Source organism: Acomys minous (assembly GCF_964271855.1).
Source record: "Acomys minous genome assembly, chromosome: 14".
NCBI lineage: Eukaryota > Metazoa > Chordata > Mammalia > Rodentia > Muridae > Acomys > Acomys minous.
In genome coordinates this window covers 112,528,296-112,600,384 of record NC_140496.1, presented here as the reverse complement: position 1 = coordinate 112,600,384, position 72,089 = coordinate 112,528,296, and the positions used below count along the sequence as shown (strand labels likewise).

Here is a 72,089-nt window from a genome sequence, read left to right as displayed (position 1 = left end):
TCACATGATGAAAAAACTGGGTTTCCAAACAGAAGACAGAAGCTAACAGAGTTGTCTATAGTTACTTCTATTGTTCTATTAGTATATGTTTATTATTTGGTTTTTTTTGCTGTCATTTGTTTTTCATTTAGAGAATTTCCTGAAGGCAATGGTCCTAGTATATATTACTGCAACAAAAACCTCATTATTTAATAATTATTAGATTTTTTAAAGATATAAATGAGTTTGATTTTTAATTTGAACTTATTGTTTGTTTTTGGATACTAGTGTAGAAATAGATGAGTTAGCACCTTCTTTGTCATCCTCAGTGCTAATTCACAATCAACAAAACTATAAAAACATAACTGGAAGAAAGAAAAGGTAAACAGTTTTTATGATGCGTCTATTTCATATGAAGGTAATATTATGTTTGGTAAAGACAATTATTCTTTCCTGATAGCCTTTTAGCTTCCTGTTCAAAATCTGGGCATTTTATTACTAATTGGGCTTAGGAATTAGGCCTCTATAGAGAATGCTAAAGCATACTTTTTAAGGTTATCTTTAGCTTGGGATAAGCTATTTAAATCATGATTTAATACATGGAATTCTAATCTGGTTTCTCAAAGAGGTTAGTTTGGAAAACTCTGTAAGAATAAGCTCCCTCTTATCCTTATCACACATATAGCAATGCAACACTACTTGAGAGATAGGACAGAATCACGCATAAGTTACAGGAAATCATTGTTATTTTATAATTAAACATTTGGTCAAATATTTGTTAAAGTTCAAATGTAATTATGAAATTGATAAAAGAGAAGCTTGCCCATAGAGGTTCAAATCAAATTTGTTGAATTAGTTGCTTCTAGTATCTGTTTATCTTGCATACCAGGAAAAAACTGATGGAGGAAAACAGATGAGTAGGTCTTAATATCTTACCATGAAGATTTGATGATTAGCCCAACTGGGATAATAGCAAAATATGGCTTTGAAGCTGCAAGGTACTCCATGTAACTGCTATGATGTCTTTTCCTGGTATCTGTCCATATATGGATAAATTTACATTGAATTAGAATCCTAGTATTTCTTTGTTTTGTAAATCTTACATGATCTTACTTTGCCTTAGTTAATTATAATTTCTCAGAGATTAATTAGTGGGGCAATTATCCAAGAACTCTTGTCCTTAAAAATGCCTTGACCTATTGTGTTTATACTTCTTAATAAACATTGTTTTTCATCTGACTTATCTCCTTTTGAATCAACTTTCATTTTTTTTATTTTTGGGAACAATTTTCTGAACTATTATTGTATTCATTGTTTAAAGATATTTTAAATAGAAATTATTTTAAAAACTAGACTTGGAGGTTTCCATTTGCACCAATCCTGCATTTTAACTATTTTTTTTGTCAAAAAGATCTCTCTTAGAAATAATGAATATAGTTAAATTTTTGAAATGGAGTAAAAGTAACAGGAATGAGGTTTCTTTGCTTAAACATTAAATTATTTTTGCTAGTTAAATAGGTAAAAACCATTCATGCAGTTGCTACATCATTGGGCTATGGAAAAACAGCATGAGTGGGCATTCTGGTTCCTTCTCCTCCAGTATGAAAAGTCAGATTAAATGAAAATTAGTCATTTAATTTAAAGAAACAAATTTATTAGCCAAGTATATAGTAGTACGAATATAACTCAATAAAATTTCAGTCATACCAGAGACTTTTATTTTGCTTGAACAAACTGATTCTTGGAATATAAGATTCTTGTATTTAAGATACTTAGAGGTGATGATTCAAACCTCTCATTGTATGTCCTAAATTTCAAATATATTATTTATATAACCTATTGGTAAAAGACTAAGGGCTGAATTTCCAGAAACATTTAGTTTTCTAGAAGGAAGCCATGTGTTATGTGTACTAAGCTCAGTCTTTAGTACTTTGTTAAGCCAACTAGAGTAGGCTGTGGTTAAAGTCTAGCTGACACATGACTCGACGAACAGTTGACCATGTGTACAGAATATGACCATAAGAATTTTAAGTTTTGCTATGGCACCAGCTAAGGACAATGCATGCAGTAAACTTCAAACCCCTACCCTGATCTAGCCAATGGACAGAACGTTCTTCACAGTTGAGTGGAGAGTGGGGACTTTCACTCGAACTCTGGTGCCCCATATTTGACCACATCCCCTGGATGGGGAGGCCTGGTGGCACTCAGAGGAAGGACAGCAGGCTACCAAGAAGAGACTTGATACCCTATGAGCATATACAGGGGGAGGACGTCCCCTTTAGTCACAGTCATAGGGGAAGGGAGTAAGGGGAAAATGGGAGGGAGGAAGGAATGGGAGGATACAAGGGATGGGATAACAATTGAGATGTAATATGAATAAATTAATAAAATATATTTTAAAAAAGAATTTTAAGTTTGGGACAGAGCTTAAAGACCTCTTGATGTAAATTTCAGTTTTCAGATGAAGAAACTGTTATCCAGAGAGGTTAAAGATTTGAGTAAAAACAAAACAAAACAAGACAGAACAAGAACAAATGTGTATTTTAAAAGTATTATTATATTTTTCCCATGAAAGATTCTACCTTAACTCTAGAGAGGACTGTTCTGTCCGACAGGTGCTTCCTTTCTTGTTTATTCTGCATGCTTGATGGCAAAGCTAGAGGCTGTTAGACCAAAGGGTCAAATTTATTTAAAGTTTAAAGAGATTGTTCTTTGAAAAATTCAACAAGATAGACAAACCCTTAGCCAAACTAAAAGGCATAGAGACAATATCCAAATTAACAAAACCAGAATGAAAAGGTCCACCCAGATAACCTGGATAATGCATCTCAGTGGGGAATTTGCTCATATCTATAGCCGTTTGCGATATATAACACAATAACAGGCTCTGGGTCCTAGAGCATAGACTGATTTCAGTGTTCATTATTCAATCTTCTGCAAGAAGGCTGCATGTTAGGAAAACCATTCTTTATAAAGTTCAAGTTTTTTCATTTGACTCAGGTAAGTGTTTATGATGTTCTTTCTTTCCAGCCTCATATATAACTCTTCTTTAAACACAGCTTACTATTTCTCACTCCTGTTTGTGATTGTTTTGTGAGACCCTATTGTCCACTCCAGATCTTATATCTCATTGCATTTTGACTGGGAAAATATCAACTATTCCTCACTGTTTGTTATCTGTGGGAGACCAGTTTTAGATCCTTGTGACTGATATCAAAAGGTGCTCAAGTCCCTTGTATAAATAGCATAGTCCATGCATGCAATCTACATAGTCTTCCTGTTTACTTTAATCAGTTTCTGATTACTTCATTTTTAAAAAAAGCCCAGGGGTTCTGCTCAAACTATGGCACTAGCCAAGGACAATACGTGCAGTAAACTTCGAACTCCTACCCAGATCTAGCCAATGGACAGGAGGGTGTCCTCAGTTGGGTAGAGAGTGGAGAGTGGGGACTGACTTTCATACGAACTCAAGTGTACCATATTTGACCACATCCCCTTGATGGGGAGGCCTGGTGGCACTCAGAGGAAGGATAGCAGGCTACCAAGAAGAGACTTGATACCCTATGAGTATATATGGGGGGGGGAGTCCCCCCCCAGTCACAGTCATAGGGGAAGGGAGTAGGGGGTAAGTAGGAGGGAGGGAGGAATGGGAGGATACAAGGGATGGGATAGTAAAGTCTCTCCATCATGGCTCAGAGGTACAAAAAAAGAAAAGAAGTTACATAGGATGTGCAGTTTGTAAGAGAGAAATACAGAATGGAACATAAAAACAGAAAGACCATAAAGGTATACGTGGAATGACAGCAGTGTGTGGGGGTATTAAGAAAACCTGAAGTACTTGGAAACTCCCAAGACTGAACACAATGAAACAGGCAAACAATCACACTGCTTTTAGGAAACTTTGCACTCTCCATATATGGAAGCCAAGTGGAACTTCAGATTGTACCATTTAATTGTACAAATGTAAGCTCTATCATTATGTTCAAATTAGGTAAAAATTAATAAATATATATGCAATGTAAACAGTTTTTTTTTTTTTTGGTTTTTGAGACAGGGTCTCCCTGTGTAGCCTTGGCTGTCCTGGACTCACTTTGGAGACCAGGCTGGCCTCGAACTCACAGCGATCTGCCTGCCTCTGCCTCCCAAGTACTGGGATTAAAGGTGTGCGCCACCACGCCCGGCAACAGTTATTTTTAAAATAAAAATCTTTTAGAAATGTTTCTAATTTGTAAGTCATACCATATTGACCATCTTAGACTATGTTGGGTAAATGTTGCAGAGGTGAAGGAATTCCTCCATCTTCTGAAGATTCTAGCCTTTAGATCTTCTGGAAACAGACAAATTAGAAGGGAAAAAAACCCACTAAAATATACTGACATGCAGGACCTCTGGGAAGGTGAACATAATCCTCCAAGATTACATATTGATATGGAGAGAAAAGGGAGGGCATTCGGGCATTTTGAGCATGAGTAGATGAATTTTAGGGGAGCTTAATGTGCATGAAGAACAGACTGGCTGGCACAACATCCATGCAGGCTCTGGCTGTGGTGCTTAATTTTTAATTTTTAGTCTTTTCTTAATGAAAATTTGATAACAAAGTAATCATATTTCTCTTTAGTGGATCTTAAGGTGTTTAAAAATGTTTATTTTTATTATTTTAAATATGTATATGCACACGGTTATGCATGAACGCTGGTGTCCACAGAGACCAGAAGAAGGCGTTGGATCCCCTGGAGCTGGAGTTATATGCAGTTTTGGTCTCCTGATTAAGTACTGGGAACTGAACTCAGATCTTCTGCAAGAGTCACATGGGCTCTTAAGCATCAAGCTATCTCTTTAGCTCCAAGATACAGGTTTTTAAGTGATGAAGAAACTTCAGATAAAGGCTTCACTTATCACCAGCTAAACTGCAGGTGCCTTATGTAAAAATATTAAATGCAACTAAGTACTGTATCATTTACTGATCTCTAATTCTGCAATGTGACACTCCCAGGATGGGTGGGTATGGGTGTGGGTGGATTGGAAATTGTTACTGAAGGAAAATAGAATTTGGATAATTTACCCCAAGAACAAGCTCAGGTTGTACCTGAGCACACCTTTGATAGCTTACTCCAAAACTAATCTCTGTATGCTCTACAGATTGTAATGTGATTATCATTGACTTAGCAGCTGTTATCCACATACAAGCAAATACACGATATTTGTCTTCCTATGCATGGGATGCCTCACTTAGGATGACTTTTTTTCCAGTTCCATTTATCTACTTGAGCATTTCATAATTTCATTTTTTAAACTGTTGAGTAATACCCTAGTGTGTAAATGTAATACATTTTCTTTATCTATTTGTTCTGATAGGGGGCATCTAGGTTGTTTCCAATTTTCACCTAGTAGGAATAAAGTAGCAATGAACATGGTTGAGCAGGTGTCTCAATGGTAGGATGAAGCGCTCTTTGGTTTTATGCCAAAACTGCTACAGCTGGATCTTGAAGTAGATTGAATCTCATCTTCCTGAGGAACTGCCACACTGATTTTCACAGTGGCTGTACAAGTTTGCACTGCCCCCAGCAATAGATAACTGTCCTGCTTCCTACATATCCTTGCCAGCATGAGCTATCATTTGTTTTATTGGCCTTAACCATTATGTCAAGTCTAAGATAAAAATCTCAAAGTAGTTTTGATTTGTATTTCCCTGGTGGCTAAAGATGTCAAGCTAAATCTTTTTTATAGATAGTTTCATGCTCCCCCCTCCACTAGAAGTCCCACCTGGCTACTAGAGGTGGTGACTTCAGGCTCCTTAATCCCTACTGCTAGGGCTCTCAGCTATGGTAAGGCCCATAGGTTCTAGAAACTTTCCTGTCCAAAAGGTGCCCTGCCCCCACTGAATCTGCTCTTTCTTCTGGTCCTCCCACAACCACCCCATTCTCCCCACCCCTAATTCTCACCCCCACTACCCTCTACACCTCCTCTCCCATGCAGTCCGATCCCTCTGTCTACTTCAGATATCTACTTTATTTCCTCTTCGGACTACGCTAGTTTTCCTAGTTAAGATAGTCACTTAAGGTTTACATGGCTCATTAATGGTGCCTCTATTTGAGTCTACTTCTACTTGATTCTTATTTGTTAACCTTTTATTCATTCTTTGAGTTTCATATCATGTACCCCAGACATACTCATCTCGCTGTTCCCTTGTATCTTCCCTCTGCCCTTGCAACCTTTCCCCCAAAAGAAAAATTTAAAAACACATACAAAACATTTAACAAAATAAAACACAGCATAGAAAATATCTCCTTGTGGAAGCTGTGGTATGTTACAGTGTATCCCACAGTATACACCTATTTGTTCATTACAATGAGCACTGGTCTGGTTTGAGGTCACTGGTTTCCGTCACACCATCACTATTGGATCCTCACTTGGACTCCTTCCAGTTGTTCTGTTGTTGCCCTGTACTTTGGAGATACTGCAGCTTGGTATCAGAAGAACCAACCCTTTCATGTCCTCCCACCGTTCACAGATGATGCATATTGGGGATGGGTCCTGGATCTGGTCCTGGTTGGAACTGAGCTAGTCAGCCTGTTAGCTCTTCTGTATCTGCACCACCAGGGTGAGCTCTCTAGCACTGCATGAGCTAGCTCACCCAGTGCTGTGGATGACAGAAGGGAGGGTCAGCTCTCCTGCTCTCCTGCTCTTGGGGTGGCTCACCTGCATCCACACCTCCATAGCCAGCTCCACTGCACTGCCCTGTTGAAGTGCTAGGATCACTCTCCCAAGTGCTGGGTTGGCCAGCTCTTCTTCTGTCACACCCTTGGGATTTCCCCATGGTCTCTAGTGGTAATATGAGTCATAGAGCTTGCCACAAACCCCTGACAATGCCTGTCCAGGGACCCAGATATGGCCCTTAGCAGCAGCATAGGCTGGGACTTCAATATGGCCTCAGGTGGCAGGACTGGCTACTTATAACAGGCCATTTCTCTGCAGTGTTGAGTCTCCAGGTCCATCTCTCTTCATAATTAAAAAAATGTTCCACTTCTTTCTCTCTCTCATCTGTTCACCACATACTTGTATATTGTAGTGGCTCCTGCTGCAGGCAGGCCATATGCCTAGAGGGCTTCTGGGTGACTTCCTCTGCCTGAGTACATAGCATGTCAGCAATCAGGCCTCTAGGTGTTTATAGCCTGCCCATGTGGCATGGCAGTGGGGGAGTCTCTGGACTTCTTCCCCCTCTCATGCTGCACGGCACAGAGGCAGGCTGGTCTCTGTGTGTCTACAGGCCACCCATGCCATGTGGTGGCAGGCAGGTATCTGTGTGTATTTTCCCAATCTGTGATGCTTGGCATGGAGGCAGGTGGGTCTTTGGATGTATTTTTTCTCCTTTGCTGTGCTGCATGGTGGTAGGGGGGCTTCTGTGCCCTCTGCCTGCCCACTTCACGTGGCATGGCGACATATGGACTTCTGTGTGGTTATGTTCTACCCATGCTTGATGTGGAAGGCAGGTTTCTCCTGTTTGATTCTATATTCATACTCATTCCATATCTATTCTGTATATTACGATCAGTGTTTTGATTATACATATAGATATCAAGGCTACTAGAACAGTGGTTAAAAATATCTAACAAGTTAATATACTTGTAAATTAATTCTTGATACAGTTATTAATTTCACTTTTTGTTTTACCATATAAATCCATAATCACTGAGCCAAGTTAAATTGTACATGAAGTGCTTAACACAGGCCTGTAGATGGCAGTGCTGCCCTTTGCCACTGAGTTCTAATATACCTGATGGCTCTCTTTAAATTTTCATAGATAGACCCTGTCCCTTGTGTTCTAATTTTTGGCCCACAACTTTGTCTGCCTTCCTGGAGGTCACTCTCACACCAGGCCATACTGGTATGAGAGGCAAGATTAGCACCCAAGGCCCAAGAGGCCATGCAGACTATAAAAACCACAGGGGACTTGAAGGACACACCCTACTAGACTTGAAGACTCACCAGTCACCAGAGCCCCAGGCTACTCAGGCCAGAAGACAAAAAATAAATAAAAATCAAGGGGGAAAACATTAAAAAAAAACTCATCCATCCAACAAAGCTAAACTCAGAAATCAGCATTCAAATCTATAATAATTGCAAAACCCTCCATCTATGATCATTGAAATTTTACTGGCATCTTTGGGTTCTTAGTGACTACAAGACATCTTCCCAGCCCCTTCTGGATCCAACCCTAGAGAGAATACTAGAAAAAATCCAACTCAAGGAGGTCAACTATACCCAAGGAAACACAGGAAATAAATAATTTCACATCAGCAAAACCTAAAGAAGGGACACACACACACACACACACACACACACACACACACACACACACACACACCATCAACAATACCAAAATAATAGGAATTAACAATTGTTGGTTATTAATATCTCTTAACATCAATGGACTCAATCCCCCAATAAAAAGACACAAACTAACAGAAGGGTCTATCATTACACTACATACAAGAAACACACCTCAGTAAGATAGACATTACGTCAGAGTAAAGGGATGGAAAAAGATTTTTCAAGAAAACATACTCAAGAAACAAGCTGGAGTAGCTGTTCTAATATTTAATAAAATAAATTTCCAGCCAAAATTAATCTAAAGAGACTGGGAATGATACTTAATACCATCAAAGGAAAAATTTACCAGGATTATATCTCAATTTTGAATATTATGCTCTAAATGCAAAGGCACCCACATTTGTAAAAGAAACATTACTAAAACTTAAATCACACACTGAATCCCACACATTAATAGTGGGAGACTCAACTCCCTACTATCACCAGTGGGCAGGTTATGGAGATGGAAACTAAACAGAGAAATAATGAAACTATAGATGCTATGAAACAAATAGACTTAACAGATATCTACAGAACATTTCACCAAAACACAAAGAATATACCTTCTTTTCAGTACCTCATATAACCTTTTCCAAAGTTGGTCATATACCCAGTCACAAAGCAAGTCTAAACAGATAGAAGAAAATTGAAAAAACAAAGCAAAACAAAACTCCTTGTATATTATCAGACAACCATGGGTTAAAGCTTTACTGCAACAACAACAAAAATAATAGAAATCTTGCAAACTCATGGAAACAGAACAACTTCCTACTTGATGACCACTAGGTCAAGGAAGAAATAACAAACAAACAAAAATTACAGCCCTCATAGAATTCAATGAAAATGAGTTCACAGCATACCCTAGCACAATGAAAGCTGTGCTAGGAGGAAAGTTCACAGCACTAAGTGCCTTCATAGAGAAACTGGAGACATCTTATACTAGCTACTTAACAGCACACCTAAAAGCTCTAGGACAAAAAGAAGCAAACACACCCAAGAGGAGTGTCAATGTGCTATTTATCTTGATCCTTGATTTTATTAGGTACCACAGGTTCACAATTTAGCACTTTCTATTTTCTTACTTTCTCTGTCTTTTTTCTTTTAAGCCTTTGTATTATCATAGTTATTTTTCCTTGTTGTACAGCTATTTTGCAACCTTTTTTGAGAGAAACTATATAAAGACTGAAATTGAAAGTAGGAGGTGTTTACTCCAGTGGACACAGTTGCAATAAGTACTATTAGAGCTTTTTAAAGTAATGTGTCTATCCTCTCATGTTCTATTCTTGCTCTCAAGGGATCTGAAATGAAGATTTCCATTTTTGAATGCAGGACGAGTCTGTCTATATAATGAAAATTGTCTTTTGTGATGGCTTACTGTGATTCACTGTCTCAGAGAAACTTCACTGTTGCTTGCTCAGTGCTAAAGGCTCCTATTGTTCTGGAGTCCCCCGCATCTCTCTGGGCATCCAGCCTAACTCAAAGAACTGATGGTTTCTCAGGATGATTCCAGGCAAATTTCTCCTCTGTGGCTTTCTGTCAGATGTCTTCCATCATCTGCAACATTTCTGTCATATGTCTTCTGCTTTCTGCAATGTTTGTGGAGCTTTCTTCTTCTCCAATCACGTTGTGTTTTTCCTCTAACTACACTAAGTGCCAGATATAAAAGTACCTTTTATTTGACTGTTGTAATTGTTGTCTTGGAAGCTTACTGGTGAATAAGCCAACCTTTCTAGTTCTTTCTGAACTCCAGCTGGCTGATTCAACTCAGCTGTTTTGGCTCAAAACTCCTCTCCAAGCTCAATGATTCAAATTGGCTTATCTCAGCTTGTGACTGAATTACTCTGCTTGGCCTCAAAATAAAACTCTAGAAATCTGTTCTAATCTTCTGACTTCTTCTTATCCTCTGGCTTCTCTTTCTTCACCTATGTCTAGCTTGTTTTCTTTACAACCTGTCTCTGTAAAACTGCCTCAGTCTTCTCTTCCTCTGTGCTGCTCCCTTAAGTCTCCTCTCATGAGACTTAGGTGTATCCTATTCTGTCAAATATTTCTCTAGTTTATCACTTTGTCTGCCTCTCAATTAGATATCACTTTCAAAATTGGCTGCTTCTTTCTATAAACTAACTTTACCTACACTGTTTGGGATTAAAAGTCTGTACTAAGGGTATGTCTGAATTCCAACGTGATCACATAGACCTAGAAATTCATTCATTGGATGTCATCCCTTGCCAGAGCAGCTATGTTCCTGGAGAAAAATTCCTCCACAAATCTTACAGAGCACCAAATAGATTCAACCACATAATAATTAAAGCACTAAATCAACAGATCAAAGAAAGAATATAAAAGCTACAAGAAAAAAAGGCAAAGTAAGATATAAAGGCAGACATATCAGAATTACATCAGACTTCTCAACAGAGACTCTAAAACCCAGAAGGGCCTGGGACGATGTCTTGCAACCTCTAAGAGATCACCAAGGTCAGCCCAGAAAAAATTCAATCACCATAGAGGAAGAAAACAAGATATTCCATGACAAAACCAAGTTTAAACAATATGCATGCACAAATCCAGCCCTACAGGAGTTAGAAGAAAAACTCCAACCCAAAGAGGTTAACAACACCCCAAGAAACACCAGAAATAAATAATTACACATTAGCACGACCAAATGGGACACTTCATACACACACACACACACACACACACACACACACACACACACACACACACTACCATCATCCAAATAAAATTAATTAAGAAGGGGCATAGTTTACACAACATTTAGACAGGAAATCAGAATTTAAATTATACAATAACCTTATACCTAGAGGATACCATAAGAAAACATACAGAACCAACTAATTTGGGTCCATGGAGGCCAAAAGAGACTGAACTATCAAACAGAACATAATTTGGATGGGTGAACGTAGGCCTTCTGCACACATGTAACAGTGGTGCAGCTTGTTCTTTATGTGCGACTCCTAACAGCAGGAGCAGAAGCTATATCTGACTCTGTTGCTCACCTTGAATCCATTCCCCCTAACTAGCTGCCTGTCTTAACCACGATAGGAGATGTGGCTAGTCTTATTACAACTTAATATGACATGGAATGTTTCTATCCATTGGAAGCCTCTCTTTTTCTTAAAAGAAAGAGAGGATAGGAGGATGGTGGAGGTGTGTGTATGTGTGTGTGAGGAATGAGAGAAGAGGATATAAAATAAATAAATTAATAAGAAATTCAACACATCTTTATGATAAAAGTCTTGGAGAAATCAGAGGTACAAGGCACATACCTAAACACAATAAAGGCAATACAGAGCAAGCCAATATCCAACATCAAATTAGATGGAGAAAAACTTAAAGCAATTCCACTAAAATCAGGGAGAAGACAAGGCTGTCTATTCTATCTATATTATTCAATATGGTATTTGAAGTTTTATCTTGAGTAATAAGACAACCAAAGTAAATTAAGGGAATATAAATTTGAAAGAAAAGTCAAAGGATTGCTATTCAGATATGATATGATAGTATACATAAGTGACTCCAAGAATTCTACCAGGGAACTCCTATAGCTGATAAACACCTTCAGCAAAGTGGTTGAATAAAAAATTAACTTTAAAAAATCACTAGCCTACTTATATACAAATGATAAACAGGCTGAAAAAGAAATTACATGAACAACACCTCACACAATATTCACAAATAAATAAAATTGGAGTAACCTTAATCAAGCAATTGAAAGACCTGTATGACAATAACTTCGAATCTTTGAAGAAAGAAATTGAAGAAGATATCAGAAGGTGGGAAAGTCTCCCATGCTCGTGGACTGGTAGAATTAGCATAGTAAAATGGCCATCCTACCAGAAAGCAATCTACAGATTCAATGGAATTCCCATAAAAATTCTACATAATTCTTTACAGACTTTGAAAAAACAACTCTCAACTTCATGTGTAAAAACAGCAACAACAATACCAAAATCAACAAACCCAGAATAGCTAAAGCAGACCTGTACAATAAAAGCCCTTCTGGAGGCATCTCCATCCTTGATTTCAAGCTGTACTACAGAGCAACAGTAATATAAACTGCATAGTATTGGCATATAAAAAGACTGGTGGTTCAATGGAATTGAATTGAAGACCCAGATATAAACCCACAGTCCTGATCTCAGTTTCCCTTTTCCCATAGAAAAGATGTTTTCAAATCAGTTTCAGCTCAGGCCTCTAGGCCCTGAGTCTGAATTGTATGATGTATTTTTTTCTTTTTTCCCCTTTATTAATTTATTCTTGTTACATCTCAATGGTGATCCCATCTCTTGTATCCTCCCATTCTTCCCTCCCTCCCATTTCCCCCTTATTCCCATACATTTTCAACAAAAACCAAAATAAAACAAAATCTCTTCTCTGAAAAAAAAATAATAAATCTGTTCTGTTTGTATTTTCTAATTGTTACTGAATTGTAACCCTGGACATGTACTGAAAAAAAAATTAAAATAATCTGTATTTTTTGGGTAAAAAAAAAATAAACCCATAGTCCTACAGACAGTTGATTTTTGACAGTGAAGCCCAAACCATACAACGGAAACATGATAGCATCTTCAACAAATGGTGCTAGTCTAATTGGATTTCTACATGTAGAAAAATACAAATAGATCCATATTTCACCCTGCACAAAACTCAAGTAGAAGTGGACCAAAGACTTCAACAAACATTAAATCTGAAAGAAGGAAAAGTGGGGGAAAGATTTGAATGTATTGGCACAGAAGATAACTTCCTGAATAGAATACCAACAGTTCAGGCACTAAGGCCAACAATTAATGAATTGGACATCATAAAACTGAATAGCTTCTGTAAGGCAAAGACATCATCAAAAGAACAAAATTGCAGGCTACAGAATGGGAAAAATTCTTCACCAACTCCATCTGACAGAGCAATGACATCCAAAATATATAAAGAACTAAAAAAGCTAGATATCAACAAATCAAATAGCCCCATCTAAAAATGAGGTAAAGATCTAAACAGGGCATTCTCAACAGATAAAGCTATAATGACCAAGAAACATATAAAGAAATGTTCAACATCCTTAGTCATCAAATAAAAAAATGACTCTGAGATTCCATTTCACACCTCTCAGAATGGTGAAGATCAAAAACTCAAGTGATGTCTCATATTGGTTAGGATGTGGAAAAAGGGGAACATTGCTGGTCGAACTGTATACATGTAGAACCAATTTGGTGCTTTTTCAGAACATTGAGAATAGTTATACTCCAAGACTCAGCTATACCACTCTTGGGCATATACATAAAAGATGTTACAGCATACCACAAGGATACTTGCTCAACTATGTTCATAGAAGCTTTATTCATAACAGCCAGAAACTGGAAACAACCTCAGTGTCCCTCAATTGAGGGATGCATAAAAAAGTGGTATTTATACAATTTATATACCCATTTATACAATTTATATACCCATTTATACAATAGGGTATTACTTAGCCATTAAAAACAATGACATTATGAAATTTGCAGGCAAATGGATGGTACTAGAAAAGATCATCTTGTGTGAGGTGATACAGACTGGGAAAGACAAACATGTTATGTTCTCTCTTATAAGTGGACATTAGTAATAATGTACAGGAAAACCATGCACAGTCCCAAAGAAGTTAAGTAACCCAGGGTGCCCAAGAAGGGGTCCTTGAATATTACTGTCCAGGGAAAATAGACATTGGGGTCAGATGGAGGAAAGGGAGAGAATGGGGAGGGTGTGGATGGGAACATGGGGGATGAGGTGGGGTCGGAGGTAGAGAGAGAGAGTACTGGAAGAGATAACTGGGTTCGGGGATATCTCTTGGATTAGGTAGAAACCTAGGGCAATGAACACTCCCAGCAATATATGAGGGTCACCCTAGGCAAGACTCCTGGCAATTGGGGATATGGAGCCTGAAAAGGCCAATTTCTATAACCAGAGAAGATTTCCAACGGAGTGATTGGGACACCAACCCAGCTACAAAACTTAGATCCACAATTTGTTCTGTCTATATGATGTTCAGGGATAGTAATAGAGCAGAATTTGAGGTAAAGACCAACCAAGACTGGCACAGATTGAAAGCCATTCCATGAGAGGGAGCCCATCTCTGAAACTGTTAGTGATATTCTGCTCTAGCATAACTGTCATCAGAGAGGTTTTACTCAGCAACTGATGGAAACAGCTGCAGAGACTCACAACCAAACAGTAGGTGGACCTTGGGGAATTCTGTTGAAGAGAAGGACTGGAGGAACCAGTGGTGTCAAGGACACTACAAGAAAATATACAGAATCAACTAACCAGGGCCATAGATGCTGAACTATCAACCAGAGAGCATTCATGAGATGGACCTAGAAGCTCTGCACATATGAACAGTTATGTATCTAGTTTTTCATGTGAGACTCCTAAAGCAGGAGCAAAGTCTGTCTCTGATTATATTGCCTGACTTTGGATACCTTTTCCCTAACTGGGTTGCCTTGTCTAGCCTCAATAGAAGATGTGCCTATCTGTTCTGCAGGTTGATATACCAAGGCTGGTTGATTCCGTAGGAAGCCTCCCTTTTTCTGAGGAGAAGTGGAGGAAGGGTGAGTAGGGGTTAGTAGGAGGAGAGAAGCAGGATGTAAGCTAAATTTCAAAGATTAAAAATTGCATATATATTTAGAAATTATACAACACTGGTTTCAAAAAGTAAAACTCTGTTGACCCTTACATGACTTACAAATTGCATAGTTCTTTGAAGGTTATGATTGAAGTTTAATTTTCAATTTAATGAAGTGAGTACAGTGTTCAGCAACCCAGTAACAGGTAGATTGCAGATGTAAGGAAAGCAGCTACATATCAGTGACACTGGACAAGAACTTCAGGTCCTCCGCTGGAGCTTGAGGTTCTGCCTATAAAGATGGGTGAAGTCTTTAGGACTTTAATGTTATAAATCAGTGAATAAATGCATGTATATACAAATTTGTAGGCAAAAGGTCATTATGCAAATCAAATGCTGATTTCTGTATCCCCCATGCAATCCTTGTTCTGACAATCTCATGTCTCAATGTGTGAACACTGTTCCCCAGTTTTCTCCTGATATGCCAATAAATCAGCTTACAGCCAATCACTTAGCAGGGGTAGAGAATAGGGCTAGACTTCCTGCCAACCAGGACAGGAGGAGTTAGAGGAGGAAGTAGGGGATGCAGACATGAGAGAGCTTCAAGAGACACTAGGAGAGAGATATCAGCAAGAAAAGCTACAAACTGAAAGTATCACTTTGCATACTGGGAGGAAGCCAAATTAGCTTAGAGGGTTAAAACCAGAGTAATAACTGATCAGTTATTGTGTTGTGAAGCTTATTATTAAAAAATATAAAATAGTCTCAATTATTTGTGTGATAGTAGGGCTGAGAAACAAACACAGTTTTGTACAAAGTCTGATGCATTATACATAATGAGCAAAAATGGTAGATATTTATTACTGTTGTTAGGGCAATGATGTACTTCTAAGAGATTTAAATTTTTATCTTCAAATCATGCATAATAAATTATACCTACTTTTTATTACTAATAAATAACATGACACTGGGAATATCTTGAACATTTAAGACCTCAAAGCCCTGCCTCCACAGTTACACGCTTCCTCTAACAAGACAACACCTCCTAAAAGTAACATCCCCTATGGGCAAACATTTAAACACATGAATATATGGGTCTATACCTATTCAAACTACCACATTCCTTTTTCTGAACACACAGGTTTATAGTCATAACATATTACAAAAATTCATTTAGTATAACTTTTAAAGTTTTCATAACCTATCACAGTCTCAACAATGTTTAAAAGTCCAAAGTTTAAGCCTCTTTTGAGGTGCACATAATCTCTTTTTTCAATATTTTTTATTTTAATCACTTTACAGCCTGATTCCAGCCTCCTACCTACTCTTCTCCCAGTCCCACCCTTATGTCCATTGTAGCCCATTCTATCCTCTCCTTCTCAGAGAAGGGGAGGCCCCAAAGGGTTACCAACCTACCATGGTACCTCAGCTCTGACCCATGACAGCTGTTTAGTTGGTGGTTGTGTATCCAAAAGCCCCATGGACCCATGTTGATTTATTCTGTATGTCTTCTTGTGGTGCCCTTGACTCCTATGGCTCCCTCAATCCTTCCCCTCACTTTTCCACAAAACTTACTGAGATTCATTTATTGTTTGGCTGTGGCTCTCTGCATCTGTTTCCATCAGCTTTTGGATGAAGCCTCTCATAAGACAGTTATGCTAGGCTAAGCATAACAGACTATCATTCATAGTGTCAGGGGTTGGCTCTCTCTCATGGGGTGGGTCTCAAGTTGGGCCAGTTATTGGTTTGCCAGTTCCTCAATGTGCTCCATCTTTATCTCTACACTTCTTAACTGTACTCCTTATGATATAAAAATAAAAAAAGAGATCACATCCTTCCATCATTCAATGCCACAGAATATACATTAACATTCCAAAACACAGGGAAGGGAGCATAGTGAAGAAACACTGGACAAAAGCAAGACCAAAACCAGCTGGAAAACTCTAAACTCTGCATCTACATGTCTGATGTCAAAGTGTTCTTCAGATCTCCACCTCCTTTTAGCTTTGTTAACTGCAATACACTTCTTTCCCTTGGGCTAGTTCTGCACCCTGTTAGCAGCGTTCCTTAGGAAGTATACCATAGCTGTGGCATCTTCAACATCTTGGGATCTTCAAGGGAATCCAGGCTTCACCTTCATAACATCATGCAATAGCATTTCACAGCTTCATACAATGGCCTCTCTGGGCCTCCGGAGACACCCCTGCCACGTGCCTGGCCTCAGGGACTTTTCTTAGTCACAGAGGGAAATTCTGTCCTTGATTCTAAAGCAAGAACCCTGTAGGAGAAGCTGCCAAGTTCTGCTGTTTGCTGAGGCTGGAACATGACCCTATCATTAAATTACATCTTCACCAGATTTCTGTTTTCCATGGTTTCCTATAGTACCTAAGCTCTGCTGTCCTGAAATTTGCTCTGTAGACCAGGCTGGCCTTGAAATCAGAAATCTGCATGCTCATGTCCCCTGATTGTTGGGATTAAAGGCTTCTCCTGTTGGAATTAAAATTGTATACCACCACACCTAGATGTAAAGCTTTCTTTAATTATTTTTTCACAAGATGTAAACTTAGATGGGTGGGATCTTGTCCCAAAGTCTTTTTTAATTCCATTTAATAAATTTAATCTTTTATCTTCTTGAACACACAATTTATCTCCATTCTACTTCATGGTACCCCTTAATTCTTGAACTATACATTAAATTTTTTCCCTTGGTCAGTTTACTAAGACATTAAATCCCATTATACTAGTCTATTTTGATATTTCCTTTGTCAATACAATTAATGTAAAAGCCTTCACCTTAGACTTAGACAAACTTTTCAGACAAGAGCAAAAAAGCAGCCACATTCTTAGCCTAAATATTACGAGAACAATCTCTAAGCCACATACTAAAATTTTCCTCTGAAGTCTCTTGAGCCAAGCTTTCAAAGTTCAAATCACCCCCAGCACCACTATCTTACATGTTCTTACTAGGATTGTCCATTAAGCCCTACATAAAATGTTCAACTGATTTTCTAATTCAAAGTCCCAGAATCCACATTCCTCTAAAACCAACCAACCAACCAACCAGCCATGGTTAGGCTAATCACAGAAGTACCCCAGTCCCTGGTACTAACTTCTGTCTTAGGGTTTTATTGCTGTGAAGAGACGCCATGACCTCTTATTCAGGGAAACATTTAAATGGTGCTGGCTTACAGTTTCAGAGGTTTACTTCATTATCACCATGGAGAGAAGCATGTAGGCATGTAGGTAGACATGATGTTGAAGCAGGAGCCGAGAGAGAACATATTGATCCTCAGGCTACAAGGAGGAGACTGTGTGTGTGTGTTTCACAGTGAACATAGCTTGACCATTTAAGGTCTCAAAGTCCAGCTTCTGCAGTGACATACTTCCTCTAACAAAGTCACATCTCCTATAAAAAGGCCATACTTCCTAATAGTGCCACTCCCTATGGCCAAATATTCAAACACATGAATCTATGGGGGGCGGGGTCAGACCTATTCAAACTGCCACAAAGGCCAAAATTATACAGTAGAAAAAAGTAAACACCTTCAACAAATGGCACTGGTCTAACTGGATGTGTGCTGTAGTGAGAATTTGGTGTCTTTAAAAACCCAGTTATGTTATATGAATATGTTTTTGTTTTAATCCAGGTGTACTATATGTGGCTGCTTCAGATTGCCCACAGTAGCTAACTATAATATGTCTCATGCTTTGGCAGGGGTAGATAGTTTATTTCTGGGAATTATTGAAAGGGTATACATGGGAGGGCCTTGAAAAAGCCTATGGTAGCTGCTACACCACCTGTGGCTGCTCCCTGCTGCTGTTGGTTCCTGCTGCTGTGCTTGCTATTGCTGGATTACTGGATTTCTGGTTTGCTGAATTGCTGGATATTCTGACAAAGAAGACTGGACTTGTCTCTAGGAACTCAACAACTCTAATCAGCAGGAAGTAGTCTAAAGACACCTATGTCCACTTTACCCTCAAATCTTCTTTCTTGCCTTCTTATTTTTGGAGAGTTGGAAGGGATTAGGTGGATAAGAATGGTAGATACAAGAACCCAATAAAATAGCTTAAAATATTCCTACAGTGTGCATGTAGAAGAATGCAAACAGATCCTTATCTATCACCATGCACAAAACTCACACTTAAGTAGACCAAAGACCTCAACATGGAGCCTGATACCCTGAATCTTGCAGAAAAGGGAGTGGGGAATAGCCTTGAAAGTCTGGCACAAGAGACAACTTCCTGAACGGAATACTGATGGCTCAGGCACTAAGATAAACAATAAATGGGATCTTATGGAACTGAATAGCATCTGTTAAGGCAAAGGACATCATCAGTAGGACAAAATGGCAGCCCACAGAATGGGAAACATATTTTCACCAACTCTACATTAGACAGAGGACTAATATCTATAATATATAAGGGACTCAAGAAAGTAAACAATAAAGCAAATAAAAGACTGGGGTACAGAGATAAATAGAGAATTTTCAAAAGAGGACTCTCAAATAGCTGAGAAACAAAGAAATGTTCAACATAGTTATCACGGAAATTTAAATCAAAACTAGTTTGAGATTTCATCTTATATCTGTCAGAACGGCTAAGATCAAAAACACAAGTGACAGCTCATGCTGGTGAGGATGTGTATCAGGGGAACACTAATCCATTGCTGACAGGAGTACAAACTTGTATATCCATTATGGAAATCAATTTGGGGTTTATCAGAAAATTAGTAATAGTTCTACCTCAAGCCCCAGCTATAACATTCTTGGGCATATACTCAAAAGAGGTGTCACCAAATCTCAAGGACATTTGCTCAACTATGCTCTAAGAAGCCTTATTAATAATAATCAGAAACTGGAAACAACCTAGATGGCTCTCAGCTGAAGAGAAAATGTGGTGCATTTACACAATGGAGTATCACTCAGCTTTTAAAAATGAGATTATGGGGCTGGAGAGATGGCTCAGCCATTAAAGGCTAGGCTCACAACCAAAAATATAAAAATGAGATTATGAAATTTGCAAGAAAATGGAAGAAACTAGGAAAAAAATCCTCCTGAGTGAGGCAACCCAGACTGAGAAAGACAAACATGGTATGTAGTCACTTATAAGTAGGTATTAGCTGTTAAGTGAAGATAATCATGATACAATCCAAAGACTCAGAAATGCTACGTGAAAAGGAGATCTGAAGTGGTATTCATGCTTCTCCTTAGGAAAGGGAGATAAAATACATTTTTATTTTGGACTGTGGACAGGTAAGGATGGAAACAGGAGGTACCAGGATGAGGAGGAAGGAGAGAATATTTGGAGAGACACTGGAATTGGGGGACATTCCAGAGGCAAGGTAGGAACCCAGTTCTGTGGAAACTCTCAGGAATCTACAAGAGTCCTTACCTTACCTTAGCTAAGAATCCTAGTAGAGGGGCATGTGGAGTTTAAACCAGCTATCATTTATATCCAGGCAAATTTTCAGTCGTGGGGTTAGGACAACAACCCAGCCATAAAACTTTGAACCTACAATTTGTCCTGCCTGCAGGATGTACTAGGGAAAGGTAGGACAGACCTTTCGTGTTTCGTTTGGTTCTACTTTATGTGTTTTTGCCTAATTGAATGTATGTGAACTATGCGCATGCCGTGCCCTCAGACCACAAGAGGTCATCAGATATTTAAGAGCTGGAGTTGCAGATAGTTGTGAGGCTCCTTCTGGGTGCTGGCATTCAATCATGGGTCCTCAGCAAGAGCAGCCAGTGCTCTTAAATGTTGAGCCATCTCCCCATCCCTCCCCTGCCTCCACTGTTTTTTTAAAAGCTACATTTACATATTAAATGTCCGGTTGGGGTAATATACTTTTCCTGGGGAGAAACATACTCTACTCATCTACAGAAAGGAAACCCATGATAGACCAAAGTCCAATTTGGTGAACCAGTGAGGGTTTTTGTTTATTTATTTTTTGTTACTAACAGGAATATGATGAAGGGTTACCTACAGGACCAGGAATGACTCAAAAGTGAGGCATCATTAAAAAGCTCTGTTATATGAGTGACCAGTCACAAAATCTGCAACTCTTAAAGTTTCCGTACAGCTTGCAGGGAGCTGAAGAATCTGAGAATCTCTCCTTCTGCAACTTGGTTGGTCAGTCTGTTCCCCCCAGCAGTTAGTTACTTCCTTTTGTATTGTCGGGGAGGGTCTGTGGAGAGTCCTCCAATTTTCGTTTTTCCCAGACCTACACCTTTTGTTGAGCTCCTGAGTCTTGTGAGCCTCCTCTTCCTTCCTTAAGATGTTTCAATTCCAAGGAAACTGTCATATAAGATGATGTCATTATTCACATTTTATAGATTAGGATACTCAGTTTCTCAAAGACAAAAAGGTAGCCCTGGTAATCTCATAAAATTCTACAACTAAATGCAATACCAAGCTATGGACAGCGTGAGGATAATATATTATAATATGGTACTAACTAATTAAAGGATGGGAGTTGGTGGCAATTACATCTAGGACCAAAACTGTATAAAGTAATCAGACATAATTTGATCCAATGAAACCTATGTATTTCTATGGTTTTTAAAGTGTGTTTCATACATTATCTTTTAAAAACATGTATTCAATTTACCTTTACTTTGTCCCCATAAGTTTGACTTTGATTCTTATTCCAGAAAAGGCAAATATAGCCAAAAGAGAATTTCTATTTGCACCTAAGGTCAAATTCTACAGGTCAACAAATCTACAGCTCAACTTAAAGACTGTGTCTACAAGATCTATTAATTCTGTAGCGGGGCTAGGCACTAACTGTGCACAAGATCTCAACTGCTTAGTAAGTCTAGAATATTTCAAGACTTCCAGTGGAGGGATTGGGACATCAATCCCGCCACATAACTTCTGATCTACAATTTGTCCTGCCGAGAGGATGTGCTGGAGTATAGGTGGCACAGAAACTGTAGGCATGGCCAAGCAATGACTGGTTCAGCTTGAGACCTATGCCACAAGAGGGAAGCCACCCATGACACTGGCTGGAAAGCTAGGACCCAGAGCTTAGGTAACCCAGAGACATAGGATAGAACCAAAAGCAAATGAAATGCCTAATGATATCATACAATACTCATGGATTGATTCCTATCCCAATTGTCATCAGAGAGACATTGTCCAGCAACTGATAAAAACAGGTGCAAAGACTCACAGCCACACATCAACTAACCTGTGCTCATAGGGGCTCACAGATACTGAACTGAAAACCAGGTAGCCTGCATGGGACTGACCTCGGCCCTCTGAATATGTTACAGTTGTGTAGTTTGGTCTTCTTATAGGACTCCTAACAGTGGGAGCAGGCTCTGTCTCTGACTCCTTTGCCTGTGTTTAAGCCCCTTTCCCTCACACTGGGTTGCCTCTTCCAGTTTTAATGAGAGGAGGTGCCCAGTCTTACTGAAACTTGACATGCTACATTTGGTTTGTATCCATGGAGACCTGCCTTTTTCTGAAGAAAAACAGAGGAAGAGTGGATGAAAGGGGGGAACCACAGAGGGGATATGGGGGAAGAGAGGAAGGAGGGAAAATTGAGGTTGGGATATAAACCAAAAATAATAAAAATTTAAAAATCTGATTTTCTTCTTCCCATCACACACACACACACACATACACACATATATGATCAAAATTTCCAACCAGAATACATACATAATCAAAATCTTAGTGCCATCACTTAAAAAGTTGAGTAATAACAATTGTTCATAATTTTGTTTTGGTTCATGTCAACCCAAAGTAACTAAGCAGTTATACTTTGATATATTCTAATATTGTAGTTCTAGTAATAACTAATAATATAAGGTGCTTTTTCTATACCACTGTAATAAGCTTTGGCAATAATCCTAAGAGAGGCACTATTATATTTTTTGATCCAAGGAAACAGGGGCTTAAAGAAGTTAGTAACTTATCTGAAATTATTAGCTAATAAGTAACAAAGCATACTTTAAGTCAGGAAAAGTTTTAGCATGCAATTACTTTATATTTCATGTAATTAATTCATTGGCATATTTATCATTTTTGTCCAAATACAAGATGAAACATAGTAATGTTAAAGGGATATTATCATTACATATACCAATAGTATAAAATCACATTTATAAATCAGAATAGTCATTAAAAATCAAGAGGCTATTCCCTATGTTTATCTTAGTTTACACTTAAGGGAGTGGATATAAACATAAATTGAAAAATAAAATGGAAAAACAATTGCTTCAAGTTGGACCAAGTCAATCAATCTCTGGGGAACCTGTGTTAAATGACGTTGACACTGGGCATTTTCTTATAGTAAAAGTATTAGTGGACCATAATCCTGACATTTAAATTTTTGTAAACAATGTTTAGGGTTCTGATTCTTGTGTAATAAGCTATAGCATTCAGAACATATCAATGTCTATCCAATAATGGTGGCATATGCCTATAATCTCAGCACTTGGAGGCTCAGGCAAGATAGCTACAAGTTGAAACAGCCAGAATTACACAAGTTCCTGTTTCAAAATTCATAAGAGTACCAATGTCTTTGTAACATCTCTAAATTATAGACTTGATTGGCTTGCTAGGCCATGATAGTTCCAATGTGCTCCAGCTTAAAAACCTTAGTTTAACAATCCACAGACCAAGAGAGGCTAAGTAACAAGGAAGTCTTAAGAGAGGACACAAAGATCTCCCTGGGAAAAAGAAATACAATAGATTCCGCTAGTAGACTGGGGGTGAGTGGTGTTGGAAAGTGGAGGGATTGGGTGAGGGTCAGAGGAGAAAAATACTGGTAAGAGTGACTGGAACTGGGGGGCAGCATTTAGGGATGAGGTAGCAGCCTAGTGCAATCAAAACTCCATGCAATCTATGAGTAATTCCAGCAAAAAACTTAATTGGGCAAAGACTCAAGTGCATTGATTGGAACACCAACCCAGCCAAAAAATGTTTGACCTTGCCTCAGTCCTGCCTGTGGAGTATTCTGGGACTGGAGCCTAGCATAATCACCATCAGAGAAACCAAAGAGACTTCATTGAGCAACTGGTTGGAGCCGATACAGAATCCCACAGCCAAACATTAGGTAGAACTCGGAGTGCTGGTGAGGAGAGGGAGGAAGGATTGGAGGAACCTTAAGAACATGACCCACAGAACCCACTGAGCAGAACTCATGGGGCTTCCAGAAATCAAGGAACCTGTAGTGGGTCTGACCTAGGTCGGCCCTCTGCATAGATGTCATGGCTGAGTAGTTTGGTGTTCTTGTGAGATTCCTAACATGGGAGCTGGGGCTGTCCCTGACTGTTTTACCTTTCTTCTCCTACTGGTTTGCTTTGTTGAGCCTTGATGCGATGGTATGTGCCTGGTCTTATTCTAGCCTGTTATGGTATTTGTTGGTGCCCCAGGTGGCCTGCTCTTTTCTGAGGGGTGGGGTGGCCGTAGATCTGGAGAGGGAAGGCCATGAGAGAGACACTGGAGAAGGGAGGGAGGGGAAACTGCAGCAATATATGAGAGAAGAAAACACAAGTAACAACAACCACCAGAACAAAAAACATTAGCTCGGAGAATTATTATCAGAAAGACCAGTCTTCAGCTGAAGGAATCTCCATATCTGATGTCAGCAAGTTTATCATTACTTTAAAGGCTGAAAAATGTAGTTTCCTTGATTGAAAAAAGTAAATATCTTAAGATAAGAAATGTTGCTTTATTTATCACAGCTTCCACATTTAAGGAACAATGAAAGACACATGTATAACTATTATACGTCTATTTTAGTATTAGAATAGATAATGAATGTCAAGATTCAAAACATATTTCTGGATAAAAGATGGAAGAAGTTGAGATAATTTTTTAGGGGAAAACAAAACTCTTACACAAACAGTTTTTTTTTTAGGACACACATATAAGCTAGGATTCCTACCACACAGGAGCTTAAGGCAAGCAGAATATGACTCTGAGGTCAGACTGGGAGACTTTATCCTCAAAACCCTTTTATCCCCCAATAAAACAAATTCCACTAAACAAAAGCCATGATACAAGTCTGTGTTTATACACTTTTAAATAAATCATAAGTATAAAAAGATTATAGAAAAGAGTACAATATTCTTCATTCTTAATCTTTAAAGAAGCAATCCTAAACAACCAGTTATTTAGCTAATATCCGTAAACACACACACATATTTTCTTTTTAAAAAGCACCACAATTTTATCTGGATTATACTGATTGCCTTACTAGGTCATTCTATTAAAAATATTGTTTCTAATTAAAATATTTGGTATCATCTTTTGTTAGGCACTCTTAGCTGAGATCCAGTAGCTTTAGCAGCCTTGCACAGAAAAAAAGACTGTGTTGGCATCTTCTTTTATAAGGACCTTTTAGGGGAAACTATAATCTTAATAGATTTCCTTTTAAGTAGAAATGTCCTCATGCCTGGCTTCATTTGCTGAAGTTTTAAGTTAGTATCGCAGACTGTGAATCTTTGGGTTTCTTAAATTCAGCATTGGTTGCTTGATTGTAGGTTTGCCATCAAAAAGTGCTGCTTCGCTCTCAGAAGTCGGAAACCTTTTCTGATATATCAAGGGGTATTCCTTCTGAAACTTAAAAATGAGGGGGAAGAATTAGAAGTTCTTGAGTATTATTTCTTTAGACAAAGCTAATCAAGTATTCTTTCACCCGACTCTTGCTTTTCCCTGTATTTGTGATGGGGATATTGGAAGATCCTTCAGCTTCCTGTCAGTGGTAAAACCCTAGGATTCTTTTCTGTTGATTCCCATCCTAAACTCAAATGTTTATCACTGGTAATGCCTACGAAGGCCACATGAACTTGGGGCAGCTTCTACTTCTCTCAAGTTTCCCAGGCTGTATTCTTTCTAGAATAATATGGCTATTGGATTTTGCTTTAGAGCTGAAAGTACTAAATAGTGGTAGGGATAAGTCACTCAGAGATAGGTATTATAATCCAGATTTTACAAACGCTTTCTGGGGCTAATTCAAGATATAATTATACAAAATACCAGTAACATAAAAGAGAATCAATTAATAGTATTGTAATTATTTTAAATTTAAGATAGAGTAAAACCAAATAGATATTAACTCATATACTTTAGGTATATAATGAAAACAATATATATCTATATATCTAAAAATTAAAATGTTCTTCCAAATGTTATTAGAAATAGGAATCAGTAATTACATAGATTTGTAAGATGAAAAAGTTGCACATTCTCCCACCTGTCTCAGTTTTCTTCTTTTCTCCTTTAGAGGCAAGCTTTTACTTCTAATAATATTCTCCAAAAGTTCTGTAATTGCAGCTTGAGAAGTTGAAATTTTCTGCTCATCAAACTCTTTAGCACTAATCTGCTTACAGTAAGAATATGTTGGCAGAGGAACAACTAACCCATCTCCACAATTTTTAACCTGTCAGTGAACAGAAGAAGACAGTGAAACCTGTATATTCTGGTCATATTTGTTCTGTATAGAACATTTTTGGTGGAATCTAGTATCTTTCATTTTGGCCTCAATCAAATATTCAGTGTGTTAAAAAACAAGCAAACAAACAAATAAAAACAAAAGCAACTGCATTTTCTGGCATATAAGACAACCTCCAACTTTTCCAGTCAAAATATAGTTTGGAATCAGCAGACTCAGGTGTCTATTTGCAGGTAGGGCACAGACAACCAGGGGCTTTTTTAAATGCCTGAAGACAGCCAGTCAGTCTACGCTGCCCCTTTAAGGCACGCTCCACACTCAACCAGAAGACATTAGCCCTTGAGTTGAATGGGCGGGTTCTGTGGAGAGCCAATTCATGTTCATGTTCTCCTCCTCAGGGTACAGGAAGATGAGTGCAGCTTGTTCCTTCCTGCTTCACAGCCCCCCCCCCCAGAGCAGCCATGGCACCCCCCACTATATGTGCCAAATGTCCGCAAGCCCACAGAGAGGCCTTATTTTAAAGTCAAGTTAGAGAATAACGGAGGATGATTCCTGCAGTTGATCTCTGGCCTCCACATGCACACACATACCTACAGAAAGTCCTTATCACATTTTTTTTTCTAATTGAAGGTAGAGGGATTTTTTTTACATTGGATTTGAAGCTCAATGTTGTATGCAAGAAATTTAATACTCATATTCCTGATAATATAAAGGAAGGCCAAGAAAAGTCCTAGTGCTGTGTGAATCTCCAGGCTCTATGTATTTCTGACTTAAAGGATGTTTATGTGAACAAAAAAGTGCCCATTTTTAATGGGGTTACTTTCAGATGAATTTCTTACTTGCAAATAATGAATGCAGAGATTTTTAGGCTTAAAATACCTACCTGGCCCTTTCTAATGCAGTCAAGATGTTTCTCCACTGTACTCTGCAAATACATGGGTACTTGAAGAATTTCTTGATGATGATCCATTAGGAAGGAAACTAATCTTGAAGCCAGAAGCTCATCAAGATCCACTTCTTCAGCACAACACAGCACACATCGAGAGAAAGTATGTATCATCTACAGAAAGATACCAATGTAAGAACCTAAGTTTTCATATGAATGACAATGTCAGTAATTTCCAATTTTCATTACATGATGCATGGGGATAAAGTGATAAGTAGCCTTCAGTTTAGGACACATGGAAATAATGTATTATAATTAGGAAGATAATAAAACTTTATTACACTATAGTACAGTACAGTAAAAGCGTTTGCTATGTATTTTGTTAACAAAGTTCCAATGGGTTATGTATAATAGGTTTTCCTTTTTTTTTTTTAATAACTTGATTAATAGTACAGCTTCTATTAATACAGTGGTATAAGCCTCAGCCAAGAGCTGTCAGAGAACAAAGACTTATTCCATTAAACTAATGCTACAAAACCACAAGCTAGGAGAATATATAACATATGGAATACATATTCAGCAGAAGTTGTAAAATTAGCACTATTTGTGTTTTAAAACTCTAGAAAATAGCTGTTAATGATAACTAGTGTTTAGACAGTGACTTAATACATATATCTACATTTCTATCAGAAGGATTCTGAAACTCTGGAAAAATTTTTGTCTTAAAAATCATTACTCTCATAGCTATGTAATCCATATCTGTAACACACAATAATTATAATATTTGAATTCTATTTTAAATATTTGCACATAATAGATGATGAACATATTTATTGACTTGAAATATTTCCCTTTAGTTCCTTGGCTCAGTTCTCAACTTGTCTCTATTCTTCTTAGAAACCCTTTTACATTTGTAACTACCATCTCAATGTGGATGACTAAAAAAACTATCTTCTGCCTCGCTTTTCCTTTATAAGGCTCAACTTTCTAAAATTATTAGACAATTTTTATTTGGTGCCCTAATAACTTTAAAACCAAAAAATAAAAAACTAAAATTATCACCTTTTCAAACACCACCCCTTACTAAATTCTTGTTCTTTTCAATAATGTTATAATTATTCAAGAATATTTTATTTTTAATCTATTCTGTCATTGTTAATGAACTACCCACAGTGATGAGCAGAACAGCTAAGTAGAATTTCTAAGCTTATTATGAGAACATTTTATAGATTTAAGACAGAGTCAAACTAAGGCACCAGCCAAGGACAATACAGGCAGTAAACCTTAAACCCCTACCCAGATCTAGCCAATGGACAGAACATTCTCCACAGTAAAGTGGAGAGTGGGATATTACTTTCTCACATACTCTGGTGCCTCACCTTTGACCATGTCCCCTCGATGAGGAGACCTGGTGGCACTCAGAGGAAGGACAGCAGGTTACCAAGAAGAGACTTGATACCCTATGAGCATATACAGGGGGAGGTAATCCCCCTCAGGAACAGTCATAGGGGAGGGGAATAAGGGGAAAAGAGGAGGGAGGGAAGAATGGGAGGATACAAGGGATGGGATAACCATTGAGATGTAACAAGAATAAATTAATAAAGGAAAAAAAATAAAAAAAAAATAAAAAGTGACAATTCTTAAGAGAAACAATGAAAGAGAGATAAAGAATTTTAAAGATTCATTTCCTATTAATATTTGTATATAAATCCTTCTGTCTTCATTCTCCCAGGACCCTGAATCTTGGACTACTTGGAAACAGTTTTTTTTTTCTTCAAAAATTCTTGTCCTCAATGACTTATTATCATAGTTCATCAGATATAACTTCCCCACTTCCATATTCCCTGAAACACTTTGACAGATTATATATTGATTGTTTACACACTCTCTACCTAAGAGTTGTAATACGCTTATGTTTCAACCATATCTGTAAATCCATTTCCCTCCCAACCAGACAGAATTGATACAGGTGATATAACATGGTCTGACTGACTAGTTGAATCACTGTGAGGTGTACAAAATGGAGAAGAAAACAAAGCTTTCTGCTAAGTTTACTAAATGATGAAAGTATAAGAGCCTGAGCACAAAGAATTGTGTAACATTATTTTCTGGTATCAAAGGTCAAGTTTTTAGGGTTTTTTTGTTTTTGTTTTAAAGATTAACCAACTTTTTACTCCAAATACTTGGAATAAAATAAATCAATAATGAACTGATAAATCATACAAACAAACAAAAACTAAGACCTTAACGTTAGTAGAATAGTCTACCACTGCAACTTACTAAACTCTATTCTGTGCTTTGTATACATGGCTTTGCTTTTCTGGGGTTGCTTTGTTTTCTTTAAAGTAATTAAAATTATATTTTATTTTCTCATTAAAATATCACTTAAGTAGTACTTTCAAATAGCTTGGTCTTCTTTTAGTTGATAAATTAGGGCTTACTCTTTACATGATAAGAAACAGCTCCAGACAGACAGACAGACACATGCACATGCACATGCATACACACACACACACACACACACACACACACACACACACACACACACACACCAAGATTCAGGGAATGTCATGGAAGAGGCAGAGACCAGGGAGAACTGAAATGAAACAGGACCTTCTGGATAAGAGTAATGAACTCATGAACTCACAGCAATGGTTGGCTGTACAAGACCTGCACAAGGGCAAACCAATCAACATTCCAGTACAGAGGTGGAGGGATTTATAAGCCCCATCTATAGCAGAGGAGCTACTAACAGCTGATGACTATTAGGGGAGGGAGAGTCAGTTTTCTTTAGGAGGTGGCCCAGCTAGGTTAATGATGTTCCGGTGAATGGCCCTATATCTATGTACATATGGGAAACATTAATGGCCTCAAGTAGTTATTTAAAAATGAGGATATGAAGTTGGGAGGAGAGGTAAATGAATTAATAAAAAATATACTTATAAAGTCAACTTACCAATGATCTTGTACCTATTTCTTCATGAAGTCTGGGCATATCAACATTTTGACTAATTCGAGAAATCATTCGCATTAAGAGTTGAAGCTTTCTACGATTTGGTGGGGGAAGTAACAAACAACATAACTGTAGAGCATTGATGGCAACTCTCTCTAAATGAGGTTGCAGCAAACCTAGAAGGCAAAGTCACCCCCACCCCCCAAAAATCATCAATGATAATAGGTTTCAAATTAATAGAATACACAGTTATATAATGAGGGTAATAAAATATCTTAGTATTTTTCTTTTAATTATGGTTACAAATTTCTACATTAAATATAGTAAGTCAATCACTATTTTTTGCGACCTATTTTTAAGTTTAAAATAAGTATTATAAATAAAGTGACACAGAATTAGTAAAATTAAAGAAAAAAAAATTAAGTGCTTTAAGTAGGGTAGACTAAATGTTGGTTATATCATGACCAAAGTCTGTTACATTAATTTCTTTACAAGTAAAAAAAAAAAAAAAAAAGCAATTTCAGGGGAAAAAAGCCAAGAATACAAAGCAGTGTTAGTAAACGTTAAAAGTTAACATGGCATGCATTGAAAACAGCCTTACTTTGTGTGCCAGTCAACACAGAAGCAGCTGGAGGTAAAGAATTTTCTGAAAGTTCTATTGCACTTTTGCACAGTCTTTTATTGATTGTGGTGCTAGACGCTCCAAGCTCACTTTGCACACTTGTACTGCCTGGTCCAACATTTGGTTTCATTATAATTTCAGCCACTGGTTTATTGATATAACTATTCTGTCTTGTACTGCTTCTTAAGAGCAAACTCTGAGATCTACAAAGTTGTTTGGATTTGTATCTTCCATTACATAAATCTTCTTGATCTTGAACAGTCAAAGCAGAAGTTCTTTTAAAACCAATGCAGTGTGGCTGCTGAGTATTTTCCTCTGAGTGAAGATTAAATAGGGATTTCTGTTTGGGCACTGACACTAAAGATGGCTTACTATTTTGCTCTTCTGTGTTCAGAACAGACTGGTAGAAGCTATTGTACTTCTCACTTGGCGTATCTATAATTCCTTCCAAGGAAGAGCACCTTGCTTTGGTGTCAGAGGACAGGGCATTCACATTACTTAAGCCTATTAAATTATGACAGCTTCCTCCTATTATGTCGTTAGCACTAGCTCTTCTGTTTCTTAAATTAACTTGCTGCGTTTTCTTGGCACATCTTTCTTGAAATCCTTGATCACTTCTTTGCAGTCTTTCAGTAGGATCCAATTCTTCACTGCTTTTGTCTTTGTAAAGCAGACTGAGAAGAAGACACTCAGTTGATCTGAAGGAATTCAAATTGCTTAAATGATGGATTTTTGCAGACCGTGGATCATCTTGGATTTTATGTATCCCACTTGTTCTATCTGAAACTGTGATGTAGCCACAAACAACTACCAGAAAATGAGACAAAAATTAAGATGCAACTGCAAGACAGTGGACAAAAATAAAACCAAAACATAGTAAAGTTAAAAAACATAAAGCATCACTGTAATATACACTGTTAGTAGAAACACAAAGCAGTTGCTTAGTTTGGAAGCCACTTCAATAGGACACATGCAACATTCAGTTATAAACATGCAGGAGTGACTAGTGGTATTTCCATTTCTGATACAAATCATTTAAAATTAATTTAGTCATCTAATTAAAAGGATTGAATCAGGACTCAGTTAAAAATATTTGTTTTTAATCCTATGAGAACTAGAAATCTTTTATTATAAGACAGATGTATATAGCAACACACACATATATTCATGTCAGTGTTTATTGGAAGACTGGTTCCAGCAATGCCCATGAACAAGATCTGCAAATTTAAGTCTCTTATATAAAATGGTGTACCACATACATACAATCTATGCATTTATTTAATATAAATATGAGGTAACCACTATGTATATATTTATCATTTAGAAAATAATGACAAGAAAACAAAACATCCTGAAAGTTCTATACAGCTATATTAAAAACACACCCCTCTTTACTGTGGATTGGTTGACTTCAGAGGTAGGCAAAAACAAGACATGAAGGCCAGTGACAACTGCATCTATAGTGTACTTGGTTACTGGCAGAGAACTCCCAAATCCTTGGAATTTCCTGAGTGGTCAGTCTTGTTATTTAAGAGGTGTTGTTGTGTGGACTAGAGAGATGGCTCAGCAGTTAAGAGCACTGACTGCTCTTCCAAAGGACCTGGGTTCAATTCCCAGCAACCACATGGCACCTCACAACTGTCCGTAACTCCAAGATTTGGCACCTTCACACAGACATACATACAGGCAAAATATCAATGTACATAAAATAAAAATAAATAAATTAAAAATAAAAAAGAGGTGTTGTTGCAATATACGTGAGTTTGTGCTAATGTGTCTCAGAGCTAGCCACATATCTGCATTGCCAACAACCTCTTGGGGAAGGGAAGAGAGATAGAGATTGATTTTTTATAAGAAGATTTCAAAAAGAAAACAAAAAAGAAAAGGAAGATAACTTAATCAACATACAATCATATCTAGCTAATAAAACATATTTAAATTCTGAAACAATGAAGGTAAGGTAGCTTTGGGTTGATGAATACCCAGATTTTCCAGGGTGACTCTCCTGAGAGGGTACAGAGTCCCTGTGCCAGCCCACTCTCTTCATGTGCTCTCTTCTCTTTGTCTATCCCTGAATTCTATCTTTTAAAAAACAAAAAAACAAACATAACTACTTTTCAGGGTTTCCTGAGTGAATCAGTAAAATATAGAGGAATTCAAACAAACCTTTTAATTGGTGGTTGGTTGAGCATAAGTGTAGGAAGCGAAGGGAACTACTTGTCGCCAGCACCAGGGATAAGAGTAGCCTTATGGATCTGAAATCTGATAGAGTCAGGGCTAACTCTAGGGAGCTGTGTCAGAACTAGAAAGAACTATACGACAGTTGGTTTCAGAGCAGCTGGTGTTGAACCATATTTGAACCATTTGAACTGGTATAACCATAGTATTATTAAATTTTGAACTAATTTGTAGCCTACCACGTTTATTTTTACTATGTTTTTAGACTTTTAACTTTAAGGAAACTTAAGTACTTTAACAGAATAAATTTAAATTATAAGTAAAATTTAAACGTACCCAAAATGTTCACAAATAATTCATAATATTCAAATGTAAGTAGAGGCTCAGGAAGATCTAGAAAATAATCTGCAATTGTTTTGAATACATCACGTTCAAATCCAACATAAGTTAGATTATTGGTGTCATTACTTCTTGGCCCTAAGAAGCAGAAGGCAAAAGAAACGGGCAAAATGTTTTAATTTAAATACAATTGAAAGTGCACATAAGCTTAAACATATATCTTATAAGGAATCTATGGCTCATAACAATCAATGTTACACTACATGCAACTCATCAATTCATCTCTCTCTTTTATAAAGATTTGTTTATTTTATGTGTATGAGCATTTTGCGTGCATGCTTATGTATGTGCACCACACACCCACCTGGTGCCATGGACCCCTGGAACGGGAGTTACAGACAGTTACAAGCTACCATGTGGGAGCTGAGAATTGAACCTGGGCCCTTTAGATGGCAGCCAGTGCTCTTAACCTTTGAGCCATCTCTGCAGCCATGTCTTATCTTTTCACTGGATATCACTGTAAGCAACCTCTGGATAGTTTTATTTTTAGTATTATTTTAATATACGAAAACTGTACATAAAGCAACAAGCATCAACATGTCAATGAGATTTTGTTGCAACTTATTTGTGAAGACAAGAACACTTGAATGATACGAATAATTCTAAGCCATTCTTTGTATGTCAACTCTTTTATGAATTTTAAAACTAAATTCTTTAAAAATTCCTAACAATTTTAATATTTTTCCATTGATATTTTTAGATTAATAGTCCTATTGAAATAATCATGATTATTAATCATTGTTGACATGTTAAAAATAAAAGAACTTCTGTACACAGGCTAGAATCCATAAGGGAAAAGTTAGGAACTTACTCCCTCACAAATATTTGCTCTGGGGTCTCTAATTTAGTGGACTCCAAACTCTGATTTGGGACTCTTCCCTATAAAAATCTTCAGGGACATGGTTTATATATAAAAAAAAAATTCAACCACATTGGAGTCTTGGGGACATTTCCCTAGTGAATGAAATATGCATTCATATTTTACAGCCATTATTACCAAACCCCCTTTATCCTGAACCACACAGTTTTTTGTTTTTCTGTTTCCAATTTTTTGTATGGCTTTAGAAGTGTATGCATACATAGTGCAAAATGATTAAAGAAAAAGAAAATCACACACATAGTAGTTTAAAAGCTAATGTATATATATATATATATATATATATATATATATTTTTTTTTTTTTTTTTTATGTACATGAGCACTCTACTTGCATATAAGCCTGCATGACAGAAGAGAGTATCAGACAGAGGAGGGCATCAGTTCCCATTACAGATGGTTGCGAGCCACCATGCAGGTACTGGGAACTGAACTCAGGACCTCTGAAGGGCAGCCAGTGCTCTTAGCCACTGAGCCATCTCTCCAGTCCCAAGAAATATTCTTAATATGTAGACTATTAGGTAATCACTAGTAAGTTTTCTAAGACAGAAAACATAGGTTCATTAGAAAGAAAAATGAACAATTTATAGTTAGATAATTTACGTTTAAGTTGTAGATTCTTTACATTAACAGAAGGCTCTGAGAATCTTGATTTTCAACTCTGAGAAATAAAAAGTTGTCGATAGTATTCTTAAAACTAATTTGCAAGATTATTATTCCCAAAGACCAGTGGTTCTCCACCCTCCTTCCTAATGTTGTGACCCTTTAATACAGTTCATCATGTTGTGGTGATCCCCAAACATAAAACTATTTTAGTTGTTATTTCATAACTATAATTTTGCTACTGTTATGAATTGTAATGTAAATAGTTTTGGAGAGCGAGTTCGCACTGTACAGGTTGAGAACTACTGATGTAGACTCTAGCTAAATACATTGTATTAACTGAAACCCAGGAAGTTATATAATTGTTATTATTTACATATAATATGAACTGGGAAGAGAGAGAAAATACAAATCCCTAACGATGGACAGATAAGAACACCTGCCAGTATGCTTATCTGTGCTTTTAACCCCGAGTCACAGGAGAGCAAGACAACTGGGCGGGGACAGTAGAAAAAGATATTCAAAAGTCTATGCTTAAACTCAGATTCTTCATCTTAGTCCCATGGATAAAATGTTTCTGAAAAGTATTTACATAAGGGCTATTTATTTTGTGATTCTGTCATTTTGATATACAAATAAGAATATGATCTTCAACATTTATAAAATCCCATTAAAATTTCAAATATACTAATTTTATAATAACTGAAAACTCATACCTATTACTACAATTTTAAAAATATATTCTATCGTTTGATAACCTAAAAGCACACATCTTTGCAAATTTTTAAAATTTATTTTGAAAGCAGTAAGAGTTTTGTATGTGAACCAGAGGCTTACATTGTAAGTCTCCATCATTGGTTACTAAAAAGAAAGGTTGGACAATAAAATGCTAAAAACTGGTTTGTAGATTACCAAAATAGTTTTTTTTTTAATACATTCTTTACGTAATCTACCATGAAAAGGATGGACATGAGCTTTATGGAACTTCATTTCTGGTTTATCCTTTTCCACTCATCTACTGTTTTACTTCTAAGCTACCACCGTCACGCCTTGGGACTCATTGTAGCAATTACGGTAGTTTAGATTTTACCTAAGAGTTTTTCAAATTCTATAAGCCTACAAATTTATGATTTATTTGAACTGAACCGTAAATGACAGATTCTAATTACAAAGTCCTTTTTGCATTGAAAACAAAGAGCTTTTAATCAATTCTATTTAACTATCATTTGACTCATCATTCTAAATATTTTTTTCATTCTTGTTCATTTATTCATTAACAATATAATAAACACATACACATTTATATTATCACACACACAAACACACACACACATACACACACACAGACTCACACAAACTCGTGGTTTAACTTACAATTTGCTAGGCATTTCATAGCAGATAATACCCAGTGTGGAAGATCCTCTTTAAAAAAAAAAGCAAATAATGTATATTAAGTCATACAGTTTTTATGATAGCATATATATATATATATGTGTGTGTGTGTATATATATATATATTTGGCATAGTACCAAGGGCATTTACTAGCTTAGCTATCTTCTTACCTGGACAGTTGAATATTTTAAAATACAAATAGTTTGAAAAGTTATAAAGAACTTGAGAGCAGCTACCCAAAACAAAGAACTAATTTATCTAGAAAGGGATTGTTTAAATATAAGCTAATTTCATCCTTATCTACTCCACTACTTCTCTCTAGTCCCACTTTAGTTCTATGCTACATGACCACTACTGATTTAGGTGACGCCTATCACTGAAATTAACTATGTCTGAATATCAGGGTACTTTTAGCTTGAAGCCTACTGACATATAGAAGTTGGTACCATATCCAGCTTGGTCATCACTAAATCTTTAGCAAAATACTCAGCACATTTAGGCCCTTAACACAAGTACTGTTAATAATAGTTTTAATTTTCTATAATTTGGATGCTTATTACTGTCAGTTTTTAAAAGTCAGGCATTAATTCACTTTAGCAACTAATTTTTTTTGTGATAACATGAATAATACTTACTTTTAAAAATTCCATCATTATTGCTAAATGAATGTGCCTTCTGTAAGGGTTCTACTTTCTATGTGTAGATCTCTACACTGCCCTGTAAACACAGCTTTGGTTACCAATTTGAAAATATTCCACATTAAAAGAAAAATACCTACCTGATTTGTCTTGTAGTACAACCACTCCATGTTTACTTGTGTTGGCCATGTTGTACATTACATATTGAGGAATTATTTTGTTTGGGTTTATGAGTTCCTCTATGGATGGCACACCTAAAATGGTTTGCAGGCTAAAAAAGAAGAGTATGAACAATTTTTTCTTAAAATAAGAGGAAGAGTATAAAGTGTGCATGACTGGCAACACACAAAGCCACTGGAGTACTTAATTTTTCTCTTAACAAAAATTCAAAGTTTCTATTTAGTATCCACTTTTACATATATACTTATCAACAACATTCAGAGGAATCCAATAAAAATCCCAAACTACACTGATGTCTTTAATTAAAAAGGTAAATTTTTTTTTCTTTACACCATACTAGATCTGTACCAAAGGCAATTACTAAAAAAAAATACATATTTAAATTCTAAGCTTTGAAAGGTAATGTTTTTATTTATGTGCATATTTGAGTGAAAAATCAAATTAATAACCCACATACTTCAGAATCATTATTATAGCTTAATTTTTGTCTTACTAGATCATAATAATGCATCTCCAAACTTCTTCAACATCTTCCTGGCTTATTTCTCTGTTGTCAGCTGCATTTTCTTGATCTTCACTGATTATTCTTTCATGATTTCTCTTTTCTGTATTTTCCTGAAGAAAAAAATTGCCTTGGTTTGTTACAGTCTATACTCAAACTATAGGAATGTTGAACTCTTTTAACACAGGTGTGTGTGTGTGTGTGTGTGTGTGTGTGTGTGTGTGTGTGTATGTTAATGTTGGGTGTCTTTCTTAAAGGATCTCTACTTTATTTATTGAGGTGGGGTTTTTTATACTTAGTAGTTTACTCAGTGTCTACTATGGCATTACAAAGTGTCTGAAAAGTAATGGGACACATATTTTTCCATTTTGCAACATTTCCAACATATACTTCATGTCTAAACACTTTATAGTTTGGTTATTACTATAAAAGTCTAGTGACAGAGATGAGTTGAAGAGTTATACAATTCTATGGCTTAGATAACTTATGATCACTTAGATCACTATGCTGCAAACAATCCACATTGAAGTTATTAGTCTCTAAGTTGGTCCTAGTGGGCGGTGGAATCTGCAAGAGGCAACCAAGGCCTTATGGAAAGAAACTGAACCACACACAGCAGGCTGCTGGGAAGCCATTGGTATCCCAAACCAAGACACTTTTCCTTCTCTCACCTTCCAGTTTCCATAAGTAGCTTCCTCCCTCACATGCTTCTATTATGATTACAGTGTATTATTATAAGAACAAAAGTAACAGAGACTAAAGAACATGAGCTGAAACTTTGAAATCTGAGGTTTAATTTGCCTACTTGGAGACTGAGTCTTAGGTATTTTATAAAAGTGGTGGAAATCTGATTAATACATCAAATAGGAAGAATAACAAATGACAAAATATTAAATTACAAAAAGCCTTTTCCAGAATACCTCATATTCTGTATTATATTGTTTTCCAACTGTTTCTACAGGTTTCAAACACATTCACACATAATTCTTATTTATTTATTTATTTATTTAGATTGTAACTTAGGAGATGTCAGTATTGGGTTCAAATATTAAAGCATCACTTACTTTTAATGATATTACTATCAAACACATAATAATGCTATTTAAATTACCAGTTTATAAAATAATATCTTACCTGAGAGAAATGTAATCCACACTTCTTGGGAGTTTTACGAGATAAGTTTCGTAATTTAAAAATACCATCTTTATCTTTGGAAAAGTAGTCCGTGTTGGTTTTCCTGGTTTCTGTATGTCTTTGTGGAAGAGTTTTAAGTGGAGAAGTTGCAGGAAATCTGGTTTAAAATAATACGGAGTTAACTAGGATGTGATAACAAAATAAGCTTTTAGAGTATATTTTAAAAGTCATACAAAGAATCTGACTTACTTATATTAGCAAGTAACTAAGATTCTGGATAAACCAATATTACCATTAAACCTGTAAAGTATTTTAGTAGTTTCTTGATTTCTTTAGTATACGATACTCATTTCAGTTTTGCTTATGTACAGCACGGGGTTACAATCAGGACTAATTTTGTTGAAGAAGTAATGCTTACATAAATATCTCTAGGAAACTGTTTTATAAATCTCTTTGAAAAAAATAATGACAGTTGTGCAGTGGTGGTACATGCCTTTAATCCCAGCATTCAGAAGATAAAGGCAGGCATAACTTTGTGAGTTCGAGGCCTGCCTGGTTTTAGGATAGCCAGGGATATATAGAGAAACCCTGTCTCAAAAAACAAGACAAAACAAAACAAACAACAGAAAGTCATAGTTTGATTAATACTTCCAGCCTTTTGACAGTTTATTGTCATTTTAGAATTTAGTCTCTTTCTTCTTTTGACTATGGCACATTTTGTTTTTCATCTTACTATGAACCATTTTGATGATACAAACAAGCACAGAATATAAACCACATCCATGTATCTAGCCGTCAAACAATGTAACTGTTCATGTTTTACTAAATAGTTGTCTTTTTTTTAAGTGAAAGAAAGTCTTTACCTATTTAAATTCTTTCCCCTCTGCTAAGGGGAATTACAAACTTATCCTTTGTTTGTTTGTTTGTTTTTGTTTATGTGTTTAGGCTTTTCATCAATATATGTGAAGAGTATAGTTTTGTGTATTTTTCCTTTTTGGTATCTTTTATCATACACTAAATTTATACTTAACATTTTAGTGTCATTAGAAACTTTCTTTGCTATAATATAATTTTTATATGATCTCATGAGAATTTTATTCTTCATATTGAGGACTTAAAACAGGTATAACATTTTGTTCTTTAAAATATGTAATTTTTGCCGGGTGTGGTGGCGCACACCTTTAATCCCAGCACTCGGGAGGCAGAGGCAGGGGGATCACTGTGACCAGCCTGGTCTACCTGGTCTACAAAGTGAGTACAGGACAGTCAAGGCTACACAAAGAAACCCTGTCTCTAAAAACTAAAAAAAAAAAGTTAATTATGCACCTGTGTGTAGACAAACATGTGAGTGTAAGTGCCTGCAGATAGGTTAGAAGCCTCAGATTCACCTTCAGCTTCTTATTACAAATTACTATAATAATTATACACTATTTAAAGGCAAGGAACCATGAATTTGCTTTGCAGTTAGAGAATTTATGAAACTTGAGGTCAATAATAATGTCATTGAAATGTGATTTAAAAAAACCTTTCATAACATAAAAACACTAGTATGTTATCCTTTCAACTTCCTACTTTATTATACACTATTCAATATTCAAAAATTTTGGACTTTGTAGCTCACAACTTTCAAGCATATAGTTTTCTACATAGTTTTAATTGACTTAAGAGTGGCAATACCAGGCAACCTCCAGACCTTCACTCTCCCTTCTCTCCTGCAACTCTAACCCCCCAGTCTCATCTCAAGCTCTGTAGCAGACCATTTATTGCCACCCCCCTCCTCCTTACTACGGATCCCTTTATCTCACCTCCAACTTCTACAGAACTCTCTGGGAAGCAGACAGGCCAGGGGAGCAGGCAGGCAATCTGAATCTCCACTCTCCTTCCTCTCCTACAAACCCAAGCCCCAAGTCTTACCCCCAACTCTGTAGCATAGCATCTGCTGTGGCCTCTCCTTCTTCTCTGTCCCTGTTCCCAGAGGACAAGGCAGAGATTGGTGGCACACTCTGTTTTTATACCTGCTGTGGTTCTTCTGAGCACCTCCCATTTCTAGCACATCTCCATCTGTAACTGTCATCTCCCAATACCAAGAAACACATTCTAAATAGAAGGAATCCTCAGTGGCCACACCTGGCAGGATCTGAGAAGCATTCTCTATGAGGCAATTTACAGCCACCATACTCTATCCATTTTCTGTTGCCACCCAGAGAGGGCAACAGAAAGGATAGAACACCCACCCAACAAAGACAAGACTAGACATCAGCATCTAGAATTATAATCATCCTAAACCCAGATGCCTAGATCCAGCATAAAAAAACTAAGCAACAACAAAAAACAATCAACAAGAGCCAGGACAGTATGTCTCCACCAAGGCCGAGAAACCATACTACAGTAGACTCTGGGAAATGCAATATAGCTGAAGCATAAGAAAAGAACTTCAAAACAGCTTTTATGAATATGCAAATATATAAGACTCCAGTGAAACAAACGACAGATCACGCTGGCAAGGAAGTGGAGAAAGGCAAACACTTATCTACTACTGAAAGGAATGCAACAGTATACAGTTAGGATGGAAGCCACTGAAGCATTTCATCAAAAAGATAAGAATTTATCTTTGTTTTCAAGTTTGTTCTTTTTTTTTAAGATTTTATTTATTTTATGTATGAGCGCTCTATCTGCATGTGCACCTGCAGGCCAGAAGAGGGCATCAGATTCCAGGACATAGGGTTGTGAGCCAACATGTGGTTGTCAGAAATTAAACTCCGGACCCCTGAAAGAGCACACAGCATTCTTATCTGATGAGCCATCTCTCCATCCCAGAATTGATTTGTCTTAACATCAAAGTATACCTCTTTTGGGCACACAGCCAAAGGACATTTTATCCTACCCTAGAGATACTTGTTCAACTATATTTATTGCTCTAGTTCATAATACCCAGAAATTATAAATAATCTAAATGTCCATCAATAGATGAACATACAAAAAATGTGGTGCATTTATACATAGAACATTACTCAGAACTTTAAAAAAGTGAAATCATTAGACTGAGGTAGCATGCACAAAGCCTGCACCAGGGATTCTGCATGTATTTTATGACTTCCAGGTAAGAGATTTTATAAGATTCCTGAGTGTGCAAATGAGAGGGTCTCTGATTCTTGTGTCTTTTCTTGGGCTCTTTTCTGTCTGCTTGTTTTGTCCAACTCTGATTTGTTAGTTTTTTATCATAGTACATTACATTATATTATGTCATTATTATTCCTCAGAAGCCTCTCTTATTTATGAGAGACAGAAAGAAAGTAGAGAGTAAGGGAACAGTGGGGAAGTATAGATCTCTCAAGGAAGGGGTAATAAAATAGACAGCTATAGAACTAGATACACTGACTCTAATAGAAGAATATCCTTGAACTCTGACACAAGAAAAGACTTTCTAAGTAGAATACCAAAAACATACGCACTAAGAACAAAAACTAACGAGACTTCATAAAACTGAAAATCTTCTGCATCACAAAGAACACCATCATCTTGACAAAGCACAAAGCTACAAAATGAAAGAGATTTTTACCAACTACATATCTGATACAGAGCTAATGTCCAAAATATAGAAAGAACTAAAGAGAATTAGAAGTCAAGGAAATAATCCAATTAAAAAATGGGATACAGATTTAAACAGAGAATTCAAATGGTTAAGATGTTAAATAGATGTTCAAGTTCAATATCCTTCATCATCATAGAAATAAATGCAAATCATAAGATCTCATCTTGCAGCAGTCAGAATGACCAAGATCAATAAAACAAGTAACCACTCATGCTGACAAGAATGTGGAATAAGGGGAACACTCATCTGCTGGTAGGAGTGAAAACTTGTACAAGCACTACAGAAGTCACTTTGCCAGTTCCCCAGGAAGATGGAAATCAATCCAGCTTAAGATCCAGATATACCACTCTTGGGCATATACCCAAGTTCACTACATCCTATTACAGAGATACTTGCTTAACCATGTTCATTGTTGCTTTGTTCATAACAGCCTAGATGTCTGTCAATGGATGAATGGATAAAGAAAACATGATATATTTACTCAGCTGTTAAAAAAGGGGGGGGGGAATTACAGTGGTTTTGGGTTTTAATTTATCTCAACACTTTGCTTGTTTTGCTGCCGCGATGGTTGCTGTGTTTAAAACCATTTTGTGCTTCCTCGTTTGTCTTCACTACATTACACCAAACATAAGAGGTATTTTCTTTCTTACATCTAGTGAGCAAAAGTATAGGTGAATGCACACATTTAGATACCTTTTGTGCATTACATAGTAAATGGGAAGAAAAGCCAAGGATAAGACCTGTATTCATATAACTCAAGAAAATTGGCTCTAGCCTCTGTCTATGTAAAAGGTGCAGCCAATAAACGGCCACTTGATGGCATAAATACATACAATATAGACAACCAAATAATTCTATTCCATGCTCTATGTTGATGGGGAAAATTACATCTAAATTATTCTCAAAAATTTTTGATACAAAAAAATGAAAATAAAGTCTCAAGAAGTCCATGCCCCCCCCCCCAAAAAAAAAGGCAGGGAAGGGATCATGAAATTTGAAAATAAGTGAATGGAGCTAGAAAAACAATTATCTTGAGTGAGTTATTCCAGTACCAAAGACAAATATGGTTATATATTCACTTACATGTGGATGTTAGCTGTTAAGTCATTGATAATCAAGCTATAACCCATAGAACCACAGAGCTTGAGAATAGAGGGCTAAGGTGGAGGGACAGATGTCCCAAGGAAGGGAAAATAGAATAGCTGTGGATGGACAAATGTGGTGGCGGTAGGGACTGGAAAGAAAGGACCAAATGGGAAAGAGGATGGAAAAGGGGATAAGCAAGGGAATCGGGAGGAACATTCAAAACTAAGGGTTATTTGAAGGGTCTATGGAAACCTAATATATTAGAAACCTCCTACATCACACACATATATGAAGACAATCTAAATAAAATCACCAAATAACCAGTGAGATAGAGCCCCAAGTGGGCATCTCTTATCAACAAATGAAGCTTACAGTACCAGGAATGGATTACACCTAACTGCATTATTAGCTAAAAAAGGATCCAATAAGAACTCTGAACAATCCAGATTGTTGCCAAGACTACTGGTGGCTCTTCACAAACTAATGTTAAGGCCTTACTGCTGAAGAAAACATCAATACAACTCATTAAATATGAAGAAGTTGAGCTGGCGTCTACATAGAGCGTTTATGAGCAGAGAGCATCTTTAGTACGGGAAGGTACTCTGTACACTACCAAAAGAGAAATATAAACACCAACCTAGCCACAAACCCTTTGATCTGCAATGATGTGCTGCCTATAAGATATGCTAGTGCAATGGTGGCACAAAGCTTGTAGAGATAACTAACCAACACCTGATTTGAATTAAGGCACACTCCATGAGACGGAACCCATACCTAATACTAACACTGTTTGGGTGACTAAGAACCTGAGACTAGATAAACCTAGTGTAAAACAAAAATACTACTATTTTAAAACAAAACAAAACAACAACATGTAGCAATAAAATGACATGACATTCTGCTATTTTCATAATTTGGTGCCATGCTTGGCCATCATCAGAGAACCTTCCTCCTGCAGTAGATGCGAACCATATACAAAGACCCAGACAGCCAGACACTATGCAGAGAGTGAGAGATCTTCACACACTCAGTCATAAATGGGATGTCTCATCAGATCCCTCCCGTCAGGTCTCAGGGAACTCTGAAGAGTTAGGTGGGGTAGAGAACAACAAGAAATCAAGGTCTTCTAGGCATAACAGAACTGGCACATATGGATTCACAAAAACTAAAATGTACAGGGTCTGCACCAGATGAGTCCTGGAGCTGAAAGGAGAAGTAGACATGCACCCATCACTAACCCAGAAACTATCTCCAATTGATAGCCCCTTGAACATGAAAAATCAGTTTTCTATAAGGAAATCTCCCTGGGTAAACAAAACACTCTTAAGGGTAGGCCCTGTGACTAGCAGTTGATGGTCAACATAAAATGAACTCAATGGTATCTTTGGAGGTTCTTTGTCTCAAAATGTTAAATCAAGATTGCTTTGTTTTGTTTTTCTGCCTTACACGTCCTTTACCTAAGCTATATATTATGGATTTCAATTTTGTATTTCTATGGGATCCTGAGTATGTGAATGTGTGTGTGCCTCTGCATCTACATATGTTTCTTGTGTTTTTTCCTTGCTGTTTTTCTTGTTTGGTTGTTTTACCATATTCCAATTTATTTGTTCCTTATTTATCTTATTTTATTATTATTTCTCAGAAACCTGTTTGTTTTATAAGAGGAGAAGAAAGGGTACAGATCTGTGTAGGATTGGAGGTGTGGAGAAACTGGGAGGGGTTCGGGGAGAAGAACCCATAATCAGAATATATTATAAGAAAAAAACTACTTTCAATAAAAGAAAAAAAAAAGGAGAAATATCTTTCTAAAGAAACCTTTACTTCTCTCTAAGAAGCTGCTATTGCAGTAAAACTATAACAAATGTGGAGCAACAGCAACATTGTAAATTCTGTTTTTTTATGTTTATTTTTTACTTTTCAAATTAAAATTTAATTATGATTTCCCTCTTCTCTTTCTCCAGTCTTCCCCATGAACCCCTCCTTGCTCTCTCAAATTCATGTATATACATATTCTAAATATATAGATACAACCTGCTCAATCCAATATAAAGTTAATTGTATGTATGTGATTTCAGAGATGACCCATTGATATTGGACAAGTATTCTGTGAGCTCTTTACGAGGGAAGACTATTTCTCTTTAGTAGAATGCTGAGAGCAGACGTAATTAAGTTTTATAATGATATATCTAATCAATACCTGAATAGTTGATTGTTGTCATCAAGGTTTTCCGATCCCCATCTACCTTTGATATCTTCAATCACGTGATTCTTAAGAAATTTTCTCAAAAGTTGAATAGTCTGTTGTCTTGTAACTTCAGGACCAAAATTACTATTACTTCTTAATAGATCATAAAGCCAATCTACTGCTTCACCTGCAGTGAAACAATTGCTATATTTTTTTAAATGTTGTCTATGTTTTCTTAAAGGCATTCCTACTCGAAAAGATGTGGTTACTTCATTCCACTGTGAAGAGAAGAAAAATACTTTTTAAAAAACATTATAGCAAAAATGAAATCTCATTGATTTGGGTATGTAGCAAATTCCAGACTAGTTTGGGCTACATAAGGCCCTTTCTCAAAATAATGAAAAGGAATAAAGAAAATCATTAGAGAATGAAATTTTTTTTAATTTCAAAGCTAATAATAATTTAAAAATTCTTGAAGAACAAAAATCACCTATCTGTGCTACATAAGATCTTATATTTCACTGATTTCTTATTACTAATTCCAGCGCCAATATTTTCTTGTAATAGGCTTTTTTACTAAACATTCATTGGACATCCCACCTAGGAAACTTTGGAGTGAAAAGAGCTATAATGTACCTGTTTCTTAGGCCTTGATAAAGTTTTATCTATTAGAATTTTTTAAAAGTTTAACTAACATTAATAATCTGCTGGTAGCATTTATGCCAGATAGTATTTTATATTTGGTATTTAATTATAAATCTCAGTTTTATAAAGATATTATCTGGGGCTGGAGAGATGGCTCAGAGGTTAAGGGCACTGACTGCTCCTTCAGAGGTCCTGAGTTCAACTCCCAGCAACCACATGGTGGCTCATAGCCGTCTATAATGTGATCTGATGCCCTCTTCTGGCCTGCAGGTGCACATGCACCCAGAGCACTGTATACATAATAAAAATAAATCTTTTAAAAAAGATTTTTTTTCATATAAGGAGAAAAGAAGCACAGATTGATAACTTGACCAAGATCCTATATCTAAATCTGTGGTTCTCAACCTTCCTAATGCTACAATCCTTTAATATATAGTTCCTCATGTTGTGGGATGCCCAACCGTAAAATTACTTCATTGCTACTTCATAATTCTAATTTTGCTACTGTTATGAATTGTAATGTAAATATATGATACACAGGATATCTGATAAACAACCCTCAAAGGTCATAACCCATCGGTTGAGAATCGCTGATTTCAATGATCAACATAAACACTCAAACACAGGTTTAAGTGGGCCTGGTAATGCAAGCCTGTAATTCCAGAGGCCAAGGCATGAGTGTTGTTATGTTCAAGCCCTGGGTATGCTACAAAGTTCAAAGCCAGCCTAAACAATTTAGTGAAACCCTACCTCAAAAATAAAAGTACAACTAATGTCATAGGTTCTTATCACGAAATAAAATCCAAACAAACAAATGAACAAACAACAGCCGCAAAAGACTGGGTTTAATCAACTCAGGCTAGAATCTGTATTCAATTACTATGCCAAATAAAACTTTTGGCATGCAGCAATTATAATGGCAAAGTGCTTTTAATCCCAGGTACTTAAGTTCAGCATCTCTTACGAAGATCCCTCTAGTGCTGGGTTTGGTGGCTAAGGCTGGTGGATCTCTGTGGATACAAGGCCAACCTGAACTGCATGGTGAGTACCAGAAGAGCCTAGAGCACATAGAAAGGCCTCCCTCAAAATAAGTAAATGGATGAATGAATAAATAAATGGAGCCTTATAATGAACATAGAATAGATAAAATGATAAACTAGTAAAATGAATTCATTGCACATTTAATGAACCGCTGAATATTTACGTGAAAAAATTATTTTCTGAGCCGCCCTCAAATCAGTCAAACGTCTAGATTTGTGACATTAACTGTAGAACATAAAGGTGGTAGTAGACAATGAATACATCACGTTTTAATAGATAAATATGTTAGAGATCAGTTTACTAACTGTATTATCAGACTATTAGTTATATTACTACTGTGTCACACGTCTTACCCCAGCATCACAATACTGAACTTACAGCTGAGAAACAGTAACTATCACTCTTTTCTTACCAAACCTCCCACTGCTTACATTCAAGAAACTTTTTTGAACTGCTTCACTACCCACAGTGCTGAGCACACAGTAGTAAAGTGATGTGAGTCTCTGCACTCAAAGACACCACAGAGTATTTTTGAAATGTGGTAGACTGATAAGGTCCTGGAGTGAAACATTTAGGATATGCTCAAGCTTTCCTTCTTGTTTATTAACCTTTGTTTTTTTTTCTTCTCTGTAGCACAATATGCTTATACTAATATTTATCTTGTGGTAATATTTGTGTAAAGTATTTGTAAGCACTTGGCAAATTTTTTAGTGTGCTTGTGCTACTTTTATCTAAGTAAATTTTTAATGTGACAGAACTACCTCATGATGATACACTGCAGAACTAATTTTTATCCTTTATATTGATAAACATAACCAACTTCTTGTTGAGCAGTAGAATATATGTTAAGATCACGATGACAGAAAAAGGTTCATTTTCTAGTTCTTCCATTTACCATGTATATGGCTTTAGGAGAGTTCCTTCTTTGAGCCTTGTTTTCCACACTGGTAAAGCAGGACAGACATTTGTGAGAGGATAACATGCTTGTTATTCCACAGATTACCACACATTCTCACATACGGTATTTTTTTTTTTTTTTTAGTAAGTCTCTTAAGGAAGGAATGTATTGTACCTTTATACCAATGTGGAAGCTGAGGCTACCGGAATCTTTTAATGTCACATAACCATAAGCATACTACTCTATAGGATAGAAAAATCTAAAAAGTCACAGCTCCAGTGACTACTAAAAGTGGTTACTAAAATTACTTTGGGTTTAGGTTCAACAGTTCTTTTCTAATGTTACTTACAAATTCTACAGAGTCAACAAGATAAAGTGTCATACCTGGGATTCCGGACTTGAAACTTTAATTTCTAATTTTGAGAAGCAGCAAATCACACTTTAAAAAGTGGCTAAGACTGGTATTTGAGAGTCAGGGGTTAGAAAGACACCTGAGGAGCTGTCTTGCAGAGTCAGAACGTGGTGCAGCTTTGGGGCACTGCACTTTGGATCTGAGCGGAGACCAGAGTGGAGTGCAACTCAAAGACGACAGGAGATGTGCCATTAGCTTCCCTCAACACAAATCTTGGCACTTTGGGTCCCTCTGGATACCAGATCCGGGGCTCATCATGGAATCTAGCAGCTGTGAGTATCCTCAGGAAACCTAAGTCATTCATACACCCAGGTCCCCCAGGGTCCCTCGGGAAACCTAGGTCTCGGTCCCTCTCCTCCACGCTCTTACCAGCTTGGTGGCCCGGTAAGGCCCGAGAGGAGCGCCCTGACCCTCCATTGCCGTCAGTGCGGAGCTGAGTCCATGGAAGCGGCGGAAACAGCGCGGTAGCAGGAATCCTTGTAGCCGGGTGTTGGTTTCTGAACAACTGTCGCGCTGTTGATTTGAATATCTAGCAGCAAAGCTGATTGGAGGCGTCATCAAGTCACATGATACTGCGAGGTGGAGGCCGGGGAGGGGGAAAAAGCGCTGTGACGTGAGGAGGGCGGTCGCTGCAGCCCAGATCTAAGGGGCGTTTGCAGCGAGTCTACCGCGCCTCCACCGCAAAGGGGTTCTTTCTTCCTGACTCTAGGGGCTCTTCAGCGGTGCTAATATAAACCAGGCAGGGTTTATCAGGAACTGCAGTGGAGCATAAGCCGATCTTCCTAAGTACACACACCGCGGGACTTGGGAAAGATATAAAACTTGTTTTCCTTAAAATCTACTGTGATATCAGTAGATGCCTGCTTATGTTTAAACCACACACTTAAAACACCACTGGGGTCTTTTAAAATGTATCTGCAACAAGCATCATTTGTCAAATGACAGAAACTAAGGTGAACTAAGAGTTGGAGGGATGTGCATAAAGTCTCTGAACTCCTTCCCAGATTTCAGACTTCATACTTTAATAAGCAATTAAGCAATTGCTTAAGCAATTAAGCAATTTAATAAGCAATAAGAACACTGTCACCATTCTGTAACTATTTGGTCGTAGGAATTTTTCAGCACAACGACTGAGAGACATCACTTTAGTCAGACTATCCTGAGCTAAACTACGTCAATTTCTTGAGACCAGCTGTGTGGGCTTGCAAAAGATCACCGAGCTTCTTGTTGACATCCCCCAGAAAAGAAGCGGGCGGGAGGGTCACTGCACTCTAACTCGAGTATCCAGCCACTCCTTCCAGCTGATTGTATACAGTTCTGTCCTAATTGTACTTTCAAAAGACCTGTGCCCAGTTTCTAGTGTCTCTCTGGTTCTTACTTAGTAACCAAGATGCCAGCTCTCAGCTAATGTTCCAGTGTCCTGTCTGCCTTCCTGCTACCATGCTCCCAACTATGACAGTATTAAACTCTAAGCCTTTGAAACCATAAATCAAAAATGAACTTTCTTTTATAAGTTGCCTTGGTCTTGGTGTCTTATCAAAACAACAGAAAAACTAACAAAGACAGTACTTAAAATTTTTGTTTTGGTTGGTTTTTGTAGTACCTTAATATTACTTTGTTTTAGTCTCTTTATTGGCATATCTTCTTTTTGGATACTCCTAATTTTATACATGTGCACTTAATACATTTTGATAAAGCCATTCCATAGTTAATATGTATCGTTATTTTATTTCTATATATCCATTCCTGTCAAATAGTTTCCATTCACATCTTCATTATGCCTGCTTTTGCTTTTCATAAGAAATCTTTTGTCTTTTCTAGTGGAGAAGTAAAAGAATTGAGGACTAGAAAATATGACCCTTGGGTCACATGATACCCTATTTACCTTTAAGCTGTAATACAACTATTTTTTCTTTTTTCTTTTTTTTATTAATTTATTCTTGTTACATCTCAATGGTTATCCCATCCCTATACAAATATTTTTTAATTAGCTTTCAAGTTTGCCTAGTGAGAGGTTATCTGTAGGGAGTGAAATTCATTAATGAATTTCAGACAGTGCAAATGAAAAATGTTCATATAACCAAATGTCTGTATTTTGCCTTATTTAATAGGATTTTTATGTTTTACGTTTATTGCTATTTAAAAATTAGTTGCTTTGACAGGTCCACGCCTTAAATCCTGTCACTTGGGAGGCAGAGGTAGGCAGGTCTCTGAGTTTGAGGACAATCTGGTCTATGAGTGAGTTCCAGGACAGCCAAGGCTACACAGAGAAACCTTGTCCCCTCAAAAACAAATAACCCCCAGGCAGCCTCCAACCACCTGTTGTCTTTAGTTATACCATTATTATAGGCCCAAGATAGGTTATGCATGTGAGGCGAGTTCACACCTCAGTAAAAATTTGTTTGACTTGCTCTTCCACCTATGGTGTTTTTTTCTACCTATCACCTTCTTTATCTACATATAATAATAACATAGAAAGAATTTTCACAGAGTTGTGAGAACTTTATGAAAGATTTTGTTGTTGTAGATGAGAAAAGACCAGCAAAAGTCTGAAAATTATCCTATATGATAGAAATTCAAAGAAAAAGGAACATTCTCTCACAAAGTAGTTCACATTTATTTATAATTTCACAGTGTCTGTTTTCTTGTCCACATTTACTTGCAATACACAGATTTTCTTTGAGCTTCTACTTCTTTTACACTTGGCCATGAGCACTTATTGTATATATACATATATTATACATATATATGTATATATACACACATACACACATATATACTTATATATATATATATATATATATATATATATATATATATATACGCTTATATCTGTATTTATATTGTATATGACCTGTTATCATTTACTGCTTTCTTAGCTTAATGAAAAGAGGATTTATAGAAAAATTGGAAGGACATCAATCTGGGATGACTGGGTCTGTAAAGGTTTATTCCACACAAAAATTTGTCTCTTTTAAAAGTTTTTCTTTCACTTGTCCTAAATTTACACTGGGTATGCACTCAGGTTTTATGTAAGTTGTGAAGTAAATAAATGGGTGACATATTTAATTAATCACTATGAAAACCTTCATGAACTATGTAGAATGTGTACAAAAGTCATGAAGACTTTCTTTTTGGTGGGGGTTTGCTTAAGAAAGAAACAGCAGAGCTTATTATGATTTAGAATTAGCCACATGGAGAAAGAGTGATTAATGAGGAGATTAAACAGAATCATGAAGCCATGTTTGGATGGAATATATAGGAAATTTCAATATAGCTAATGTGTTGTTAAAAGAAAGGAAGAATGCTATGAATTTGTGCAGGCAAAGCATTACAGTTAAGGTTACTTTTCTGCTTAGAGTTTCACTTTCTCTTCCGTTAATCTTGATTCTGACTTTAATAATCACTTTTTCTAGATGGCTACAGTATGCATGGAGATCTTTATGTCTAGTTTTAGCTTTCTATAGTTTATTATTCATAAAGCATCTAGTGAATTTCCTACCAGACAATTCCCCTTATTATTCCTCTTTTTGTTGTAGTATGCATTTGTATTATATAAAAATGTATAAATAATTTATATAAATAATATAGACATAAATTACAGACAAGATACTATTTTAATTCTTGTTTTCAGAGATCAAATGAATTTTATAGAAGTGTTGAGGACAAGAGCCTAATATATATATATATATATATATATATATATATATATATATATATATATATATATATACATTCACTGTTTATGTTTACCTTTAAAAATGTATTTACTCCTACTTGGGAATATTTCATCTTCATTTCTAAAAGAGGTTTTCTGTGAGTATGAAGTTCTAAGCTGAAATGATTTTCTTCCTCAGGACTGTATAAATATTGTCTCACTTCCTTCTGATGTTTCCCTAGAAGTGGCACAGCATTTGTTTTGAGCTCCTTCAATGATCTTTCCTTGTGCATAGTTTTCAGTAGTTGGAAAATGATAGTTCTGAATGTGTACTTTTTGTTGTTTAGATTATATACACTTCTTTAATCTAAAATGTATGTCTTTTCTCCAAATGTATGTTTTTTACTTTATTTGTTCAATGAGTTTTTTAAAAATGTGATTTATCAAAAGTTTTATCAATGTTCTCATATCTTTGGCTAAGATTAGGATAATACCAAAATTAATCCTGTTTTATAGCTCCATGAGTTTCAGAGATTTTGCTTAAATTAAAAATATTTATTACACAGTATTTTTCTGGCCAATGATCTCTATTAGTTAATTTTCTTCATATCTTTGCAAAATACCTGATAAGATCAACTTACAGAAGTGTTTATATTTTTTCATAGTTTGAATGTATAGTCTGTCATGACAGAGATCATGGCGACAGGAGCATTAGGCAATTGGCCATAATTCATCCACAACCAGAAAAAAAGAGAGGTGAATTCTGGTGTTCATCTGACAGCTGGACCTCTCCCCCTCATTCCCTCCCTCCTCCTCCTCTCTTTCCTTTTCCAGTACATGATCTCAGCCCATGGGGATAGCACCATGCACATTCAGGATGGGGCTTCCATATTCTGTTAAATCTGGAAATAGTCTAATGAATGTGCTCGGAGATGAAGGTCATGACTTCATGATTTTAAAGTCTGTCAAGAGTAACCATTACTTTACTCAGCTTCTGTTGTGTAACATTATACCTGGGAAGAAATTGAATGATTAAGGAAGCATAACTGAAGTTGCTTAGATTTTAATGCTTGTATTAATTAATATAGCTTGTAACCAGCTATAGTGTTGAGATATACACATGTGGCCTATAGTACCTATGTGTCTATGAAAGATTTTATTGCTCTCTTATATATGTTCATAAATGCTGTGTCAGGAGTGAGGAGCTATGACTTTCAGTGAAGTACTGTACTCTTCTCAAAGTCTTCTTCTGACTGCCATCCATGGAAAGTTAGGTTGTTTGATCATATAAGAGTAAATGAAATTTGTGCCTCTGAAAATTCTTATGTGTATTTGTAGCTTAGTGGTGGTTTGGGAAAGTGTTGGAGAAATATATACTCTTGGTTTATATTTGTATAGGTCTAAATGATTTTTACAGAACATTATAATTTAAGGAGTTCCTATGTTGTGAAATTAAGGAATCAGCAGAGAAAAAAAGAAAGAACCAAATTTACATTGCAGTTATGGCATGAGACTTAATACAAAGCAGTAAGAATAACTGCTGCTCCCACAGACCAGCTCCAGACCCAGTGAAGATGAGAGAAAAGAGATGGATCTTCAGTAGGGAGAATTGAACAGGAAGTGAAGAGCTTGTTAAGGGAAACCAACCATTGATTGAACAACTAGCTAGAAAAACTAGTTGTTGAGGAGAGGTTGAGGAATGGAGGAAAAAAAATACTTGGAGACCCAGGCATATGTGGTACTAGCTGAAGGTCTTAAAGCACAGGAGAATTTTATTTTCTGTCTCTCTCACATGCTTACTACCTATGTGTCTCTGTTTCTGTCTTGCTTGCTGTCTGTCTGACTCTTCTTGTTGTTGTCTTACTTTTCTGTCTCCCTCCTTGTTTGTTGTTATCCATCTTTCTATCTCTCTTCTTGCTCGCTGCTCCTCATCTATCTTTCTCTCTTGCTGTTCTGTCTCACCCTAGCATACTGTCTCATATCTGTTCCTTTCTTGCTTTTCTCCTTGACAACCTTAGTATTTTATTTAATGTGAAGTTCATTTTTTTCTTACAGATTACATCATGATTTTTCTCATGTTTTACCATTAGTAGGGCATTAAAAAAATCAATAAAGCAAGAGACAAGTCTAACAAGGAAATACAAACAGTTCTGTGTAACCTACAATAAAGCATACAGCAAAATTAATCAATTTCCAAGCAGTGGTCAGCATAACCTGATTATTATTTCTTAAACAGTACTTGGGAAAGTTTAATCATATATTTCCCCAGGCTAAAGCCATTGTGTTTACAAGATCATCATAGCAACATGGCTTGAGCTAAATGTTCTCTAATAAAGAAAAAAACTTGACTTACTCCCAGTTCCAAACCAACAGGCATGCTATCCAAGCCTAGGCTAAGTACCAAGGGGTCCTTTATTGTAAAGTATCTGTAAGGCATGATGTTCCAAGCCCACCTTCTATTGCTCTCAAAGAAGGTTCTAAAGAAACTTTTCTACAGATAACAGTATCTAGACAGGTACTGTCATGTCAAGGTCTTAATTTTTTTTCATACAATTTTGGCTTGGGTGCTCAGTCAAAGCAAAAACTTTATCATTGTTTCAAGCCTTTGGCCAGATGCCCTCTTTCAACATTCTCTGTGGGAGAAAGTTGTCCCTGTATGAGTTTCCTTAAGGGTAAAAAATAAAGAGAAAAGAGAGGTTTAGGAGAGACAAGGCAGATTTTTAAAACAAAATTACACCTGTACCATACGCAATATTTAAGGGCAGTGGTGATCTGCTGAAATCTTTGGAACTTTGTCAAGCAAAGCCTCCACAACTGTTCTGGATGTCTAGAGCTCATGCTGGACAGTTGGAGGTCTCTGGAACTTTGTCAAGCAAAGTTTATGACTTATCCTCATGTCTGTGACAAATAATCATGATTAATGGTCTGAAATAATAAAGATGACTAGTTCTTACTCTCAAAACAGTTTCTGTTCTGTTTCACAATCACTAAGCAGTTTAGTTTTAATTCTTCATGTTTTTATATCAATATAGAAAATACAATAACTTTAACTTTATTAACTTTAGCTCTGATTTTTATTTTATTTTTCCCATATAGTATATAGTGGGTTTAGGTTTGGTTTTCTTCCCCAATTATTATTTTTTTTGTCCCTGATAATATAGTAAGTAGTAGATTAAAAAAACAAAAATTCCAGAAATTTTTGGTGACATTTCTATTAAAAGCATGAAAAATTATGGGAACTAAATCAAAGAAACAGTTAAGCTATTAATTGTAACAAAGTTACAAAATAAGGCCTTATTATTACATTTCTGAAATGCATATGTAAAAATTAAAAAATATTTAATAGAAAAAGAAAGAAAGACAAACTTCCATGACCCGCAGCACAAATATAATAGACACCTGAACAAATTAGGCTATGTAAACTGGCATTTTATTTTTAATGCTTTGTGTTGATCAAATACCACTAAATGTATGCTGAAATTTGTTATAATAAATGCTTTGGAAATGAAAAATAAAAACAAAACAAAAGGAAAAATATCTGTGAAAATAAAGAGCTTTTCCTTGGTAGAAGAGTATGTCCATCAGGCCAGAAAGTTTCTTAGAATCAATTATTGAATTGATAAGTTATACCACATCAAAGTAAAAAAGCCAGTAGAAATCAAACCATATGAAGTTGACTAGCTCTCATTGTTCATCAAGCCTTTGTGACAGCGGGGCTTTATCTTAATGGATGAAGATGTGCTTGTCTTATGCAAGGCTCCGAGTCTGACTCCCAGAACAAGGGGAAAAAAGTGTTGACTTGTCCATGGCCAGCAAGGCTGTCTCAGTATCTAAGGATATATTGCAAAGATCTGAGTAGGGACAAACTAGGGGACTCTAGGCTTCTGAGCACAAGTACTGCAAACAAAGCACTTCTCATTACATTATTAAAACAAGCAAAACATCAGGTGGCATTTATACTAAGCTTAGGCAAATACAGGTGCAATGTTACATCAGGTGCAATCTTACATCTTATCACCTTTTGTCATGTGAAAAGAGCCAAGAAAACTCCTCCAATGCCTTTGTCTTTCCCACAGAAATAATGTGGTCATGCCAGGACATTTGCTTCAAATCCTTGATTTAAATGTTTTCACTTATAGTTGATGCAATTTTTAGAAGGTCTTTCATTGTGGTGTTTAAACACACTGGGAGAACCCAAAGAGTTAAGCTCAATTCAAACTTATATTAAGTGAATTTATTTTTATTGCTAGTAGAAGGACAGCAGCCTTAGAGTCAAACACTGTGCCTTGCCTAAACCCTTTCTTTGTCTGTCTTTTGGCATCCCACCAACTTACTTTGATTTCTATACTTGTTTGCTTCTCTTCTGACTTGGGCCAAGCTTTGGGGAGAGCAATGTAATGCTATACATTTTCCTACTGGAATTTTGAGTAGATCCTTTGATATTCTATATCTTTTACATAAAAGTCTTGTTTCAAGATTAAAGTCTAGTCTTCCATGTTTTAAGACATCTGCCTTTAAACTCTATTTACAACTCTTTAAAGTATAATTACAACAGTGTGTATTTAGCTTGTTAAAGCAGTTGCTTCTAGGCCTCTTAGTTATTTAGCAGCTGTTTCCTCTGTTAGGGAGCACAGAGGGTGGGGTGAGGAAAGGGAGGAGTAAGAAGATAAAAGACAAATCTTGCCTGTTTGAGTTGGTTGCTGGAATTGGTGACACTACTGGCTTAACTAGCATATTTGCAGTGGAAGCCCTGAACCAATTTCCTGCTAACACTCTGGACTTGGTTTTAGCTCTGGCCTGGTATTTTCCACTTAAATAGGAGCTTAGCATAGATCCTGCTTTTCCCCACAGCATCTTGTAGCTTGGCCCATCTTGGGAGAACTTCCTGCAAAATAGCTCAAGTCCAGGTACCTTTTTAGGTATTGTTTTACCTTTATCATGAAAGTGTAGTTTCGTGTTCTTCATGCTGTCATTGTTTTTCCCAGACTCCTGGTATCTTGTGAGTAAGTGAGTAAGCGGGTAATGCAAATATTATTTTATCTTTTTATTGTAGAAACGCTTCTTTCATTTATACGATTTCTGGAGCCATTCTATTCCTGATGAGGTTTGCAGACTTCTGTTGAGAAAGGAGGAAACTTCATTTCTCTTGTACACTGTATACCCAGGAAGTTGATTCAATTTTTTTTTTATCTTGCAGTTGTTTCTTTGTTTTGACTGTCAGAAGAGAGTGGGTGATGGTGGTGATAGAGGAGAATTTTGCTTTTGTGCCTATCATTAAATCCCAAAACTAGGTGTCTGGCGCCTACGTAGATGTGTGTCTGTTTAAATTGCAAATAGTTTGCATATTCTGTAGGTAATTTTGTGCAATATTTCCTGAAAAGTGGACAAAACTCTACATAGAAATTCAGTTATGTGTTACTAACTGTTGATACCATAAATATAGGACCATTATCCTCTTGTTCTCCAAAACAATTTTTGCAAATTAAGTATTTAATAAAATTTTGTTGAGTGAATGAACAAAAATCTAAATGTAATGTAAAGACAATCTAATCCTAAATTCTATGGTTCACAGTGGACAGAGAAATCACAATCATGAATACCTTAATATTTTATAAAGTGCTTAAGTTTCTCCTTTTGATATCACTGTGTTTATTATGTAGGCTCCTATACTCTTATGCTTTAACTTTCTACTTATTAGTTAAATAATTATCTTATGAGAACTAGAAAATAAAATTTAAAACTTAGTATGGTTCCATTGAGTTCTGTTGCACAGTGATGACTATGAAACCCTTTCAAGTCTACACAGAATTATTAAAAGGTGCAGTCCAACAAAATATTGTAATTTATTCATTTTTTCCAAATCATATTGTGCATTTTAGTGATTTTGTCTAAGGGTTATACTTACTTACATACTTACTTTTTTTTTTTTTTTTTTTTTGAGACACAGTCTACTTGTATATCCCTGGATGTTCTGGAACTCACTATGTAGATCAGGCTATCCTGGAACTCAGAGAGTTCCATCTGTGTCTGCCTCTCAAGTGCTGGAATTAAAGATGTGCCACAACCATGCTGGGCTATACTTATTTTAATATAACTGATTTCTATTATATAGATTATCTAGAGTCATATGTAGAATTTATGACATTTAAAAAGGATTCTTATCCCCCAAATTGTATAGCATTAAGGCCTCATACGTCCTATATTCTCTAGTAGGCAGTGTGTTTGCTCAGTAAGTACTGATTGAAAGGAAAAATATCTTCTGGGCTTGTTTCTAATTTGATGGTGACTTGGTACCCAGAGGATTTGGAGTCAAATGTCTTCTAATAGTAAGGAAATAGTTAAAAATTTTCTTTTCAAGATTGAGAGATGGAATGTGTATGTCAACTCTGATAATCTGCCCAGATGAAAGGTCCCGCATGAAGTGTTCAGATTTTTTTTTTATTCAGATACCTTGTCATTTAAATCAACAGTATATGAAAAAGAATGGTTTTGAAAAGAAGCCTAACAAGGTAATGTAGATTGATTGCCTTAAATTGAGAGGGATTCCAAGAGAATTGATATATCCCAGGAAGAAAAATGTTAATATTCTCAAGTATAGGTGCCATAAACTGTTGAAAGTAAGCAAGATGCATATAGACTCACAGGGACTAAAGTGGCAAACACTGGGTCTGCATGGGTCTGAGTGAGGTCCTCTGCATATATGCTGTGGCTGTTAGCTTGGTGTTTTTGTGGGACATTGGTGTGTCTCTGACTCTTTCCCCTTATCTTGGGATTCTTCTTCCTATTGGATTGTCTTGTCCAACTTTGGCGTAAGGTCTTTTGTCTTGTCTTATTGTATTTTATTTTGTTGTGTTTGGTTGTTGTGTCTTGGAGGCCTGCTCTCTTCTGAAGGGAGATGGAGGAGTGGATCTGGAGGAGAGGGGAGATTAGGGAGCCCCGGGAAGAGTGGAAAGAGGAGAAACTATGGTCAGGATGTAGTCTATGAGATAGGTATCTATTTTCAAAGAAAGAAAGAAAGAAGAAAAAAGGAAGGAAGGTAGAAAGGAAAGAAGGTAAGGAAGGACCAAAGGAAGGAAGGAAGGAAAGAAGGAAGGAAAGAAGGAAGGAAGGAAGGAAGGAAGGAAGGAAGGAAGGAAGGGTGAGCCAACACAATCTTGTTCTCCCCATGGGCTCAGGCTAAGGAAGTGATGGTTTGTGGTACTGGAAGTTGTGACTATCGTGGTATCTGGAGTCCCACATTTTTCAGAGGGACAATATGAGTTTGTAAAGGGGAAGTTGGATGATCAGACAGATAGGAACCACTGCAAGGAGACAAAAAGTTTAACAAATCCTGGCCTCTTACTCTGTACCCCATTAAAGTATACTTATGGAAGCTTATTCATAAGTAGTACATCAGTAGGCTTGAAGGCTAGAATGTTAAATTCCCGGCAACCACGTGGTGGCTCACAACCATCTCTAAAGAGATCTGGCGCCCTCTTCTTGCTTTCAGCCATACATGCAGGCAAAATACATATATTAAACAAACAAATGAATAAATCTTTTTAAAGTTCTGAGATATGAGATAGCAGCTCAATAAGTATACACTAATATCTTTTTGAGCATTTTTATTTAGGCATCTTTAGCTTTCACTACCAGAAGATATACATAATATTTGGTTCAGGAAACTGCAAAGCTAGAAGCCCTCAAAAATTTTTAGTTATTAGAATTATGTTTACTACTATCTAAAAATAATCACATATTTGGTTTTCTACTTGTTTGATAATCTTTAGCAGTTTGTTATTAATAAACATGGTTATTTCTAAGGCTAAGATTTAATTTTTTATTTACTTAACAGCAAATCATGATGAGTTATATTCTGTGGAACAATGAGAGGGCTTAGATCACAGAGACTTCAGGAGCGACTATAAGTAGATAAAATTTTCTGTCTTTTTTTAAAAAAGAATTGTTTATTTTTGCATCATGCATATGAGTTTTTTTGCCTGCGTATATGCTTGTACATCACATGTGTGCAATACCCTCAGAAGTCAGAAGAAGATGTCAGACCTTCCAGGAACTGGAGCTACAGATGGTTGTTAAGCATCATATAGGTACTAAGAACAGAACCCACTTCCCCAGCAAGAGAAACAGGTATTCTTAGTCACTGAACCATCTATTCATTTCCTTAATAACATTTCTTTCAGCAACTACTTTAAGACTTGTGGCTCTGGTATAGTTGGTTATATATTTTCCTTCTTCCCACTTTGCTTTTTCCCCTTTCCTTTCCTTTCCTTTTCTATTCTATTCTTTCCTTTCCATTACCTTTCTCTCTATCTTTCTTTTCCTTTCTTTCTTTATTTCCTTCTTTCTTTCTATTTTGGTTTCCTCCTTTGTAGCCCACTCTTAGTTATTAGTCCAGACAAAACAAAGCTTGAGGTTGGATTTGGACTTCAGCTATTGCTCTAAACCATAATTATAGTCCAAAAAGAAATTTGAAAGGACTTTAAAATTTTTCATTAAACTGTATTTAAAATTTTCAGTAACCCTCTTATGTTTTAGAAAGAAGGTACGCTATTCAGAGTCAAAGATAGTGTGCAGTGACAGTATGACAAATAATTATAGAATCAACAAAGAAGAAGCTTATAGGCATCAGTCGAGTTGCAGATTACACACGAGTGTTGTTACTTAATTCTTCACAGCATACAGGTAACTTTATAAATGATCAAACACACATAAAGGGTAATATTACTAACTTAAGATTTGGTGCGATGGTTGAGGTTTAAAGTTGTGTTTCTGTGGGTGTGTGCCCTCTGTGTGATTTATTACATCATGGCCTATATATTGGAATGGGTACACTCTACACCTTAGCACACACTGTGAACAGATTACAAATTGTACTCTGATAGTGTCTGATGGAAGTCCTAAAAAGAGAAGAGAATTTATCAGGTATTTAGTAAACTACAGAAATGCAAATAAATTTGAACTGCTTAGAAATATTGTTAACTAATACATTATCTCTTTAATAACATTTTCCTTTTGAAATATATAATATTTAAAAGGTTCCAAAGTTCTTATCTCACTGAAGAAATAACTTTTTATAAACCTTGTTTCATGTCTTCATATCAATACACTTAAACTCTGAATGTATCCACATTTTTTTTTCTCTACAAAGCAGCAGGACGTAAAGCAAGGAACTGAAGTGCACCTGCTTGATGAAGCTGAGTTCCACTGGGCTGCTGTACAATCCCAGCTCACGGCTGTTGCTGGTTTGTCTTCTGTGTTTTTCTTTGCCAAGACAACATTTTCCTTCACTCCAGTGAACATCCAGCTGGCCTCACTGTTCTCATATAACTTTTATCATCAAGTTATTATTCCAAAATGTGCATCTATACTTTTTAAATCCAAATATAAGTTCCCCATACATTTATTCAGTTGCCAGTAAGCCATTTAACTTAGATGCTCCAAAAATTTTTGCTTAAATTTTAACATAGGCATTATACATACATATGTATATAGATGTGTATAAACATATACATGTTGGATGAATGACTCAAACAGATTAACATATCTGCAACCTGGGATACCTAATTTTTATGGGAAGATATATAAAATTAATCCACTTAGTTATTTTGATGCATATAATGATTTTTTGACTATAGTCATCCTCTGTGTAATATATTGCAAGTTATATTCTTATGCCTGACTGAAACTTGTTATCTTTTTATCAGTAGCTAAACCCTCCGCTTATTCCAAACTCTGGAAACTCTAATTCCATTCTCTTTATCTGACTTTAGCCTTTTAAATTTCTCCATATAAGTGAGATAGTGCTGTATGTGTGGCTTATCTTACTTAGTAAATTTTCCTGTAATTGGTTCATATGTCATAGGACATAATTTTAAAATTTAAAGATAAGTAGAGGGCTGGGGAGATGGCTCAGAGGTTAAGACCACTGGCTGTTCTTCCAGGGTTCAGTTCCCAGCAACCACATGGTGACTTACAACCATCTATAATGAGATCTGGTGCCCTCTTCTGGCCTGCAGACACACATGCAGACAGGACACTATACATAATGAAGAAATCTTTTTTTTTTTAACCTAAAAATAATTTTAATTAAAAGAATTCAAAACATGAAAAGCTTCATATTTAGTTGTTTTACAAATAGAAATTTAGATCATTAGTTATAGGATAACCACAAATAGAAAGCTAGTATAGCTACTGTATTCATTAATTCATGCTGTCTCTGATGCCAAGAAGCTTTAGATTTTAGATTTTTACACACAATGTCTGAAAATACATAAAGTCCACAGAGAATGCTTAGTAGTACAATTCATGAAAAACATCAACATTTCATCCAAATAATAGAGTAAAAGCATGAGATGCAATGCACATTAAAAAGAACACCACTTGATAACATTTTTTATAAAACACCATGACCAAGGCAACTTATAAAAGAAAGTATTTTATTGGACTTACCATCTCAGAGGGTTAGAGTCAATGAAGGTGGAGCAAAAGGGCATGGCAGAGGTTAAGCTGAGAGCTCTCACCTTTATCAACAAAGCAGAGAGAGAGAGAGAGAGAGAGAGAGAGAGAGAGAGAGAGAGAGAGAGAGAGAGATTAAAATGGCTAGTATTTTGAAACTTGAAAGTGCACTCCAGTAATATACTTCCTCCATGCCACACCTCTGAATCCTTCTCAAACAGTTCTACCACTAGGAACCATATATGTGAATATATGAACAACAGATGGTCATTTCATACAAGCAAGCCCACTAAATTTGCAAAACAATGAACGAATAGAGAATAAATCTTTAATAAAAATGATAAGTAGAATTCTATTGTGTGTATAAATAATGCTTTTAAAGAATTAATTCATCTCCTGTTGGACTCCTGTCAGTTACACCTTTGGGCTATCGCCAACAATGCTGCAATGAAGACGGAATTAGATAGACTTTTAACACACCGACTTCCATTCATACACACCTAGAAGTGAAATTGCTGAATCATGTGCTAGTTCTCGTTTCAGTTTTTCTGAACATTTTCTACATTGTTTTGTTACTAATACTTTATCTTTTATCTTTCTTGATTTTGATCAGTCATTTTTTCAGTTGTGAAATAATACTTTGTATTTTTTACCTTAAGTTTTTCTAGTAGTGAAAAAATAAAAGGCGTATGTCTTTCTTTTGAGAAATGTTTGGTCAGTTCTTTGCCTACATATAATTGGATTATTTATTACATTATTATATTGTTGCTTGAGTTATTTATATATTTCTAGTAATAACTCTTTATAAGATATATAGTTGACAACTCACTTCCTATAAGGTAGCTATAGATTACTTTTCTAGATGTGAAAATTTCATTTTAGGTAATTTATAAAAAATCATTGTTAAAACAATACAGTAAGGTCAAGAAAAGAGAGGAATATAAAAAGAAGGGAAAAAACCAAACTAAATATGAATTACTAGAGTAGAATATGTTGATTACAAGAATTAGTTCTGACTTTTCAAACAGTTATGCAGAGTGGGAAACATCAATGCAAGTATTTAAGAGCTAAAAGAAAACCATATTTATAAGTGTATAAAGTAAAGCTGTCTTTTTAAATACTAATCAACCAGAACAATGACAAAGTACATGCAGTATATTTTATCCTCTTTAAAGGAGGCTATTATGGGCAGAAGGAACAAGAGGTTAATGGAAATGAGAATAAAGGATGAGACGCTACAAAAACACTTTCCCCGTCCCTGGGGAATAGCGTTCATGGTACTCATGGACACTCTCATAGGAGGAAGGCAGTAAACAGCCCTATTCAGCTATGATACCCATAAACTACATCAACAACTGACAAAGCACAATAACACCAATGGTGCAAATAGTGGCATGCAACTGCTCTCTAATTGGACTTCAAACCCACTTCTGGCAGGACACAATGACATACACCTGAGATTTCAGCACTCTAGGAGGCAGAGGCAGGTGGATTTCTGTGGGTTCGATGCTGGCCTGGTCTACTAAGTGAGTCCAGGACAGCCACGGCTACACAGAGAAACCTTGTCTCGAAAACAAACAAACAAACAAAAAACCCAAAACAATAAGTCACTGATTTATACTTATTCTGAGTTTTTAATGTAGGCACTTAAAGCCATAAATTTCCCTCTTAGAATTTTTAAATGCCCCAGAGCTATGGTTTTATTGTAATTTCATTTTTCCTTAGTTCCATGAATTAAATTTTTTCTTGACTTTTTCTTGGGCTTATTCATCATTTGGTAATAAGTTTTTTAGTCACCATGAGTTTATGTAATTATTAAAGAATCATTTGCTATTTGATTTTACACTGAGGAAGATAGCATACACAGAGTTATTTCAATTTTTCTGAATTTGTTAATATTTGTTTGTATCCCAGTATGTGCTCTATTTTATAGAATTTCCCATGGACTACTGAGTATTTTATATTCTTTGGTGTTTGGGATGAAATATTCTGTCGATGTCTGGTAGGCCCATTTGATGTATGATGCCATTTAATTCTGATTCTTTCTCTGTTTAGTTGTCTAGATGATCTATAGGAGGGCAGTCAGAATCCATTAAGATAATCCTTATGGAAAAACCATATACTTTCAACTGATAAAATCCTAGCTTTTAGTTGTATCTTTCTAGAATTCTTTGCATACCTATGTATATATCAGTTAGCCATCATTACACTACTAAAGTGAGTCAAGTGTTGTTTATCAGCTTCCTGCCCCACTCTATTGTTTCTGCTAGTATTATACAAGCAGGCAAGAACCAGCAGCTAGAAATCTAACTTGAAGAAGCTAATCACAGCTTTTTTCCTAAATGTGTTTTCCTCTATTGCAACAATTTAGCTAAACTTCATTATTTAATGAGGACATGAATATTATGCAAGTAATATATATTTATCAAAAACATTAAAGGATGAGTTTAAATTTTATCTGTGACTAAAAAAGTAATCTCTTTGCCACATGATGGTAGTGTTGCTTCACTTGTTAAGACACAAAAAAACCAAATTTCAGATACCACGTATATATGTATATTTCTCCAAGGAGACTTAACAATAAAGCATTAGTTTTACAAAGAAGAGAGAGTTCTATGCATTTTAAATTTTTATTTATTTATTCATGAGATTTTCTTTTCTTTTTAAAAAGATAAATCATAAAAATTTATTTTAAAGCAATTCTTTGCCAGCTATGGTGGTGCACACCTTTAATCCCAGCACTTGAGAGGCAAGAGGCAGGAGGATCTCTGTGTTTGAGGGCAGCTTGGCCTACAGAATGAGCTCTGGGATAGCCAGAGCTACATAGTGAAACCCAGTCTCAAAAACAACAAACAAACTCCATTCTTTGGTATGCATACAATTTTAACATTTATTAGAAATGAAAGAAAGTTTCCATCCTAATGAGATGGCAGTGGTTATTTGTCTAACAGAATATAATCAAAATCCATAGTAATTTGTCATAGGCTGGGAAAGGTAAGGTAGAGAACTAGTCTTTTTTCCATAAATAGACCATTTAAAATTTTTACTAATTAATTTATTTATTCATTTTACATCCAGATCATAGCCCCCCCCACTCTTCCTGGTCCCAGCCTCCCTCCCTCTTCTTCCACGCCCCCTCCTCTATTCCTCAAAAAAGTGGAGCCTCCCTCCTGCCCCCCCACCTGCCTACCCCCCAGCTTATCAAGTTGCATCAAGACTGAGTTCATATTCTTCCCCTGTGGCCCGGGAGGAGTGATAAGAAAAGAGGCAAGGGAGTCCATGTCAGAGACAGCCCCCTCCCTCCGCCTGCTCCCCTTATTAGGGGACCCACATGAAACCGGAGCTGCCCATCTGCCCTATCTCAGGAGGGGGCCTAGGTCCAACCAATGCATAGTCCTTGGTTGGTGCTTCAGTCTCTGTAAGGCCCTCTAGGCTCTGGCTAGTTGACTCTGTTGGTTTTTGTGGAGCTCCTGTCACCTTCAGGTCTCTTTGCATGCCCCTACTTTTCTGCAAGACTCCCTATACTTTGTCCAATGTTTTGCTGTGAGTCTCAGCATCTGTTTGGATTTACTGCTGGGTGTCTCAGAGGACAGCTATGCTAGACATCTGTTGGTGAGGATAGCAGAGTATCATTAATGGTGTCAGGGGTTGGCTTTCTCTCATGAAATGGGTGTCAGGTTGGGCCAGGCATTGTTTGGACATTCCCTCAATCTCTGCTCTGTCTTTGTCCCACACTATTATAGGCAGGGTATATTTTGGGTCAAATTTTTTTGTGAGTGGGTTGGTGTTTCCCTCCCTCCACGAGGATCCCTATCTAATTAGAGGGCATCTTCTTTAGTCTCCATGACCTCTGCTACTAGAAGTCTCAGCTAGAGTCACCCCAATATTCTCCCAGAAGCCTACCCTCTCCTAGTCTTCACCTTGTCACAGAAATGCCTCTGCACATGGTTTTTCTTCTCTCAGCAGGCCATCTGTCCTCCTTCTCCCCCTCCCCCAGGTCTGATCTCTGCCCTTATTTCCCTCTGTATTCTTTCTCCTCTCTTCAGTCACTTCTACTGTCTATTCTATTTTCCCTTCTGAGTGAGATTAAATCATCCTCCCTTGGGTCCTCCTTGTTACTTATCTTCTTTTGAATTGTAGCATGTTTATCCTGTACTATATGGATAAAGTCCACTTATGAGTGGGTATATACCATGTGTGTCTTTCTGGGTGTGGGTCACTTCACTCAGAATGATGTTTTCTAGTACCATCCGTTTGCCTGCAAATTTCATGATTTCTTTGTTTTAATAGCTGAGTAGTATTCCATTGTGTAAACGTGTCACAGTTTCCTTATCCATTCTTCAATTGAGGAACATCCAGTCTGTTTCCAGATTCTAGCTATTATGTATAAGGTTGATAGGAACACAGTTGAGGAGGTGTCCTTGTTGTGTGATGAGCATCTTTTGGGTATATACCCAGGAGTAGACTAGCTGGGTTGTGAGGTAGAGCTACTCCCAACTTTCTGAGAAAAGACAAGATTGGTTTCCAAAGTGGTTGTACAAGTTTCACTCCCACCTTCAGTGGGAGAGTGTTTCATTTGCTTCACAGTCTTGCCAGCATGTGCTGTCACTTCAGATTTTGATCTTTATCCATTCTGATGGGTGTTAGGTAGAATCTCAGAGTCATTTTGATTTGCATTTCCCTGATGACTAGAGATGCTGAGTATTTCTTTAAGTGTTTCTAGGCCATTTGAGATTCCTCTGTTCAGAATTCTGCTTAGCTTTGTACTCCATTTTAAATGGATTATTTGGTTTGTTGGTGTTTAATTTCTTGAGTTCTTTATGTATTTTGGATATTAGCCCTCTCTTTGGATGTCTCAAGACAGAGTTTGTCTGTGTAGTTTTGGCTGTCTTGGATACCATTCAGACCAGACTGGCCTTGAACTCACACTGATGCACCTGTCCCTTCTTCCTTGAGTTCTGGAATTAGAGGCTTGTGTTACCATGGCTGGCTTTTCTTTCTTTTCTTTTTTTCTTTTTTTTTTTTTAACCCCTCTGGAAATATTGGTTTCAGTGTTTCCTTGGAAGTGCCATTCTTCTTTAGGAAACAGATCATTGCCCATCAGGAAAATTTTTGTCATCTCTTGTCAAAAGGAATCTTGTTTAAAGGCTCTTTTTTCAAATTTCTATAGATTTTAATTCTCTTGAATATATAATTTCTTTCTTCCCAAGTCACAGTATATATTTATCTTAAAGAAAAGATTTAAATGATACTTATAATGGTTACATTTTATAGTAATCTAGAGCAAATTCAGGATCAGAGGTTGACTTGGGAGTTGTGTGTTGTGGTCCTTTGCCCTCACAGAGAAATTTCTTCTTCACCCATTTTCCAGTCACCCTTTTTTATGATAGGACCCCAGGAAAAGTTCCAGTTTGCTTTTTTGCTCAGCACAATGTGGCATTGCTTGTAAGCTATGCAGTTCTGTTTTCGTGAATTCAAAGCAATTTCATTTGTCTGGAGGTGACTTTCTTGTTGGGAATTTTGGAATGACTTTGTTGGCTGCTTGCTGTATTCAGTCACAACATGTCTCACAGATCCAAACAGACTGACAGCAAGAGCAGGTACATTTGTACTTGTCTATCTGTTTTTAACAAGTCATAAGTTGTTTTTTCCTCATATCAGCCAGAGATTTACTGAGCTATCACAAAATTTGGGTTTCTGGCTACTTTGTTTTTGGAGGTACATTTATTTATTTATCTAGCCTTTCTTCTTCCTTCATACATTATTTTCTGGCCACAGTTTTTTTGTTTTCCTCTCTTCTCAGTCCCTATTGTCACTGTTCTTCCCCAGGTCAACTCTTCCTCTGCCCCACTCAAGAAACAGCAGTCCTCTTGAGAATAGCCACCACAGTTGGCCTAACAAGATACAGTAAGTGTGGGTACAAACTCTCATACTATGGCTGGATGTGGAAATCCAATAGGAGGAAAATACACACCAAGCTACACAGCCATAAGGCATATAAAGAAGCTCAGACCCCTACAGGTTCTGTATTTGTCAATTCAGTTTCTGTGAGCCTTTACTGTTTAGTTGATCCTGTGGGACGTGTTCTCATGGTTTCCCCGATCCATCTGTCTCCTGCAACCCAGAAATAAACTTCTCAATAATAGTTCTATCATAAACAGGCTTAGAGGAGGGCATAAATCTTTCTGTTATTTTGTGTCAGTCAGGTTTTTTTTCACTGTGCTGAAACAGCTAATCAGGGTAGTTGTGAAGAAGAGATGAATTTAGCTCATAGAACTGGATGCTCCAGAGCTATATGTTGGCACATGTTTTCTTTTTAACGATGTCACCTCATTGCAGTATCAACTGTGGCATGCTCACATCATCATCAGACAACAGAGAGCTAGGTGGGGTGAAACTAAGCTTTTACATTTTTTATGAGAACTTTAAAGGAGTTCTACAAGAAATAAATTATGAGGATACATGTTCAATGACATGAAGACCTCACATTGAGCCCAACCTTAGAAAGTTTCCAGTGCCTCGAAATAGCACCTGTAGACCCTTGGGTTAATTCAAGCAACAACAGAACTATGGCATCTGATTATCTTGAGACACACAGTTTCATGATAAGTAGTTTTAGTGGAGAAAATACATTCCTCTGCATCTTTGCAAATGGAGTGTGGTATGTTGGGAAGGCAAACTGCTTTCAGGAAGGCCTTGGCTTCATGCTTATAGACTATTTCTCACAGTATGCTTTTTTTCCTTGACAGGTAATTCTATTATTCTGTAATTTTTAAATGTTGTAACAGAGAGGTATGTGTAATGTTTTAGACCAATTTACAAAATTTCGATCATCAGTTTTGGTTATGACTTGTTAGGTTTAGTCTTTCTAAAGTTTTTAGTTTCAGAATACCCTCTTGGCCATTCAGATAAAAGATAGTTATGTTCTTCAAGAGAGCCTACTGTCAGAATTTGTGTCAGGATAAAAGATGATATACGTGGGATTGCTGTTTATTCCACACTTGTCTGGCCATTATCCTGCCATTTTTTTTCAGTGTGCTATAGAACATAATCTGCTCAGTAAATGTCATCTAGATGCAGAGATCAGAACCCATGAAATACACAATCTCTGCAGGTCATCAGGAGCTTCCATTTTGTGTTCATTTTTACTGGTGACAGATTCAAAGGGGGATATTTATGACTCTGAATCTGAATTCTTTTTAAAACTTATTTATTAATTCATTCATATTACATCTCAATTGTTATCCCATCCCTTCTATCTTCCCATTCCTCTCTCTCTCCCACTTTCACTCTATTCCCCTCCCTATGACTGTGACTGAGGGGGACCTCCCCTCCCTGTATATGATCATAGGGTATCAAGTCTCTTCTTGGTAGCCTGATATCCTTCCCCTGAGTGACACCAGGCCTCCCCACCAAGGGGACGTGGTCAAATATGGGGCACCAGAGTTCATGTGAAAGTCAGTCCCCACTCTCCACTCATCTGTAGAGAATGACCTGTCCCTTAGCTAGATCTGGGTAGGAGTTCAATGTTTACTGCATGTATTGTCCTTGGCTGGTGCCTTAGTTTGTGCAGAACCCCTGGGCCCAGATCCACCCATCATAATGTTCTACTTGTAGGTTTCTAGGACCCTCTGGATCCTTTTATTTCCCCATTCACCTATACTTTTCTCACCTAGAGTCCCAAAAGGATGTCCTCACATTTATCCCGCTTTCCTGGTAGGTGAAGACTTTCATGAGGCATGTCCTTTGAGCTAGTGTCTAGTTATAAGTGAGTATATACCATTTGACTCTTTCTGCTTCTGGGTTAACTCACTCATTATGATCATTTCTAGTTCAATCCATTTGTCCACAAATTTCGGGAATGCCTTGTTTTTAATGGCTGAGTGGTATTCCATAGTGTAAGTATACCACAGTTTCTTTATCCATTCTTCTACTGAGGGACACTTAGGCTGTTTCCATGTTCTGGCTATTATGAATAAGGTCGCTATGAACATAGTTGATCATATGTCCTTGTTGTGTGCTGGAGCATCTTCTGGGTATATTCCAAGGAGTGGAATAGCTGGGTCTTGAGGAGGCCCTATTCCCATTTTTCTGAGAAAGTGCCAGATAAATTTCCAAAGTGGTTGTACAAGTTTGCATTCCCACCAGCAATGAACAAGGAGTGTTCCTCTTTCTCCACATCCTCACCAGCATGTGGTGTTGCTTGAATTTTTTATCTTAGCCTGAGTCTGAATTCTTATTTGGATCCTAAAGTCACTAGAACATACTGATTGTATGTTTTATGATTATAAATTTTATATTATCCAAATCTGGAAATTACAAAGTAATTAATTATTTTTAAATAGATGTTATTTGTAATGAAGTTTCTTCATTCTGATATATTATTTTGATTAAGAGAGGATGGACAAATGTGAATTTTCTCATATTTGATTATGACATTTGTTCATTCAAAATTATTTAATGGTATGAGTTCGTTAATCATCCTTGAGAATAAAATAAACAAGACACAATATTTCTCAAAGAGCTTGTAACCCAGTGGGATAGTTTAAAAAAGTAGACAGACAACACTATTTGAATGCATTATATAATGTGCTATTGAAGTACATAAAATATATAAGTAGGTCTCCATATTTATAAATCATATACAGTAAGTATATTTTAACCAAAATATTTTCTGCCTTCATGTAGTATTTTTCCTTAAAAGACACAAAATAAACTGTTCATAACAATGAGTATGCCCTAGCACATGTGTATAAATGAGTTCTTGATTAAGAACAGGATAGCCTCTAGTGACATCTTTTAAACAAATGGAATAGAAGAAATCAGTACTTGCTTAAACTTTCCATAGCTTTCCTAAACTACCCTGTGCTAAGCAAGCAAACAAGCAAGCAAGAAAAAAAAAAGCATAAAACAGTATACTTGGAACTCAGGCACAACTTCTGCTATACTTAAAAAACCTTCCTTTTGCCCACCAGTTAATTTAGCTAATGCACTAATGCAAAGCTCCTCCTATACAAAATATCAGAATCTGCCCAAAGCAACCCTCTTAATAATGGAAAGTAGAATTCCTTCTAGCAGCAGTAGAGGTCGTAGTTCCATATGATTTATTATTAATAATGTTAAGGTTACTTTTACAAATTCCTTAGGTTGCAAGATCATATTTTCTTTTTTATAAATGTGTTATTTTGTATCTTTTAAAACATCAAAAACCACAATCAACTGGCTATTATAGATTCTTTAATGAGCTCCAATATCTGCTCTAAACATAATAATGGACTGTAGTCCTGAACTCATCAGATGCCATCAGTTACTTTGCTAGAAAAAAATAGAGTCCAATAAATTGCTTCTACTTCCCCACCCATCAATCCAACAAAATAGTATTTTCTG

General features: G+C 36.6%; 1 protein-coding gene across 2 annotated transcripts; it reads right to left on the bottom strand.

The window, feature by feature from the left end:
- Positions 1–24,621: 24,621 nt before the first annotated feature.
- Positions 24,622–49,130, bottom strand: DEPDC1 (DEP domain containing 1). 2 transcript variants are annotated; one of them, XM_084757485.1, is made up of 12 exons: positions 48,959–49,130; positions 45,606–45,871; positions 38,731–38,887; positions 37,588–37,709; positions 37,055–37,185; positions 36,258–36,305; positions 33,342–33,482; positions 30,807–31,634; positions 30,209–30,381; positions 27,250–27,426; positions 26,169–26,354; positions 24,622–25,534 (listed from the first exon to the last, which is right to left on the bottom strand). In XM_084757485.1, the coding sequence occupies exons 1-12, from the start codon at positions 49,004–49,006 to the stop codon at positions 25,394–25,396; spliced, it is 2,418 nt and encodes an 805-aa protein (XP_084613611.1). In that variant the 5' UTR covers positions 49,007–49,130; the 3' UTR covers positions 24,622–25,393. The 2 variants fall into 2 exon arrangements, with proteins under 2 accessions (XP_084613611.1, XP_084613612.1); XM_084757486.1 differs by lacking the exon at positions 30,807–31,634.
- Positions 49,131–72,089: the final 22,959 nt, after the last annotated feature.

Excerpts from the sequence above, each read along its gene's own strand:
- DEPDC1 (XM_084757485.1), bottom strand. The coding sequence starts at position 49,006 with ATGGAGGGTCAGGGCGCTCCTCTCGGGCCTTACCGGGCCACCAAGCTG. Across the intron at positions 45,872-48,958 it reads CTTACCGGGCCACCAAGCTG|TGGAATGAAGTAACCACATC; the intron begins GTAAGAGCGTGG and ends TTCTCTTCACAG. Across the intron at positions 30,382-30,806 it reads TGTGTTGACTGGCACACAAA|GTTTGCTGCAACCTCATTTA; the intron begins GTAAGGCTGTTT and ends TTTGCCTTCTAG.